At 38.5% G+C, this 72,089-nt stretch overlaps 2 protein-coding genes across 2 annotated transcripts; both read left to right on the top strand.

Moving 5' to 3' along the window:
* The first annotated feature begins 25,859 nt into the window (after positions 1 to 25,859).
* On the top strand, positions 25,860 to 27,400 carry LOC128565523 (olfactory receptor 56A4). The gene is made up of 2 exons (XM_053562029.1): positions 25,860 to 25,886; positions 26,354 to 27,400. The coding sequence occupies exon 2, from the start codon at positions 26,459 to 26,461 to the stop codon at positions 27,398 to 27,400; it is 942 nt and encodes a 313-aa protein (XP_053418004.1). The 5' UTR covers positions 25,860 to 25,886; positions 26,354 to 26,458.
* Positions 27,401 to 38,542: 11,142 nt separating this feature from the next.
* On the top strand, positions 38,543 to 39,573 carry LOC128565501 (olfactory receptor 56A4-like). Its single transcript, XM_053561991.1, has one exon. It carries the CDS (start codon positions 38,632 to 38,634, stop codon positions 39,571 to 39,573), a length of 942 nt encoding a protein of 313 aa, XP_053417966.1. The 5' UTR covers positions 38,543 to 38,631.
* Positions 39,574 to 72,089: the final 32,516 nt, after the last annotated feature.

The following is a 72,089-nucleotide window of genomic DNA, read 5'->3' on the forward strand; positions in this document are numbered from 1 at the left end:
TATGTTCCAGCTCCATCCAAGTAAACATGAAAGAGGTAAAGTCTCTATCTTTCTTTAGGACTGCATAATATTCCATGGTATACATGTACAACAATTTGTTAATCCATTCGTGGATCGATGGGCACTTGGGCTTTTCCAAAGACTTAGCAATTGTGAATAGGGTTGCAATACACATTCTAGTACAAATATCTTTGTTATGATGCAATTTTTGGTCTTCTGGGTATATGCCCAGCAGAGGAATTACAGGATTGAATGACAGATCTATTTTTATTCTCTAAGTGTTCTCGATATATCTTTCCAAATGGAATGTATTAACTTGCATTCCCACCAGCAGTGCAAAAGTGTTCCCTTTTCTCCACATCCACACCAACATCTCTGGTCTTGAGATTTTGTGATATAGGCTAGTCTCACTGGAGTTAGATGATATCTCAAAGTAGTTTTGATTTGCATTTCTCTGATGATTAAAGATGGTGAGCATTTTTTCATATGTCTGAAGGCTGCGCACCTGTCTTCTTCAGAGAAGTTTCTCTTCAAATACCTTGTCCAGCCTGCGATGGGATCCCTTGTTCTTTTCTTGCTAATGTGTTTGAGTTCTATGTGGATTCTGGTAATTAAACCTTTGTGGGAGACATAACCTTCAAATATCTTTTTCCATTCTGAGGGCTGTTTACTTGCTTTACTTACTGTGTTCTTGGCTGTGCAGAAGCTTTTTAGTTTGATAAAGTCCCAGTAGTGTATTTTTGAAGCTGCTTCAATTGCCTGGGGAGTCCTCCTCATAAAATATTCTCCCAGACCAATTTCTTCAAGGGTTTTCCCTGCACTCTCCTCAAGTATTTTTATAGTTTCATGTCTTAAGTTTTAATCTTTAATCCAGTGAGAGTCTATCTTAGTTAATGATGAAAGGTGTGGGTCCAGTTTCAGTCTTCTGCAGGTTGCCAGCCAGTTCATCCAGCACCATTTGTTAAATAGGGAATCTTTTCCTCACTGAATGTTTTTAATTGGCTTGTCAAAGATTAAATAACTATAAGTAGCTGGATTCATCTCTTGGTTCTCTATTCTATTCCAGACATCTGCTTCTCTGTTTTTGTGCCAATACCATGCTGTTTTGATCACTATCGATTTGTAGTAAAGTCTGAGGTCTGGTTGCATGATTTCTCCTGTTTTGTTTTTACTTCTGAGTAATGTCTTGGCTATTCGGGGTTTTTTCTGATTCCATATAATATGAAGTATTATTTTTCTAAGATCTTTAAAATATGACAGTGGAGCTTTAATAGGGACTGCATTGAAATTATATATTGCTTTGGGTAGTATGGACATTTTAACAATGTTGATTCTTCCCAGCCATGAGCATGGTATGTTTTCCTATTTGTTAATATTTTCAGCTATTTCTTTTCTTAGAGTTTCATAGTTCTCTTTATAGAGATCTTTCAAATCCTTTATTAGATAAATTCCCAAATATTTCATCTTCTTTGGCACTACTGTGAATGGGATAGAGTCCTTAACTGTTTTTTCAACTTGACTATTGTTGGTATATATAAAGGCTACCGATTTACGAATGTTGATTTTGTAACCTGAGATGCTGCTGTATTCCTTGATCCTTCTAAGAGCTTTGTAGTAGAGTCCCTAGTGTTTTCCAGATATACAATCATATTATCTGCGAAGAGCGAAAGTTTGATCTCTTCTGACCCTATATGGATACCCTTGATCGCCTTTTCTTCCCTAATTGCGGTGGCTAATACTTCCATTACAATGTTACAAAGCAATGGAGACAATGGGCAGCTCTGTCTTGTTCCTTTAACTCCATTCATTATGATATGGCTATGGGTTTGCTGTAGATGGCCTCTATCAGTTTAAGAAATGTCCCTACTATACCAATTTTCTTAAGTGTTCTGATCATGAAGGGATGCTGGATATTATCAAAAGCTTTTTCTGCATGGATTGAGAGAATCATACAGTCTTTGTTTTTTAATTTGTTTATATGCTGAATTACATTTATACATTTACGTATATTGAACCAGCCTTGAGACCCTGGGATAAAGCGGACTTGGTCATGATGTATAATTTTTTTGATGTGTTGCTGGATTCTGTTTGTTAGGATCTTGTTGAATATTTTTGCATCTATATTCATTAGTGATATTGGTCTATAATTTTCTTTTCTTGTTGGGTCTTTTCCTGGTTTGGGGATCAGGGTGATGTTTGCTTCATAGAACGTGTTGGGTAGTCTTCCTTCTTTTTCTACCTTTTGGAACAGGTTGAGTAATATAGGTACTAATTCCTCTTTAAAGGTTTGGTAGAATTCTGATGTGAAACCATCTGGTCCCGGGCTTTTCTTTTTAGGGAGGTTTTGTATGGTTGATGCTATTTCTGAGCTTGATATGGGCCTGTTCAGCATTTCCACTTCATTCTGGTTAAGTCTTGGAAGGTGACATGCTTCCAAGTATTGGTCAATTTCCTTCAGATTTTCATATTTCTGAGAATACAGTTTCTTGTAATATTCATTAAGGATTTTTTGGATTCTGAAGAGTCTGTTGTTATTTCGTCTTTGTCCTTTTTCTTTCTTTCTTTTTTTTATTAACATAGCTGTGTACATTGATATGATCATGGGGCATCATTCACTAGCTTCACAGACCATTTACCAAGTTTCACATATACACTTGTAAGATGCACCACTGGTGTAATCCCACCAATCCCCCTCCCTCCCCTCCCTTTCCCCTTTCTCCCTATTCTTAGGTTGTAACTGGGTTATAGCTTTCATGTGAAAACCCTAAATTAGTCTCATAGTAGGGCTGAGTACATTGGGTACTTTCTCTTCCCTTCTTGAGATACTTTACTAAGAAGAATATGTTCCAGCTCCATCCATGTAAACATGAAAGAGGTAAAGTCTCCATCTTTCTTTAAGGCTGCATAATATTCCATGGTGCACACACACCACAATTTATTAATCCATTGGTGGATCGATGAGCACCTGGGCTTCTTCCATGACTTAGCAATTATGAATTGGGCTGCAATAAACCTTCTGGTACAAATATCTTTGTTATGATGTGATTTTTGGTCTTCTGGGTATATGCCCAGCAGAGGAATTACAGGATTGAATGGCAGAACTATTTTTAGATCTCTACATGTTCTCCATATCTCTTTACAAAAGGAATGTATTAATTTGCATTCCCACCAGCAGTGCAAAAGTGTTCCCATTTCTCCACATCTGCGCCAATATCTCTGGTCTTGGGATTTTGTGATTTAGGCTAGTCTTACTGGAGTTAGATGGTATCTCAAAGTAGTTTTGGTTTGCATTTCTCTGATGATTAAAGATGATGAACATTTTTTCATATATCTGAAGGCCGCACCCCTGTCTTCTTCAGAGAAGTTTCTCTTCAAATCCCTTGGAAGCCTGCAATGGGATCCCTTGTTCTATTCTTGCTAATACGTTTGAGTTCTCTGTGGATTCTGGTTATTAAACCTTTGTCGGAGACATAACCTGCAAATATCTTCTCCCATTCTGAGGGCTCTTTGCTTGCTTTACTTACTGTGTTCCTGGCTGTGCAGAATTTTTTAGTTTGATCAAGTCCCAGTAGTGTATTTTTGAAGCTGCTTCAATTGCCGGGGGGTCCTCCTCATAAAATATTCTCCCAGACTGATTTCTTCAAGGGTTTTCCCTGCACTCTCCTCTAGTATTTTTATAGTTTCATGTCTTAAGTTTAAATCTTTAATCCAGTGACAGTATATCTTAGTTAATAGTGAAAGTGTGGGTCCAGTTACAGTCTTCTACAGGTTGCCAGCCAGTTCACCCAGCACCATTTGTTAAGTAGGAAATCTTTTCCCCACTGAATGTTTTTAATTGGCTTGTCAAAGATTAAATAACGGTAAGTAGCTGGATTTATCTTTTGATTCTCTATTCTATTCCAGACATCTACCTCTCTGTTTTTGTGCCAGTACCATGCTGTTTTGATCACTATTGATTTGTAGTATAGTCTGAGGTGTGGTAGTGTAATTCCTCCTGCTTTGTTTTTATTTCTGAGTAATGTCTTGGCTATTCGAGGTTTTTTTCTGATTCCATATAAAACGAAGTATTGTTTTTTCCAGATCTTTAAAGTATGACAGTGGAGCTTTAATAGGGATTGCATTAAAATTATATATTGCTTTTTGTAGTATAGACATTTTAACTATGTTGATTCTTCCCAGCCATGAGCATGGTATGTTTTTCCATTTGTTAATATTTTCAGCTATTTCTTTTCTTAGAGTTTCATAGTTCTCTCTATAGAGATCTTTCAAGTCCTTTGTTAGATAAATTCCCAAATATTTCATCTTCTTTGGCACTACTGTGAATGGGATAGAGTCCTTAACTGTTTTTTCAACTTGACTGTTGTTGGTATATATAAAGGCTACCAATTTATGAATGTTGATTTTGTAACCTGAGATGCTGCTCTGTTCCTTGATCATTTCTAAGAGTTTTGTAGTAGAGTCCCTAGTGTTTTCCAGTTATACTGTCATATCATCCGCAAAGAGTGAAAGTTTGATCTCTTCTGACCCTATATGGATACCCTTGATCGCCTTTTGTTCCCTAACTGCAGTGGTTAAAACTTCCATTACAATGTTGAAAAGCAATGGAGACAATGGGCAGCATTGTCTGGTTCCTGACCTGAGTGGAAATGAGTCCAATTTAACTCCATTCAATATGATATTGGCTGTGGGTTTGCTGTAGATGGTCTCTATCAGTTTAAGAAATGTCCCTTCTATAGCAATTTTCTTAAGAGTTCTGATCATGAAGAGATGCTGGATATTATCAAAAGCTATTTATGCATCGATTGAGAGAATCATATGGTCTTTGTTTTTTAATTAGTTTATGTGCTGGATTACATTGATAGATTTACGTATATTGAACCAGCCTTGAGATCCTGGGATAACACCGACTTGGTCATGATGTATAATTTGTTTGATGTGTTGCTGGATTCTGTTTGTTAGGATCTTGTTGAATATTTTTGCATCTATATTCATTAGTGATATTGGTCTATAATTTTCTTTTCTTGTTGGGTCTTTCTCTGGTTTAGGGATCAGGGTGATGTTTGCTTCATAGAACGTGTTGGGTAGTCTTCCTTCTTTTTCTACCTTTTGGAACAGGTTGAGTAATATAGGAACTAATTCCTCTTTAAAGGTTTGGTAGAATTCAGACGTGAAATCATCTGGTCCCGGGCATCTCTTTTTAGGGAGTTTTTCTATGTTGATGCTATTTCCGAACTTGATATGGGACTGTTCAACATTTCCTCTTGATTCTGGCTAAGTCTTGGAAGGTGACGTGGTTCAAAGTATTGGTCAATTTCCTTCAGATTTTCATATTTCTGAGAATAAAGTTTCTGGTAATATTCAATAAGGATTTTTTGGATTTCTGTGGAGTCTGTTGTTATTTTGTCTTTGTTGTTTCTGATTGATGAGATTAGAGATTTTACTCTTTTTTTTCTGATTAGGTTGGCCAAAGGTTTATCTATTTTATTGACCTTTTTGAAAAACCAGCTTTTTGATTTATTGATCTGTTGTATTATTCTTTTGTTTTCAATTTCATTTAATTCTGCTCTAATTTTGGTTATTTCTTTTCTTCTACTGGGTTTGGGGTTGGAATATTCTTCCTTTTCCAGTTGCTTGAATGTTCCCTTAAGTTGTTAACTTCCTCTCTTTCCGTTCTCTTGAGGAAGGTTTGCAGTGCTGTAAGTTTCCCTCTTAGAACTGCCTTTGCGGTGTCAAAGAGGTTCTGATAGTTCGTGTCTTCATTGTCGTTTTGTTCCAAAAAATTGGCGATTTCTTTCTTAATCTCATCTCAGACCCAGCTATCATTCAGCATATGGTTATTTAACTTCTATGTTTTTCTGTGAGTATGCAGATTCCTGTTGTTACTCAGCTCAAGTTTTATTCCATGGTGGTCCGAGAAGATGCATGGAATAATTTCTATTCCTTTATATTTACTGAGGTTAGACTTGTGACCTAAGATGTGATTGATTTTGGAGTCAGTTGCATGGGCTGATGAGAAGTATGTGTATTCAGTTTTGTTTTGGGATGGAATGTTCTGTAGAAGTCTGCTAAATCCAAATGTTGGATGGTTAGGTTTAAATCTAAGATTTCTTTGCTCAGCTTCTTGTTGGAGGATCAATCCAACACTGCCAAGGGAGTGTTGAAATCTCCGACGATTATGGAGCTGGAGGAAATCAAGTTGCTCATGTCTGTTAGAGTTTCTCTTATATATTGAGGTGCATTCTGGTTGGGTGCATAGATATTAATAATTGAGATCTCATCATAGTGAGTATTACCCTTAACAAATATGAAGTGACCATTCTTGTCCTTCCTTAGTTTTGTTGGTTTAAAGCCTATTGTGTCTGCAAATAAAATTGCAACACCTGCTTTTTTCTCATTACCATTTGCCTGAAATATGGATGACCATCCTTTCACCCTGAGTCTGTTTTTGTCTTTTAGTTTAAGATGTGACTCTTGTATGCAACAGATATCTGGCCTGAGTTTTTGTATCCAGTCAGCCAACCTATGCCTCTTTAGAGGACAGTTTAAGCCATTCACATTAATGGAGAATATTGATAAGTCTGGTGAAGTTTTGGGTATCCAATTTTTTAAAGGTCCAGTGAGCATTTTTAATCCTTTCGCCAGTGTGGAAATTGGAGTTTGATCCGAAGTTTCTGAGTGAGTTTACTTTCGTGGTATAGGATTGGGTTGGTCATTATGGAGGATAGGTCTGAGTATATCCTGAAGAGCTGGTTTGGTTATGGCAAATTTCTTCAACATATGAATGTCATTAAAGTATTTAATTTCTCCATCATAAATGAAACTCAGTTTAGCTGTATACAAGATCCAGGGTTGAAAGTTATTTTGCTTTAGGAGATTAAAAGTTGGTGACCACCCTTTTCTGGCTTGAAAATTTTCAGCAGAGAGATCTGCAGTCATTCTAATATTCTTCCCTTTGAAGGTAATTGTTTTCTTTCTCCTGGCAGCTTTGAGGATTTTCTCCTTCATATTAACTTAGGTGAAGTTAATTATGATATGCCTTGGGGATGTATTATTGGTGTTGAGTCGTCCTGGGGTTCTGAAGCTGTCTGCTATCTGGATTTCAGAATCTCTATCATGTCTGGAAAATTCTATTTCATAATTTCATGCAGAAGGGCTTCTGTGCCCAGCGAGGCAACTTCATCTGTTTCTGAAACTCCTATGATTCAGATATTCGCCTTCTTTGAATTATCCCAGAGCTCTCTGAGAGAGTGATCCGTTTTTGCTCTCCATTTCCCTTCCTCTTTGAGTTTGGGAGCATTGAAAGGCTTTATCTTCGATGTCAGAAATCCTTTCTTCTGCTTGTTCCATTCTGTTACTGAGGGATTCTACTGTATTTTTCATATCTTTGAGGGCTTCCAATTCTTGCTTCAGTGTATCTAAGTCTTTGGTGGTTTTGTCTTTAAATTTGTTAAATTCTTGAGACAACTTTTGAATTTCTCCTCGAATTCCTAATTCCACTTTGTTAATCTTGTCTGCAATACAAATTCTGAATTGGATTTCTGACATCTCAGCCAGTTGTTTATGAATGGGGTCTTCAATTGCATCTGCCATATCTTTCCTTGGGGGGGTTGATCTATTCTGGTTATTCATGTTACCAGAGTTTTTCCGCTGATTCCGCCCCATGGTTGTTTTACTCCCTCTGATTTTTTCCCCTGGGGCTTTGTCGAGGGCCCGTACAGTGTTGTGGCCTGAGAAACTGGGGCCCTGTCTGATGTGGTGGGGCTAAATGTTTCTGCCTTGTTTTCAGCTGGTTTGTGTTTGACCCTAGTGAAACAGATACTTTGGATTGAATTCTCAGCTGTGGAGAAATATCAGCAATGAAGTCACCCCGCCCCCCACCGGTAAACAATTGGAAAAGAAAAATCAAACCTTCCACCACCGTGCACCTAGGGCACCACCTGATTTGTCCTCAGGTGATTGGTTCAGTTAAAAAATGTCCAAATCAATTGTCTCAGTCTGCACCTGTCTCGGGTGAGAGAGTTTATGAGGTCTCTGGGAACTGGATCACAGGGGTCTGGTGACTACTCTGGTGTGGCTTGCTCCAGTGCTGCGTGGAGTCAGGAGAGGCCACCCAGCCTCTAAATCAGTCTGGGAAGGTTGCTGCCTCCTTCCCCACCTTGCACCACTTCACACCCAGTCACTGATAGCCCTGCAGTTGGCTGACCCTGTTTCCTGTAGTGAATCGGTACTCCAGGAGTTTGTACCTGCCTGAATCACAAGGAAGTCTGCCAGGCCACTGCACTCTGCCACTCTCCAGCAGGAGGAGGTGAGGCCTGACAACTTTGGGCGCTAGATGAAGGTTGAGGGATTTTCACTCAGCTCCAGTCTCGCCCCTGATTAATGTTACTGACAGAACAGAACAGAACATCTCTGCATTTCCCCTGTAGAAGAGAAGCTGAATTGAGTTCCAAATCAGCTTGTCTTTGCTCTTGTATTGTCTATAGGCTGACGATCCCCTGAGGGCCAGGTGCATCTTAGGGTTAGTAAACGGACCTCTGGGTCAGCCCCACCCTGGGAGTTTCCCTGGTTTGCAAATTTGAGTTGCCTCAGGCAAACTCAGAGTCTGTGGTTGACAGGGGGTGTGGCTTCAGAATATTCTGTAGTGAGCCGTATTGCTAGCAAAAGAGGGCTTCTGCCTTATGGCTCAGGCAACCGTTGCTCTGGTGTAGCTCCCCTCCAGCCAACTGTCCTGTCTCCACTCCCGTATCCCAGAGTCTGCACTGACCAGCTGCAGCCCAGCACTGTCTACACCCCTCGAGCAATTGCCCAAGCATCTGGACCCCTGGGGGACAGGCCTCCAGACCTTGGAGCGACAGCAGAGCAGAGCACGGGGAGCGCTGGAAGCCTGGGGTTGTGGGCAGAGAACACACACAGCTTTACACAGTTTTATGCCTGGCCGTATTGTCACCAAAAACGGCTGTCGCACTGTGCCTCAGGAAACTGCCACTCCGGTGCAGTCCCCTCTCTGCCGACTGACCGGGACTGGCCTCCAGACCCCAGTGTGAGTGAAGGGGAGTGCTGGGAGCTCAGAATTCCAGCTAGAGACTATATACAGTTTATACAGTTTTATGCCTGGCAGGAAGACGCCATGGCACCCTAGTAGGGGAGGTAGGTCCAGTTTTTAGAGGGTCTCTCCTGTGGAGTGTAGTGGGAGGAACTTTGAACTCTGCCCGGTTGTTTGTGGGGCACTCTGAGCCATTCTCATGGGGGAGGGGACTCCCATCCGCTTGCTGATGGATTTTGTACCTTTTGTTTGTATCCTTGTGGTCGCAGCTCGCCTCAGCAGGGTTGACGTGCATTCTACAACCTTCTCTCTTAGTGCAGCTCAAATCCACCAGGTTACTTGCTGAATTTTTGTCCTTTAACTCTCCTTCTGAACGGGAGCCTCTGTGGAAAGCTGGCTTCAGTCAGCCATCTTGTCTCCTTCCCCCTTCTTTGTCATTTGTGATTGATGAGTTTAGAGATTATACTCTTTTTTTTCTCATTAGATTGGCCAATGGTTTATCTATTTTATTGACCTTTTCAAAAAACCAGCTTTTTGATTTATTGATCTGTTGTATTATTCTTTTGTTTTCAATTTCATTTAATTCTGCTCTAATTTGGTTATTTCTTTTCTTCTACTGGGTTTGGGGTTGGAATGTTCTTCCTTTTCCAGTTGCTTGAGATGTCCTATTAAGTTGTTAACTTCCTCTCTTTCCATTTTCTTGAGGAAGGCTTGCAGTGCTGTAAATTTCCCTCTTAGAACTGCCTTTGCAGTGTCCCCAAGGTTCTGATAGTTCGTGTCTTCATTGTCATTTTTTTTCCAAAAATTTGGCAATTTCCTTCTTGATCTCATCTCCGACCCAGCTATCATTCAGCATAAGGTTATTTAACTTCCATGTTTTTGTTTCAGTACGCAGATTCCTGTTGTTACTCTGCTCAAGTTTTATTCCATGATGGTCTGAGAAGATGCAAGGAATAATTTCTATTCCTTTAAATTTACTGAGGTTAGACTTGTGACCTAAGATGTGATCGATTTTGGAGTAGGTTCTGTGGGCTGATTGAAGTATGTGTATTCAATTTTGTTGGGATGAAATGTTCTGTAGATGTCTGCTAAATTCAGATTTTGGATGGTTAGATTTAAATCTAAAATTTCTTTGCTCATCTTCTTATTGGAGGATCGACCAACACTGCCAAAGGAGTGTTGAAATCTCCGATGATTATGGAGCTGGAGGAAATCAAGTTGCTCATGTCAGTTAGAGTTTCTCTTATAAATTGAGGTGCATTCTGGTTGGGTGCCTAGATATTAATAATTGAGATCTCATCATATTGAGTATTACCTTTAACAAATATGAATTGACCATTCTTGTCCTTCCTTACTTTTGTTGGTTTAAAGCCTATTGTATCTGCAAACAAAATTTCAACACCTGCTTTTTTCTGGTTACCGTTTGCCTGAAATATGTATGACCATACTTTCACCCTGAGTCTGTATTTGTCTTTTAAGTGAAGATGTGACTGTTGTATGCAATAAAAATCTGGCCTGAGTTTTTGTATCCAGTCAGCCAACCTATGCCTCTTTAGAGGACAGTTTAAGCCATTCACATTAATGGAGAATATTGATAAATCTGGTGAAATTTTGTGTATCGAGTTTTTCAAAGGTCCAGTGAGCATTTTTAATCCTTTAGCCAGTGTGGAAGCTGAAGTTTGGTCCAAAGTTTCTGAGTGAGTTTACTTTTGTGGTATAGGATTAGGTTGGTCATTATGGAAGATAAGTCTGAGAATATCCTGAAGAGCTGGTTTGGTTATGGCAAATTTTTTCAACATATGAATGTCATTAAAGCATTTAATTTCTCCATCTTAAATGAAACTCAGTTTAGCTGGATACAAATTCTGGGTTGAAAGTTATTTTGCTTTAGGAGATTAAAAGTCGATGACCACCCTCTTCTAGCTTGAAAAGTTTCAGCAGAGAGATCTGCAGTCATTCTAATATTCTTCCCTTTGAATGTAATGGCTTTCTTTCACCTGGCAGCCTTGAGAATCTTCTCCTTCATATTAACTTTAGTAAAGTTAATTATGATATGCCTTGGGGATGTCTTATTGGGGTTGAGTCATGCTGGGGTTCTGAAGCTGTCTGCTATCTGAATTTCAGAATCTCTAGGCATGTCTGGAAAATTCTCTTTTATAATTTCATGCAGAAGGGCCTCTGTACCCATCGAGGTCACTTCATATGTTTCCGGAATTCCAATTATTCATATATTAGCCTTCTTCGAATTATCCCAGAGCTCTCTGAGAGAATGATACGTTTTTGCTGTCCATTTCTCTTCCTCTTTGACAATTTGGGAGCATTCAAAGTCTTTATCTTCGAAGTCAGAAATCCTTTCTTGTGCTTGCTCCATTCTTTTGCCGAGGGATTCTACTGTACTTTTCATATCTTTGAGGGCTGCAAATTCTTGCTTCAGTGTATCTAAGTCTTTTGTGGTTTTGTCTTTAAATTCGTTAAATTCTTGAGACAACTTTTGAATTTCTCTTCAGATTCCTAATTCCACTTTATTAATCTTGTCTGCCATCCAAATTCTGAATTGGATTTCTGACTTCTCAGCCAGTTGTTTATGAATGGGATCTTCAATTACATCTGCCATATCTTTCCTTGGGGTGTTGATCTATTCTGGTTATTCATGTTACCAGAGTTTTTCTTCTGATTCCACCCCATGGTTGTTTTACTCCCTTTGGTTTTTCCCCTGGGGCTTTGTCGAGGGCCAGTACAGTGTTGTAGCCTGAGAACTGGGGCCCTGTCTGATGTTGTGGGGCTAAGTGCTTTTGTCTTGTTTTCAGCTGGTTTCTGTTCAACCCTAGTGAAACATTTACTCTGGGTTGAAGTCTCAGCTGTGGAGAAAAACCAGCAATTAAGTCACCCTGCCCACCTCCTAGACCAATTAGAGAAGGAAAATCAAACCACAACCGCACACCCAGGGCACCACCTGAAAAGTCTTCAGTCTATTGGTTCTGTTCAAAAGGTCCAAATCGATTGTCTCAGTTGGCACCTGTCTTGGGTGGGAGAGTTCAAGAGGTCTCTGGGAGCTGCATCACAGTGGTCTGGTGACTACTCTGTTATGGCTTACTCCAGTGCTGCGCGGAGTCAGGAGGAGCCACCTAGCAAATAGATTAGTCTGGGAAGGTTGATGCCTCCTTCCCCACCTTGCCCCTTTGTTGGACCCAGTTACCGATATCACTGCAGATGGGTGACCCAGTTGCCTGTATTGAACAGATATTCCAGGGGTTTGCGCCTGCCCGAATTGCAAGGAAATCTGCCAGGCCTCTGCACTCTGCTGCTATTTAGCAAGAGGAGGTGAGGCCTGGCATTCTCTGGTGCTTGATGAAGGTTGGGGGGTGTTCACTCAGGCTCAGTCCTGCCCCTGATTGATGTTACTGACAGAACAGAGCAGAACAGAACAGAACAGTACGACTTTGCGGGATTCTGTCTCTGTTCCTGGTAAAATCGGCTGCAAAAGATAAGCTGTTCTGAGTTCCAACCTCTTTGCTGCTGGAGGTTTGTATTTGGTTGCCTCTCTGAGTTGGCCCCGCCCTGGAAGCTTCCCAGATTTGTGAGTAGCCTCAGGCATATATTTTACTCATAGGTGGCCTCCTCTGGTTGCCCAGAGAGACAGAAGTTGTGGTTTCAGAATATCAGGAGTGAGCCATTTTGTTGTTAGAAAAAAAAAAAGGCTCTCGCACCCCAGAGTGGGCACTGACCAGCTGCAGTTTATGCTCTGTCCACACCCCTGGAGAGATCACCCCAAAATCCAGATTCCTGGGGGACAGGCCTCCGGATTTCAGAGTGAGGGGAAGGAGAGTGCTGGGACCCCAGAGCTGTAGGTAGCGAGTACACTCAGTTCCACATGGTTTTATGCCCGGCTGCACCACTGCCAGAAGACAGCCGCTGCTCCGAATCTGAAGGAACCTCAGCTCTGAAGTGGTTCCCTCAGCCGCCACTCCGCCTCTGAGGGAACTGCCGCTCTGGAGCAGTTCTCCTCTAGCCAATTGTCTTCTCCTCGCTCACGCACCCCAGAGTCTGTGCAGCTCAGTCACTGTCCACACCACATGGAGAAATCACCCAAGAATCCGGACTCCTGGGGGACGGGCCTCCAGATTTCAAAGTGAGGGGAAGGACAGTGCTGGGAGCCCAGAGCTGTAGGTAGCGAGTAAACTCAGTTCCACACGTTTTATGCCTGGCTGCACCATTGCCAGAAGACAGCTGCCACTCCGCGTGTGAAGGAACCTCGGCTCTGTAGAGGTTCCCTCAGCTGCCACTCTGCGTCTGAGGAAACTGCCACTCTGGAGAGGTTCTCCTCTAGCCAATTGTCTTCTCCTCGCTCACGTATCCCAGAGTCAGCACAGCTCAGTCACTGTCCACACCCCATGGAGAAATCACCCAAGAATCCAGACTCCTGGGGGACAGGCCTCCAGATTTCAGAGTGAGTGGAGGGGGGTGCTGGGAGATCAGGGTTGCAGGCAAAGGATATTTACAGTTTTATACAGTTTTATGCCTAACAGGAGAATGCCATGGCACCCTAATAGGGGAGGTAGGTCCAATTTTTAGGGGGTCTCTCTCATGGAGTGTAGTGGGAGGGCCTTTGATTTCTGCCTGTTTGTTTGTTTGTGGGGCTCTTGACCCAGTCTCATGGGGGAGGGGGGACTCCAGTCTGCTTGGCGATGGATTTTGTACCTTTTGTTTGCATCCTTGTGGTCTCAGCTCACTTCAGCGGGGTTGATGTGTGTTCAGCCTTGTCTCTTGGTGCAGCTCAGATCCACCAGGTTACCTGCTAAATTTTTCTCCTTTAACTCTCTTTCTGGATGGGAGCCTCTGTGGGAATCTGGCTTCAGTCTGCCATCTTGTCCCCCCGTGTATTCTTTATCTTTGGGATGGAGTGTTCTATATGCGTCTATCAAGCACAGTTGTTCTAGGGTCTCATTTAAATCTCTTATATCTTTGTTTAGTTTCTGTTTAGAGGATCTGTCCAGCTCTGTAAGAGGAGTGTTAAAGTCCCCAGTATTATGGTATTATCGGATATCATATTGCTCAGACTGAGTAAGGTCCTTTTCAAGAATCTGGGAGCATTTAATTTGGGTGCATAAATATTTAGAATTGAAACGTCTTCTTGTTGTATTTTTGCCTTGACCAATATAAAGTGACCATCTTTGTCTTTTTGACTTTAGTTGCTTTAAATCCACATGTATCTGAAAATAAGATTGCAACTCCTCTTTCTTCTGAATTCCATTTGCCTGAAAAATTGTCTTCCAATCCTTGACTTGGAGCTTTAATTTGTCTTTTGAAGCCAGGTGTGTTTCTTGCAGACAGCAAATGGATGGCTTGTGTTTTTTAATCCAGTCATCCAATCTATGTCTCTTCAGTGGGGAATTCAAGCCATTAATATTTATTGAGATAATTGATAAGTGTGGTAGTGTTCTGTTCATCTTATTTTGTGAGAGTCCATTGCTTAGTTTTATCTTTTGCATCAGTGTGGAGGTTAGGTTCTGTCCTTTAATTTCTGAGTTCTTACTTTGCTGCTGATCCATTATGGTGGTCAGTGTGCAGAACAGGTTGAAGTATTTCCTGTAGAGCTGGTCTTGTTGTGGTGAATTTCCTCAATGTTTGTATATCCGTAAATGATTTGATTTCTCCATCAATTTTGAAGCTTAGCTTAGCAGGGTACAGAATTCTGGGCTGGAAATTGTTCTGTTTAAGTAGATTAAAGGTAGATGAGCATTGTCTTCTTGTTTGGAAAGTTTCATTAGAGAAGTCTATGGTCACTCTGATGGATTTGCCTCTGTAGGTCAACTGGCACTTACTTCTGGCAGCTTGCAGAATCTTTTCTTTTGTCTTGACTTTGGAGAGGTTCATCACAATGTGTCTTGGAGAAGCTCGGTTAGAGTTGAGGTGACCTGGGGTCCGATATCCCTCTGAAAGCAGTGTGTCAGAATCTTTGGTGATATTTGGGAAATTTTCTTTTATAATATTCTCTAGTATGGCTTCCATTCCTCTGGGGCATTCTTCTTCCCCTTCTGGGATTCCTATAACTTGTATGTTGGAACTTTCATAAGGTCCTATAATTCTGACAGTGAACATTCAGCTTTCTCTCTCTTCTTTTCTGCCTCTTTTACTATCTGAGTTATCTCAAGAAATTTGTCTTCTACCTCTGAAATTCTTTCTTCTGCATGGTCTAACCTGTTGCTGATACTTTCCATTGCATCTTTAAATTCCCTAATTGACTGTTTCAGTTCCTTCAGCTCTGCTATATGCTTTCTATATTCTTCATATCGTTCATCTCTTATTTGATTCTGTTTTTGGATTTCCTTTTGGTTATTTTCCACTTTATTAGCAGTTTTCTTCATTGTTTCCATCATTTCCTTCATTGTTTTCATCATGTGTATTCTAAATTCCCTTTCTGTCATTCTTAACATTTCTTTATTGGTTGAATCCTCTGCAGTAGCTACCTCATGGTCCCTTGTAGGGGATGTTATGGACTGGTTCTTCATGTTGCCTGCAGTTTTCTGCTGATTCTTCCTCATGAGTGATTACTTTTATCTGTTTCCTTGCCCTAATTTTCCTTTCACTTCCTCTTGCTCTTTAAGTTCCCATGCCTGTGGACTAAGGTTTTGATGAGTCCTTTTCGTATAGGACCAGAAGGATGAGAAGGTTGAAAAGCAAGAAGGGAAGAAAGAAAGAATGAAAAGAAAATAGAGAAAGGAGAGGGGGGTGGGTAAAAGGAATATTGACAAAAAGAAGAGAGGCACAGAAAGAGGGAGACAGAGGAATATAGGTGTACAGTAGGGTACTTTGACACAACCTTGAAAAACACCAACCTCTGGGGGTGCTCAGTTGGGTGCTTCTTTTGAGGTCAGCAACTCTTTGATAACCTCATCAGACACAGTACTTGCTGCTACTGCACCTCCACCAAGTAGAGAGGAAAGACAAAAATGCTATAAATCAAACCAAAACAAGCAAACAGAAAACTTTACAGGATAAAATTGGGTGAAAAACCAAATAATAGGGGTAGAAACACTAGCAAAATGAAGTTCTAGTTATTGAAAAAAGCAGCAGTGGCAAATTGTATTTATACTACAAAACTGGAGAAAGAAAAGAAAAAATCTGTTTGGAAAAGGTTGAAATTAAAAAACAAAACAATAACAACAACAAAATAAACAAACAAACAAACAAAACAAAACAAACAAACAAAAAAACAACCAAAAACAAAGCAGTATATATATCTTGTTGAATATTGTCTGGGCAACAGGTGGTCTTCTGGGGTATGAGATGTTAATTACAATGCTGATATGACTGGATGCCTCCGCTGATTCCTCAAACCCCACAAGTTAGACACCCCAAGTCTCTCTTCAGCCCTCTTAAAAGGCACTTCAAGCTTCTAAACTTGCTAAGCAGAAGCTTTCCCAGGAAAGTGCTTGTCACTGGAATTACTGGTGAAGTGGCTATCCACTTACCCAGTGTGCCAAAACCGGTCTCACTCTGCCCCTCAGGGTTAGGTCTGTGAGGTGGCTCAGTCACCGACTTTAGGCTGCTTAGTCACTAGGTTATTAGACCCGCCCAATCCTTGCTCTGCAACTCCTAAGGTGGATCTTGTTGGGGCAGTTCTCTCACAATGGTCCCTGCAGCCCACAGCCAAACACTATTAGCTCCGTCTATCTGGCTCAGTGGCTCAGTCTGGGGTCCCAGACAACGCCCAAAGTTCTCCACACTCTGGCTCAAGCTCTCCCCAAGGCAGTTCAACTGAGTGCCAAGTCCAAAAACACCAAAACAGTTCACAGGTAAGGCCTTTCCAGTTTGCAGTCTCGCTGCTACTACACTTAACAGCTGTCGGCGGGATTAGACTGATTGAACACACATGATTTCTTGCCAGTTTCCCACTGTTTTTGTCCTACTTTTGGGGTCCAGAAGTCTCTTGCTGACTCCCTGTGTCCTCAAAGGGATGATTATAGGCAGATCCCACCATCCAGAGCTGCCTGGAGTCTTATCTCCCCAGACTCACAGTGCCCAGATGCAAGGAAGCTGTAACTTGGCCGTCATCTTGCTCTACTCCTCTTAGGGCTAATTTCTATATATGTGAGTTACTTAAAGGCATTCTAAAACTTTCTCTTAAATAATGACCTCCAAAAGTAGCAGGACAATTCGTTAAGACCTCATATTTATATCCTCTCTCTGTTATCATTAGTTTCTGCTTGAAAACTAGTCAACTTTCTGCTAAAGTATGTGGCCTCATTCCCTCTACCTTGTAAAGTTTCTGCTGAGAAGTCTGTTGTTGCTTGTGGGTCAGTTGTTGTGCATATCTCTCTGCTTGTCAAATTTTCTACTCTATTTTGACTCTGGCCAGGTTTATTACTATGTGTGTTGGAGAAGTCTTGTTCACTGTGAATCTTCCTGGAGTTTGATGACCATCTTGTATCTGTACGTAGAAACGTCTAGTGATTCCAGGGAAGTTTCCCTCAATAATTCCCTTGAATAGATTCCTCATGCTTTTAGCTCTTTCTTATTTTCCATCAGAGATACTTATAATTCATAAGTATCTTATTCCAGTATCTCTCTAAGTGATTGCTCTGCCATTTTTGTTCTTTTCTCTGCCTCTTTAAATGACTGGGTTAGCTCAAAAACCTCTTTCAGCTCTGAAATTCTTATCCTGGTTTTAATCTGTTGCCAATCCTTTCTGCTGTCCCTAAATGATTCTTTGTTTCTTTAATTTCTATTATGTCCTTTCTTACATTGTTTAGCTAATTAGTGACTGTTCATTAATTTATTAAATGTTTTGGGAATTTATTTTTGTTGGTTTTCAACTTTCTCTTCAATTCCATTCATCTTGTTTCCATCCATATTCTGAATTCCATTTCTGTCCACTTCAGCAAATGGTCTCCACTACTACAGCTCTAGTGTGATATTTTGGTAGTATTATTTTATTTTTTCATGTTGCCAGGGTTCTTTTTCTGTTTTCATTTCATCTGGCTCCTCTTCTCTCAGCTGTGGGTTAATAGATTGAAGGTACTATTTCCTTTTTTTCTGGGAACTCTCTTGTTTAGTTAGGGTAAGAGGAATACCCAAGATGGAGCTTTGAGGATCTTCTCTGGAAAGTTGACTCATCAGAGGAGGAGCAGGTGCACTGACAGCCTCCAGACCCATTCTCCTCCGGTTGTCTTAGTTCAAGTCAGTGCTTGATGGTCTTTGTGTTGGGTGGAGGGTTGATACCCAGCTTGTTATTGAAAGTTCAAGTTGGGGGCTGAATGCAACCTTATCTACCATGGCTGTTGTGGGGTATTGCTCTGTCTAGAATCACCTAGCGGAGGTGACAGTGGTAGCTAGATGAGTCTATTTAGGCAGTATGTGTGGATGACTGGGCTGTAGGGATTTGCCTGAGCAGGCCAAGGAATAGTGTTGCTCATGGCTGGTGAATTCCTCCTTGGGGAGGATCCACCAGTTCATGAGCAGTGGTAGAGACTCAGGTGTATTGTCTTGGGTCTTAAGCTTAACTCTGGAATCTTGGGGGTAGTGTGGTAGGCCTGATGGAGGCCCTGCAGCTACAGAAGTACATCTTTGGGCTCGGGTAGAGCAAGACCTTCAGAGTTGTATCTGGGTATTATGGAGTCATAGCTGTATCAATGGAGGGATGTCTTCCAGTGAAGAGACTGTAATTGCCCAGCTGTGCAGGCAGGGTTTGTTTCAGTGGCTGAGGGACCACAGAGGTGGGCTGGAACTGCTGGTCAGCTGATGTTCTTCCCCAACCTTTCTAGGTTCTGCTGAAGCAGTTGCTTAAGGCTTCCCAGATAGTGCCTGTGGTGGCTGAGGATCTCCCATGCTAAAAGCCCATGCAGGATTAAATGGATGCTCAGCACCCAGTCTCAGGACACAATGTAGGGGAGCATTTGTTCTATGTTTTTCTCTTCACAACCTGGGAGGTGATGAATGATGTAAAGGCTACTGCTGAGGCCCAAGCAGAGCTGACACCATGCACCAGGGCAATCACAATAGTGTTGGGTCTAACCACCCCCCACATCTCTGCAGTGCCTGCTTTCTGGTGCAATGTCTCTGCACAGATGCTGAGTGGTTTGCCTATCATCCCAGAGGTCTGTAGTGGTGGAGGAAGACCTCTCACCACTTGAGCCACCTGCAACTTTTCTTCCTCTCCTACAAAGCAGGACCCCCTTGAGATGATTATATTTTATTTCTTTCCCCTCCTTCCAGCTGTGTGAATTGTATGGAGAACCCCACCTTAATATCTGAGATGCTGGGTGGTGCTTGTGAGTAAGAATCAGCAATGCCTTGTTTGATTGAGTCAGTGGATGTGTAATGGACTATACAATTATTTACCCTGTCAGAATTTGGTATTTGGAGGAAAATGTCAACCACAGAATTGTTCTTTAGTGCCTGTTCTTTTGAGCCTTAGCCTATCAAAAGAAGTGCTTAAATGCCTCAGTCAGTGGGTAGGCCCTAAAGCTCGCAGAGGATTGCTTGATCTTCAGTACAGCAGAGGTGGGTGAGAGGGAAGCCTGGACAAGGCTAGGTCAGGCAAGCTTGCCTTAAAGATGTGTAGACATAAGTTCTGGAACTATTCCAGCAAGCAGAGGATTGCTTGATCTCCAGTACAGCAGAGGTGGGTGAGAGGGAAATCTGGGCAGGGCTAGGTCAGGTGAGCTTGCCTTAAGGATGTGTAGACATAAGTCCTGAAACTATCCTAGCAAGGATCACAGGTCAGCTACCAGTCTGCTAGGGAAGGCTTCTGGGAAGAGGGTTGATGTTGCCTCACCAAACTGGAAATTCTGCTTATGAGGAAGAGGCCATCTGAAATTCACTAATTGGCTATCAGGGTGACTTTTGTCCCCCTCACTCTTTCCTTTTCACAAGAGACTTCTTATGAAGTCCGGTTGTAAATAGTTACCCACATTTGCCATGCTTGCCAGAAGAGGTGCCCCAGGCTGGGGACCACCCCAATGGTGAAACTACCCTGGTCCAAAGACTGTTTTGTTTTTGTGGGGGATGGTGCTTCACCAGTTTGCTGTGGCTTGGACCTACAGTGCACTCTCTTATCAATTTTGCTCATGTAGGCCCTTCTGCTTCTGATGTTTAGCTCTCAATCCTCCACTCTCTACCCCCAAGCAACATCATTAAGTCTTGGGGGAACAGGACATAGCTGTGTGCCTGTCTCACTAGAAGACATCTCTGGGGATTATTAGTGGGCAGGGGATGTCCAAACCGAGCACCTCTAGGTCCACTCCAGGTCCTGGAGGATAAAGGAGTAAACCCCTATGTCTGGAAAAGTGTTATTTCTTTGGTGTGTGTTTTCATCTACTTTGTTGAAAATCAGGTGGTCATAGCTATGTAGTTTTATTTCTGTGTTCTCTGTTCGGTTCTGTTGTTCTGTATATCTACCTTCATACCAGTATCATGCTTCACAATACTTAGCTACCTGGTGACCTTGGTGATATTTAGCAGTGATGTATATAGAACTTTTTCTAGGATGAGTTCATAAACTTAATTGTCAGACCTTGTATGATGGCAGCTCTGATGGTCATTCCAAAAAAATAATTCCAAAGTTGCTTTGAAGAGTAGATTAGGCACTGGCATTTGTGCATAGCTTGCCAAAGAGAGTACCTCAAAGATGACTATGATGATATTTAGCAATGAGGTATGTAGCAATTTTCTAAGATGAGTTTGCAAACTTAATTCTTACCTTGTATAAGAGCACTTTTCCATTCATGAGGGCATTGCCTCCCAAAAAGCCACACCTCCCAAACACCATACCTCTCAATACTATCATATTAAGGGTTAAGTTTCAACATGAATTTTGTAGGGGTCACAAACCATAGCAGTGTATAGGGTAATTTTAAGATGTCTAAGAGAAATGGCTTTGTTGATCATGAGCTCACAATCCAAAATTACAAAGTCAGCAGGAATAAGATTCAGCAGAATTCAATATCACAAATTTGAAAAATGGGATTATCAGGTAGGTACAAGTTATAAGTTAGCTATATTTAAAATGGTTAAACAAATTGAAAATGGAATAAAAAAGCATAAGTCAGAAGCCTTAACTTATTGGAAAACCAGGCATATTTAAAAACAAAAAACAGCAATTATACCCTCTAGAAAATCTAAATGTAAGAAAAAGTTACTGACCATAAAAAAAGAATACCAGATTATAAAATATTCACATAGCTGAGTTAAGAATTAGTAACATTAAACTAAAGTTGAAGAGCAAAATCTAAAACTGGTATAATTCAAAAGGGAATAGAACATAAAATAAAGGCAAAATCATAATTAAAAAAGAAGGTCCAGTGTACATCTAACTGGATTTGCATAAAGGAATATAGAACATAGCAAAGAGTAGAAATATTCAAAGGCAGAATGGCTGAATTATCTTAACATTCAGAGAGCTAAATTATAAGCACAATAATTTTTAAAATAAATCTAGACACAAAATTCCACAGCCCCACAGATAATACATTACCTACAAAGGAATAGCAATTTAACAGAAAATATGCTTCTTAACAACAGCAGATCTCAGAAGACTGTAGAAATATATAATGTACAATATGTTAATAGTTCAAATATATCAAATTGAATATATTGAATTTGAATCGGATTCAAATATTTTTGAATTGTATAATTCAATTTATATAATATATATAAAATACTTGTCAGTACTCTATTTATTTACACAGCTAAATTGTCATTATAACAGTTTCTTGAATTATAAAATATGAACACTTTTTTTAAAATACTGGAGAGTTAAGATGGAAAAATAAAAATCTAAGAGAAGGTAAAATCTGAGAGAAAGAAACCCCAGATTTAATGCTGCTTTTGCTCTGAAGACTTTGCCAATCTATTTCAGTATGAAAAGGAAAAAAATAATGGTGATTTTCTGACCTGAGGAAATAAAAGTCAAAGCAACGCAGAGTCTAATAATCTTTCTCCCATATAAACATTTTTAGCTGGGATTTTGGCATATGTTCTTGGGATGTGGTTGAAATGAAAGTTTACTAATATTTTCCTGGTGACTCTTAACTTGGTTATATCTGTAAAGACTCTATTTCCAGACAAGATTACATTCACAGCACAATTAAAGTCTCAATATGCATTATTTTTATTTCTCTTCAGTAAGCGTGGACTTTAATAACATGTATCTCATGAGGTGGTTATAAGGATGAAATGAAATAATGGAATAATAATAATTAGAATAATATAATACATTGATCTATCAAAGAAGATTTATTACTGTTGTTACTAGTAAATCCTTGGTGTAATTATGTACTAAATTTTGGTCTCCCCCCCAAAGTGGCAGAAATGATTCTGTGATGTACCGTATATGTATATATTTAATATGTACAACTTATGTTTTAACATCCATGTATGTACATAGTGAACCAAACACAATACTAGAGCCAAGCTAATTAATATATCCATCTCTTTTCAAAGTTACCATATTTTTTTTGTGGTGAGAACATTTAAGATCTGCTGTCTTCGAAATTTCAAGCATATAATGCAATATTATTAACTATGATTCCCATGCTGCACATTAGATCTCTAGAACTTACTCATCCTTTATAACTGAAATTTTGTACACTTTAAGCAATATCTCTCCATTTATCTTCCTGCTCCTTCATAACCACCATTCTACTCTCTACTTCTATGATTTGACTTTTTCAGATTTCACACATAAAGTATGATAATATATGTATTTTTTCTGTGTTTGGCTTATTTCACTAGCACAAGGTCTTTTTCAGTATTTAGACTCCCCAAGTGCCTTTGGTCTCTTCTACCCTTGCACCTTCTATGATATGCTCTCTTGGGAAATGGACTGCAGGGCTCTTGGCTCCAGGTGCATAACAAGAACACTAACTCTTGTGAGCAGTGGGGAGAGAAGGATTATAGAGGAGCCCAGGTTCATAAAATCAGCCTCCACAACTCCTGCAGAGGTTTAGGTGCTGTATTCAACCAGACACAGCTGCAGTACATCCTTCTGAAGCTGGTGAGTCTTAAGATGGGGCCAGGAAAATTATGAGGAAGAAGATACTGAGGAATGGAGGGGAAATTCAGGAGCCTGGTATGAAATGGAGATAGAGCTCTTTCAGTAATTCCTGGTTTGTGGGTGCCAGTCCTGCTGAGGTACTTAGATCCTAGCACAGAGGTGAGGCTAAATCATTTTGTGACTTATAGACCCAGAACTTCCATAGGCTTGACTCCTACTTTTGTCATGACTATGAGGCCAAAAGGTTTCCACCTGGTTGTGTCAGAATCTTCCTTTTTCCCTAGTCTAAATTCAGCTATAACCCAAGATGACTGCTCCTTCTAGGCAATCATAGCTGGGCTTGAATCTTCCACCATCACTTTGGGTCATTTAAGACTTGTTCTATCTTCTAGACTATCAATAATGCATTGTCAATGACCGTGTTTTGTTCACTGATACCTAGAACAAAGAACCACTATGAACACCCCTTTGTGTATATCAATCTATGAGTAGGAACTGATGGAGTCAGAGAATTGAAGATGAAAGCAACACCCTAGATGGCCAATGATTCCTCATTTCTCAGATTAGGAGGCCTCCAGTTTCACTAAGGAGAATATGGAGAGAGAGAAAAAAAAGTGTCCCCAGCTATTAAGGAATTGAAAAAGGAATATAAAACAAAGCTGAAAGTACATTATTACCCAGAAGAATCTATCAGTTCCATAGGAAGTTTGGGAAGGACGTTTTCTCTGTTTTAGGTAAACAATTTTTTTTTAATCAAAATCATAACTGTGTACATTAATGCGATCATGGGGCACCATACACTGGTTTTATAGACCGTTTGACACATTTTCATCACACTGATTAACATAGCCTTCCTGGCACTTTCTTAGTTATTGTGTTTAGACATTTACATTCTACATTTACTAAGTTTCACATATACCCTTGTAAAATGCACTGCAGGTGTAATCCTGCCAATCACCCTCCCTCCGCCTATCTCCCCCCTCCCTCCCCTCCCTTTCCCCCTTCCCCCTATTCTTAGGTTATAACTGGGTTATAGCTTTCATGTCAAAGCCATAAATTAGTTTCATAGTAGTGCTGAGTACATTGGATACTTTTTCTTCCATTTTTGAGATACTTTAGGTAAACAATTTTTGAAGGTATTTTTGACTCCAGTTTTTCTCTGCACCTTGAGCCTTTCTTACATTAAATTTTCTCCATCCCTGAAAATTGTCTGTTCTTGTCCATTTCATGGCTACTATTTCTGTTCAGATTTCAATCATTTTTCATTTGAACTACTCAGGATGGTCAAAAACCAAACAAACCGAAAAAACACCTCCCTACTTTTTATGATTCCCCTTTCACCCATCTGCTATGGCCTGAATGTTCAGGTCCTCTCAAAATTCATAGGTTGAAATCCTAATCCTCCAGGTGAAAGTATTAGGGGGTGATACCTTTGGAAGGTGGTTAAGTTAGGTCATGAGGGCTTATAATTGGAGTTAGTGTCCTTATAGAATAGACTGCAGAAAACTAGCTAGCCCCTTCCACCATGTGAGACCTCATTTATGAACCAGGCAGTAGGCCATTGCTGGACTCTGAATCTCCTGGCACCTTGAACTTTGACTTCTTAGCCTTCAGAGCTGTGAGAAATAAAGGCCTTTTGTTTATTATCACCCGGTTTATGGTATTTTGTTGTAGCAGCCTAAATAGATTAAGACATTATCTACTGCATCACTTTTTTTTTCAAATATTCTGTGGTTCTCTACAGTGTACATGATAATGGGTACAGACAGACCTCTAAAGGTCCTTCCAAGAATGTCAATGCTTACTTTTAATCATTATCTCCTGACACTTTACTCTCTACCCACTTCCCTAAAATAACTTAGGATCTAATAGCCTCACAGAATCATCAGGTGGCCCACAAACTACAGATTGGACACTGGAATTGTGAGTGTGTGTGTGTGTGTGTGAGCATGCCCTGCACTTGAACGGTGTCCAGTTCAGAGTTGGTTTCTGCCATGCATTATGAGCTGTTGAGGTAGGCTCTGCCTTTCTTTACTTATCCCCTACATGTACTACTTACTGATATTTATTTTGAAATTTCTCTTCAATCCATTCCTTCATGTCCATAGTGAAGTAAAGACATAGCTTGTGGTATAAAGAGTGATCACTTAGCTAAAAGCAGGTATGGGCTTGGTGTGGATTCAGAGATACAGAACCATTTGGGGGAGTCCCCCAAAGAGGATTCAGCCAGAGAACAGAGAACAAAGTGGCCTCTAGAAAGGTTGAGGAGCTCTCCTGACCCACTGTCTCCCTCACAGTAAACTGAGACTAGGCTTCCTTAGAGTAAGAAAGCAGGATTAATAGTACACCCATCAAAGCCCCATGATAATAGTGGTTCATCTAACAGCCTGACTACAGCAGGCTATCCCTATTTCCTTTCAGAGCAGCACAGGTCAAAAAAGCACATGGGTGAAATGAAAACAGCCACCCTGCTCAATCTGGCCAAACACTTGGCATTCCTGAAACCTCAAGGCCTCTTTCAACTTTCTGCCCTAGCTAACTTAATACTTCTATTTTTATGTTTCAAAATATAGCCTTCTTTTGTATCTCTTCCCTCACTCCAAAGATGCTTTTTATTTGAAAAATTCATAGCACCTACCATATTTTCCTACCCCTCTTGTTGTACTCCTTAGTTCTGATTGTTTCTGTCACCAAAACAGGACATGCACAGTTCCTTCCAAAGGAATCAGACCAAAGACAACACTTTCCAGCCCTCACAAAGAAAAACAACAGCAAATAATTCAGAAAGAGAATTATGGAAACTATGTCTTTCAGGTGAAATCTTCTTTGGGGCAGGAAGGAATTAGTGCTCTTAGATGGGGTTGAAAGCTACTCTACCTCCTATTCCATATTCCTTAAGGAATAAAAGAATTCTGAGGTGAAGCTCTGTTCAGTTTTAAGGACTAGAGGGCTGGGCTTTTCTGGGGCCTGCCTGATGTAGTTATTGCTTCTAAACACTGCAGAAGGAAGTGCTCAGTTAAGTAATTGTGCTTGCAGAGGCTCCATGGTGTAGTGGCTAAAAACAGAGACTCTAATCAGACTCCTCTTTGATAGTCCTGGCCTCCCCATGCCATGGCTCTGCTATCTTGATCAAACCATTTAGCTCCTCTTTATCTCCTTTTCACTACCTGTAAAATTAGGATGATGATATTAATTATCTTTTAATATTTGTTGAAAAATGAAATGAAATAATGAATATAACATGCTTGGTTAAATGTCAGTGATAATGGTGATGGTGATTTAAAAACTTGATTGGAACAACTTAACTGCTCCAGGGAAACCCAAACTCTACTACATTTAGGACATATATTTTCTATGTTGATATACTTCTCTTCTACTTTTTAAGGTACTCTGGATTTCCAGATTCATCAGGATTCTACATGGCATCACACAGCAACCACTCCACTGTCCCCATCTCTGAATTCCTCCTCATCTGCTTCCCCAACTTCCAGAGTTGGCAGCACTGGCTGTCCCTGCCCCTCAGTCTCCTCTTCATCCTGGCCATGGGGGCCAACGCCACCCTCCTGATCACCATCTGGCTGGAGGCTGCTCTGCACCAGCCCATGTACTATCTGCTCAGCCTCCTCTCCCTGCTGGACATTGTGCTCTGCCTCACCGTCATCCCCAAGGTCCTGGCCATCTTCTGGTTTGACCTCAGGTCTATCAGTTTTTCTGCCTGCTTCCTCCAGATGTTCATCATGAACAGTTTCCTGACCATGGAGTCCTGCACATTCATGGTCATGGCCTATGACCGCTATGTGGCCATCTGCCACCCACTGCGGTACCCATCCATCATCACGGAGCGGTTTGTGGTTAGGGCTGCCATCTTTGTTATATCCCGGAATGCCCTTATTTCTCTTCCGGTTCCCATCCTTTCTTCCCGACTCAGTTACTGTGCAGGGAACATCATTAACAACTGCATCTGCACTAACCTGTCTGTTTCCAAACTCTCTTGTGAAGACATCACTGTTAACAGGCTCTATCAGTTTGTGGCAGGCTGGACTCTGCTGGGCTCTGACCTGATCCTTATTGTTCTCTCTTACTCTTTTATCTTGAAAGTTGTACTAAGGATCAAGGCTGAGGGTGCTGTGGCCAAAGCCCTGAACACATGTGTTTCGCACTTCATCCTCATCCTCTTCTTCAGCACAGTCCTGCTGGTTCTGGTGATCACCAACCTGGCCAGGAAGAGAATTCCCCCAGATGTTCCCATCCTGCTCAATATCCTGCACCACCTCATCCCTCCAGCTCTGAACCCCATTGTTTATGGTGTGAGAACCAAGGAGATCAAACAGGGAATCCAGAACCTCTTGAGAAGGCTGTGAAAGGTGAAATGGATTAGATTCACCTTTGGAATTGTTAATGAAAAATAGAGACATAGGGAATTATTTTTATGTTGGAAAGAAAATTTTAGTTTTTGATCCTGGAATGAGTTCTGATTTTTCTTTTTCCAATACCTCAGGTAACAATGAAAATATTCATTTGTTAATCTTTGTTTCCTGTTGCTTCAAAGAAAATCTTCCTTTCCTGGCTTGTGTGGTTATTTGGTAATTTTTCCAGATCTAACCCATTAATTGAAGGTTTTACTGAGCCTTAGCCAGATGGAACTGGATGGGAGTGGGAGTGTTTGACCACTAATGACAAAACTTTACCCAAAGCTCTTAAAAATATCTGCCTGGCTCCAGATTTGAAAATGACACAGGTTCTTTGTCTGTCTTTGATTCAGCCAGACAGAGCCCTTCCTGGCATTTGTGCCATGAGGAATTACCTGAACTGAAGATGCTGACTCCAGAACTTTGGCTCTCGGAGTCGAGTGCTTTTCCAATCCCAGCTCACTTCTGTGACTCCTGTGGCAGACGTGCCTTCCACTGGCTCCTCAGATCCTCCTAGACAAGTGAAGACTTCCATTCTGGGCCAACCTCTGGCTGCAGCATTTCCTGTTCTTTTAATTCCTTTAAAATTTTTTATTTCTATAAAGGTTGGGATATGTGCTACTTTCTTATGCATTGAAGTTTATCTTCAATGAATGGTATTAAAATTTAATATTTCTACAGTATTTAATTTTTTAAAATACATGATAGCATTTTTTTAATTAAATCACAGCTGTGTGCATTAATGCAATCATGCACTGGTTTTATATATAATTTGACATATTTTCATCACACTGGTTTTTTATTACAGACCTAACATACTTTTAAAGTTATCTCAAACTTTGTTTTCTCTGCCATGGTAGCCCCGAAGTATTGCTAACTATTTCCTGAAAATGTCCTCTACTTATTTTGCTATCTCTTTTTAATCATTTGATTCTTAAGCCATCAGCCTTGTTTTACTCGTGTCTATTGGCCAAGGCCCATCTTTCCTACTAGGTTTAATTCATGTGCCATCTTGCGTCGGTCTTCCTTCCCTGATCCTCCCAACTAGAATTATTTCTCTTGCCTTTTGTCTAGCTGTATGTCTTTTCTTCTAACACACATACACTTCTTATAGATTGACACAAAATTTTACTTATCTTTTTGCTAAATTTATTTATTTAGTGACAGCCTAGATTGTTTTTGATGGGAGAAAGATTGATAAGCATGATAAGCAAAAGAGGGTGAACAGAAGAGAGAGCACAGAGCCTCTGGCAGCAGAGGAGGGAAATCCAAGTGGGAAGCCCCTATTTATCTTTGTAATTCTGCATGATTTTTCTACTCTTCTTTATATAGAGAAATTTACAACAAAAATGTGTTGAACAAGACAGAACATTTTACAATTGCATCTCCTATTTGTCCCCTTTTTTGAAAACTTCCTGGGAACAGCAATCAAACCTTACACTGTTATGTGTTCTTATAACACAGAGCTTTATTTTCAGCCTGCACTATACAAAAAATGTTATACAGTAGAGACCACTAGGATTGGAATAGTCTGGATAATCAGAATCTAATTCTTAGAAACTTGTCTATTCAAATTGTGTGAACTTTGGCTAAACTTGTGGATCCTTGGTTTCATTACCTTGACAATAGTGGATAATAATCTTATTTCTTATTGTTGTTTTGAAGAATGAATAAAACAATCATAAATGTTTTTGTAAAGTACTTTAACTATATACAAATTATATTAATACACTTTAAAAGCGCTATCATTATTATTTCCATAAGCACACTGTTTTCCCTGTTATCCAGTGTAGTCTGATATGCCATTAGGCTTTCCACATCTCTTCTGAAATGCAGAAGCACAGCTGTCAGTGATGTGTGGCTATGTTACCACCCAGTGCTCACATCTTTTAAGGCCCAATCCTGGTGCCACTAGCCCCTCAAAATTCTCTACACGGTACCATCTGGTATGTTTAGGGAGCATCACAGGTCCTGATGAAAGAATCATGAAATAGCAATCTGCTTCCATCAAGTCAAGCAGCTGTTTTGGCGCATTGTCTTCTGAATTTACAGCCCTGCAGATGCTTGACAAGGCAGTACATAGAAGTACAAAGATTATTATTATTGCTCAATATTTCGTTGCAGCAATCATCTGATTTCTTTTCCGAATGTATTTCTTTTCATTCATTCTTTACGAGGTTTTTTTTTTTACGAGATTTTTGTTTCTAGTCCTTATTTTAAACATTGTTATTGTTATTAAATTTTAAGATTCTTTAATTTTGTGAAGGCAAAAAGTGGAAACCAAATAAACCCATGTGTATATATAGAGAAAATTAATAAAAAAATAAAAAAGAAAGAGAAGCCTCAGTTATGTGGCGCATGGATCAGACAATAGAGGAATATAATTCATAAACTTCCCAGTTGTAGGAAATATTAATAACAATTTCTTTTTCTCTTCTTCCTTCCTTTCTTCCTCCTGACACCTTTTCATTCTCCTCCCCATCTCCTTCCTCTCCTTCTTCTTTGTTTCTTCCACTTCACTAATTTATCAGATACTGTGTCGGAAGCCATATAAGGTACAGCTCGGCCTTACTTCCTCTTCAAGTAAAAAACAGTTTTACCTTTTCCCAGTAACTTTACCTGACAACTAGCCAACCAATCACCTTATGCCCCATCTTACTTACTCTAGCCAATCCCCAGTTAACAACTCCTCTGAACCTCCCAACAAGACCCACCCACCTTCCCCGTAATGCTTATAAGGCACAAGTTTTTTCAATAAAGTTGGAGACTTGATCAGAAAACTGTCTTGTCTCCCTTTCTCGCGCCCCTTGTTTGTTTTTCTCCTTTAGGTGGTTCCTGCGGGCCCCCGTTGCTGTCCCGCGGGTCGGGACATACTGTAATTCCTTCCTCATATTAAAATTTTCTCTAGGTACCCTTAACTGTCTGTAACACTCCACTAAACTCTAAACCCTGAAGCATTAGGAAAAATTGAAGGCAAGGAATGGTTTCAATTGTTGACAAAATCAGACCAATGAGAAAGGGTTCGCTGCAGGACCTTGTGGGGAACAGACACAGCACAGGTCATCTAGGAAAACCATAAGTCTACTTCTGGCCTTTGGGACAGTGCTGAGAATTTGGGACATTCTACTACAATAAGGTGAACATGTGTGTATGCTTCAGCAAGCGAGGCAATTTCTCTGGATGAAAAGTTCTTATGTGATTACTATTGGGTCATTTCTTGTCAAGTTCAAGTACAAGCTTATTTTTCATTGGGAGTTCTTCCAGAAATCTGAGGATTACAAGATAATCTAGGTTTTGTGGGGAGAGTGTCGGAGAGGAAAATCCAGAATGGAAAGAGACGACTGAACCACTTGGAGACTGTACATAACTAAACTCCACTTTGAAATTTACTTGGAAACAATAACATTGTCTGAACCCATTTTATTCTAGAAGGACAGGAACTGAATCTGGCTTGTTCATTATTATATTTTTAGGCAACCACAATGCGTCATACCAAGTAGATGCTTGATAAATATTTATTAAATAGGTAACTAAAGAAATGTTTCTTTCTGTGATATTGTTCTGTGCATATATGTATATGTCTATGTATTTTTATTCACATAAAGATCAGCCTTGACTTTTAGAGAAGTGCCTCTTGATAGCACAATTAGACTTGAAGCATAAAACCATAGTTTTTGCCTATTAAAATTATAGCTTAATTGATACAAGCCATTTCTTGATTTAAATTTTAAATTACATTTTTTCTAAGTGACAGCTCTTGTTGTCCATAAAATGAAGTCCAAGTGAAAAATATTACCATTTGAAAAAAGAATAAGTCTTAAATCATAGACACTGAAGGAAAAAATCAGGATTAAGAAGATTGATTTATTTCCATGTAATTTAGATAACTGGATATTTGTACATGTAGGAAAACATTGGAACAACATAATGTACATGCAATTTACATGAAATGTTACTAGACATTATGTTGTTGGAAAAACTAGAAGAATGTTAATTAGCCCTCAGGTCCTTCAAGACTTAGTGTATCAAATATTCACTTTTTTAATGACTGGAAAATGAGAATTAAATATTGATAAGTACTTCACAAATTAAACTCTAAAATGTATATTAAATATATATCTTTTTTTTTTTTTTTGTAGAGACAGAGTCTCACTTTATGGCCCTCGGTAGAGTGCCGTGGCCTCACACAGCTCACAGCAACCTTCAACTCCTGGGCTTAAGCAATTCTCCTGCCTCAGCCTCCCGAGTAGCTGGGACTACAGGCGCCTGCCACAATGCCCGGCTATTTTTTGGTTGCAGTTTGGCCGGGGCCGGGTTTGAACCCGCCACCCTTGGTATATGGGGCCGGCGCCCTACCGACTGAGCCACAGGTGCTACCCCTTAAATATATATATTTTTAAACAACAATGTGTAGCATACAGTGCTATGTAGAGATTGAGCATCATGGATTTCCTTTAAGGTAAATTTTATGGTTTATTTTTATTTTTAAAAGAAAGCCATCTTTTTTTAATTTGTTTTATTTAGTCACAAAAACCACTGGTTTAAATATTAAAAAATACCTAAAATTTCTGCATTTCAGAATCTTAATGAATTTACTGATTATATAAATAACATAGTTTACAATTTGATGTTTTCTCAGTGAAGTCAGGTCAGCCTAGAACTAATACCCAGAATGGGCTAAATCTAGTTATTTGGCTAATTGGAATTCTATAATAATAATGATGTATTCGTGGTTTATACAGGTGTAATAGCCAAATACCCATAAATATAGTAAAGTTTTTTTTTCTGTTTCACCTCTTTACCCTTTTTCATTTAATTTTGCTTTATTATAATTTTGTTGTTTTGTTAGTGTAGTTGTTTATGTAGTTGTTAGTATAATTAGTATAGCTGTTTTGTTCTTCCACATTTTATATAGACTCTAATTTGAAGATCCATCATTTTGATGTACATAATCATTTAACTTTGTATAATTCAATTGCTAAAGCCAGCTGTTATTTGAGGTAATTGAATAATCATGAATACCAGAGTAAAATAAAAACTGCTCTACCTCTAACAATTTTATTTTATTTTCATAATATAAGGGACCAAAATAAGTGTGTTTATATGTGTTCCTTTTCTTTCTCTCCCTTTAACTACCACATTATGATAGCTAAAACAATGATAAATTTTCTATTAAATTTCTCTACAATATACTGAAGTTGAGATTTGTGTGTGTGTTTCAATTTCAACTAAGTTAAGAATGTTCAATTCTAACAACATCACAGATTTGTTGAAAATAAATGTATTAGAGTAAATGTATAAGAATAACTTTCCTATAAATGTATTCTCAAATAAAGATATACTGCAAATACATATATATATATATGAAGTACAAAGAAGTATCAGCTCAGTTTACCTGTAAAATAACAAAAGAAATAAACAGAGTTTGCAAATGCTGTCCTGAATATTTTCTCCAGATAATCCTGTTAACAGAGTCTTTATCTCAATTTCCTTCTTAAGGTAGAATAACTTCTGCAACTTTTCTCAGCAGGGTGTATAACTTCGCACTTCATCTGAGAGATGCTGTTAAGCTATTACTCTCTACCTCTGAAGCATTCTCATTAGAAAAGAATGATTATATGTTCCCTTGGTGTCAGCACATTTGTTTGCCTCTCTCCTTTCTATCATAATTTCTCCTTTATTTTATCTATTATCCCTCCTAATTTTGACTCCTCCTGTGGCCCTATGGTTCAGGCACACAGAAAATACAGAAACCAAATCACAGCAGAAGTCTTCCTGGGATCTCTTCTTTCATTTAGAAAGAGGTGGTAGGGTTGTAAGGATGAAGTATAATAGGACCATTGCTGTCCCCAGACATTACTTATGGTCATTGTCGGCTTGGCCAGAGAAGGTGAAGCTAATACCCAATCCCGAGGTTCCCTTTGGAAGATAGAGTGACAAGTTCAAAATGACATATGTAGTATCTGGCCCAGTTATGCTTCATCATCTGAAATACACCTGCCACCCCAGTCCTGGAACTCAGACTTATGTGATGTGAAAGAGAGGACGATGTCTCAGCATCCTCTCCAGCTCATCCTATTACCCAGAGGCTTTCTAAGGCACTTCCCCTTCACTGATACACATATTCAGATTCTCCTCTACTTGTGTGATCCTTGGGTTATTTGGATGTGCTTTGCTTAGTATCCTACTCTCATTCTGGATAAGTAGTTGATAATAATAAAAATAAATAAATATTTATTGAATGAGTGAGATTTATGTAGAGTAAATTAGCTGCAGAAATTCATGCAGAACACTGTAACAAAAGGAAATTTTACACTTTTGTTAAGGAATTCTGAAATGTTTCAATATAAGGAAATGTATCAATACAACATTTCAGGGTCTTGGACGTAGTCAAGTACATAGATAGAGATTTGAATTTCAACTCAGTTTCATATTGTGTTCCCCACATCTCAACTACTAGCACTGAGTCTCACTGTAACATTAGGTAAGACAAAGGTCCTCCTGAGATCCAGCCCATCAGCTGTTGAGTCTCAGTATCCCAAATTACTACTCCCAGCTGTTAGAGGAGGAAGAAGGTGGAATAGTGTCAGGAATTGACTCTAGATTATAAAACCCTGTAGATTCTGAAGCAATTTCAGCTCTGGTGGCTGGATGCAGGCAGCTGACTTCTCTAGTGGGACCTAATCTGTTGTGGCCTCTGTGAGTTCCAGGGATTAAGGAGGAAGCAATGCTATGTTGGGTCAGTAGCCTTTGGATCACCAAGTGAGTAAGAATAGGAGACTTTCTCTTCATTCTTCTATCGGATCCCATAATAAAACAAGAACAAATCCATGAATTGTGCTAACAGATGCATGAATCTTTAGAAATCTTAGGTTCTTCCTGGAAGGGACTCTTCCATATTCTCAGCAATCCCACATCATTATATACAAGGGGTTTTGTGTGTTCTAGAGCTGATGCCTTCCTGCAAGTATGCCCTAAATAGCAGTCTAGGGGTTTAAGAAAGAGAAAGTATAGTTTTGGGGCAGAAACAGCATTCTGAGTTTAATGTGACAGTGGACCTCCAGGTCCATGAAGCTCAGGTAAGAAAGAAAAAGACAGGACCTGCGCTTAATGCTTTCTCCTTGTATGTTCTATGTGATACTGGAATCAGACAGAAAAGGAAAATGGCAGAGGTGAGAAATAAGGACAGTGCAGGGTGGTGGGATATTGTCTGCAATGAAGGATTTTAAGACATTTTCTTTCTTAAAGAAGGATCCACTAGGCTGTTTGGTGGTGGTGTACATATGAAGGCAAAAGACTTAGTAAGTCAGAGGACTAAATGAGGGTTTCCCACCCATCAAGGATCAGGCTTTTGGGGCTAGAGGGCCGTTAATTAGCATTAACTGGAATGCCTTATTTAGGGTCTTTAAGCTTCCAGAAGAACTTTGCCATCATTATCCCTCCCTCTAGCCCATAATTGTCTATCAGATCCTCTTCAGGTCTTGAGCTTCTTTCATGTGGCTTGCCTCAATTCCTCTCTCAGTTCCCCTTTGGTTAATATTTTCCTGTTTATATTTTCCTTTTTTGAATCTTTAAACTAAAACTCAGTGCTCTAAAAATTAAAACACTTACTGTAAAAGCATTTAAAAGGAATTTAGTGAGTTTTAAATGGAAGATAGGATAAAAGGGTAGAAAATACACTCTATTGTACTACAGAGATTTTGCAGTGGATTGAGAAACATCAATGAGAAAGAGAGACAGTGATTTACTTAAATAGAAATAATTGTTTCCCCAAGGGCTGCTCCTCTATTACTTTTTTTCCTCCTCTATCTTTGCAATATTTTTCTTTGTATAATCTTTTGCCCCTTAGTTTAAATATAGTCAACTTTCCTTTATTAAAATAATCTCTCCTTTACCATATGCACCTTCTGCCTCAATCTCCCTTCATGTAATGCTATTTTTTTTTTATCATGTTTCCTTTATTATAAATTTTCAATTTTCCCGGAGTTAATAATTAACTCCTGTTTCTACCATAAGTGTAGTTTTCTATATATCTGTCTTTGTTTTCCTATTTTTCCCGTTTTTTTTTCTACCATAATTCTTTTAACAGTCCCCTCCTCCATGTAATGCTATTTGCTGAAGCAAAGATTCTGGCACCCTGACAAGTCCTCCCTGTGTCTGTTCACTCATGTACTGCTGGCTTCCTGTTCTTCTGCATTTTATGTCTTTTTTCCCACTGAACTTTTCTTGATTTTCTTCCACTGATTACCTAGTTGCCAAAGCAAGGGACAATTTCTTTCCTCATATTACCGAAATCCTTTATGTGGACACATTTGGCTGCTCCATTTGATTTTTGATTAGGTCTCTGATCATTTCTTTTAGGTCTACTTCCACGTTTCTTTTCCTCCGCTAATCTAAGCTTAAGGGTAAATCTGTCTGAGGGTTTCATTGTTAGACGTTTTTGTCCTTTGATCTACATATGATTCTTTGGAGGTATTCCTAAAATTCTTATATCCTTCTTAGATAAAAGTATTAAGTCCTATGGTTTGAAATACACACTGTGCTGATGATGTCAAATTCTTACTCTCTCACTTTGTGCTTTAAAGTGAAGTGAAACAGCTTTCTCCAACACTTCATGACTTCATGTCATTTATATTTTGATAGTTTAAAGACTCCATAAATGCAAATATGTCAAACTTGGTCTATAATTTCTGCCTCTATAACATACCTCAGGTCTTTTCAAAGATTATTGCTTGTCTTATGGAATTTACTTAGTCATTTAAGTCAGGACAGTACAATTCCTATCCTCTTTTCTTCTATATGTGTAGTTAGTCTGATCTCTGTTTATGTCATTACATTTCTATCTCTCAAAGATGCCCCATTTTTCATTCTCAGAGCCATCCCAGAGCAGGTTATTGGTGATCACTTCTCAATGGGAAAACTGATGTCAACAGGCACTGGTCCCCTTTTAGATATCCTTTGCCACTTTTGGTTCCTTAAGTTTGGGTGTAAAAGAGGAGAAAAGAGAGAAGAAAGAGATTTAGTGTATTTACTCCCAAATGAAATCATGGTCTTTACACTAAATGGGGATGTGGAATAGGTGAAGAAATATACTTATTTGTTCAATTGTTTTTATTTCAAATTATTAAGGGAATATTCTTTTTTTTTTTTTTTACATGAATACACCCTATAGTGCTGAGGTAGTTCTCTCAGTGTGTGCATCACCAGGACAGTGTTTATTATATCTTATGTGTAAGATTTTATCCTTAGTCCCACTCTGACCCTCTCCACTTTTAGTTTCCAATATCTTTATGGCCACGTATTTCCATCATTTACTCTCACCTGTTGATGAAAACAAGCTGTGATGGTTCTTTTTCATTCTTGAGGTATTTCACTTAGTATAATGGACTTCAGTTCCACCCAAGTTATTGCAAAAGGCATGATTTCATTCCTTTTTATGGCTGAGAAGAGCTCCATGTCATATATCCCACATTTTCTTTATTCACTCATGAATTGATGGGCAATTAGGTTGAGTCCATATCTTTGCAATTGTGATTGTGCTGAGACAAACATTCGAGTGCAGATGTATTTTTGTTAAAATGATTTCTTTTCCTTTGGGTATATACCAGTAATGGGATTTCTGGATTGAATGGATCTACTTTTAGTTTTTTGAGGAATCTCCATCCTGTTTTTCATAGGGGTGGCACTAATTTGCAGTCCCATCATCAGTGTATAAACATTGGTCTATCTCTGCATCCATGCTATAGTATCTGTTGTTTTTTGACCTTCTAATAATGGTTATTCTGACAGGTCATTTATTAAGATTGGAGAGACTTGAACATTTTTAATATCCATGGGGAGGAAGTAGGAGAGGGTGAATATACAGGGAATGAACTGGATAATTCATAAGCCAAAGTTCCTAGGAAGGTCTAGGTAGAGAGAATCCAAATCATAGGCAGAGGGATTGCCATCAGGAGGAGGCATAAATACTCGATACTATTGTTTATAAGAGGAGAACAAGGATATGGATATTAATGTGCTTATGAGTCTATCATGGGAAACTGAGGAATTTCCATCTAATGTTTCTGTTATATTTTTGAAGCAGTTGGACAGGTTACCTGAGAGGGGAGATTTAGCAAGTGAGCAAACTTAAAACATTTGAAAAATTCCTTGAAATAGTTGGAGGAATGAATCAACCAGAGAAGGTTATTGAACTTGGAATGTAAGCACTCATTTGAAGGTATAGTTATAAATTTTAATGAAAACAACCTGCCTTTGAGCATACCTTTCTGTAGGAACTTTGCGTTACACTTGTGCAAAGTTGAATTCAGTGTGTTCAAGATGGTGATGCCACAAGCACAGTAAGACAATGATAGGAGGACATTGACTTTTTAAATTTAGTCAATATCTACTTTTATAACAGGATTCAGAATAAATCATAAAATTTTCCATCTCAAATTTATTTTGGTGTGTGATAGGAAATTGGGAAAAACTACTTTTTTACCCCATCTAGTTAATTAGGACAGCAATACTTTCTGAAAGGATCCTATAGTTAAATATAATTTTATGACACGTTAATTAATATTAGATTCATCTGTAAACTAGTGAGTGTTTCTGGTCTATGGGGTATCTAATTAGTCATTTTAATTTGTTGGTTCCATTGGGAGAAATTTTTGTAAACTTACAGTATGTTTTAATGGAGTAAATATTCTCATTCTTTTCCTTCTAAACCTTTGGTCTAATCTATTTTATTTGCTTTTCTTAATTAACATTAGAAATAATTTGCTAAGCTCTCCTTCATTTGTATTAATATTTACCAATACATTTGTCTTCATTTAGGATTGGTCTTCTGTATCTCATCAATTTTCCAGGTGAGACTATGGTAACTAATATTTTGACAGCTTTTTTTTTTGACCTAATTCCTATGTCTTATCACATGCAAACCCAGGTGAAATTTCCTCAGCTTAAGATTTATTTCATGATGTATTATTCTTTAATATTTTTAAATAAAATGAAATAATGAATATAACATGCTTGGCTAAATGTCAGTGATAATGGTGATTTAAAAACTTCATTGGAACAAGTTAACTGCTCCAGGGAAACTCAAGCTCTACTACATCTAGGACACATATTTTCTATGTTGATATACTTCTCTCCTACTTTTCAAGGTACTTGGGACTTCCACATTGATCAGGATTCTCTACATGGCATCACCCAGCAACCACTCCACTGTCTCCATCTCTGAATTCTTCCTCATCTGCTTTCCCAACTTCCAGAGTTGGCAGCACTGGCTGTCCCTGCCTCTCAGCCTCCTCTTCCTCCTGGCCATGGGGGCCAACGCTACCCTCCTGATCACCATCCAGCTTGAGGCCACTCTACACCAGCCCATGTACTATCTGCTCAGCCTCCTCTCCCTGCTGGATATCGTGCTCTGCCTCACCGTCATCCCCAAGGTCCTGGCCATCTTCTGGTTCGACTTCAGGGCTATCAGTTTTTCTGCCTGCTTCCTCCAGATGTTCATCATGAACAGTTTCCTGACCATGGAGTCCTGCACATTCATGGTCATGGCCTATGACCGCTATGTGGCCATCTGCTACCCACTGCGGTACCCATCCATCATCACGGAGAAGTTCGTGGTTAGGGCTGCCATCTTTGTTGTGGCCCGGAATGGACTTCTTACTATGCCTATCCCCATCCTTTCTTCCCGACTCAGTTACTGTGCAGGGAACATCATTAACAACTGCATCTGCACTAACCTGTCTGTTTCCAAACTCTCTTGTGAAGACATCACTTTTAATAGGCTCTACCAGTTTGTAGTAGGCTGGACCCTGCTGGGCTCTGACCTGATCCTTATTGTTCTCTCTTACTCTTTTATCTTGAAAGTTGTACTAAGGATCAAGGCTGAGGGTGCTGTGGCCAAAGCCCTGAACACCTGTGTTTCGCACTTCATCCTCATCCTCTTCTTCAGCACAGTCCTGCTGGTTCTGGTGATCACCAACCTGGCCAGGAAGAGAATTCCCCCAGATGTTCCCATCCTGCTCAATATCCTACACCACCTCATCCCTCCAGCTCTGAACCCCATTGTTTATGGTGTGAGAACCAAGGACATCAGGCAGGGAATACAGAAACTGCTGAAAAGGTTGTAAGAAGTACAATGATTGAGACCTGACCTTGGAAACAGTAATCGATAATGGGTATTAATTTTATGATGCATAGAAAATATAAAATTTCTGTAGAAATAAGTTTAGCTTTTGTTTTCTTCAGTGTTTCAGTTGATTATGGGGATATCCAAATCTTGGCTTCTGCTTTTCATTGCACTGAACTGAGCCCTAGTTTTTGTATTCTGGAATTACCTGGAAGTTTTTCCAGTGGTTATCTAATGAAAGAAAATTGTTAAGCTATAATTATAGGAGCTTATAGTGGTATGATTTGTGAATTAAAGAAGAAATGTTATTACAGTTATTTTAAGTTCTATTCAATCTCATGACTTGTTTATTACACACATACATATAGATGTATGTGTTTGATCTCTTGTTTCTCCCTGACACAACTCCACCTGGTTTGTACTATGAATGTATCTCTTGTGAAGATATATGTATCATATATTCCAATTATAGAACTTTGATTCTTGTTTGTTTTTTTTTTTTTAATAGAGACAAAGTCTCACTCCATCACCTTTGGTAGATTACCATGGTGTCACACAGCTCACAGCAACCTTCATTTCCTGGGCTTAGGCAATTCTCTTGGTCTCCAAACTCTCCATTGGGTTTGAACCCACCACCCTCGGTATATGGGGGTGGTGCCCTACTCACTGAGCCACAGGTACCGCCCTTAGAACTTTGATTCTTAAATGGAGTGAGTGACATGTGCCATTCACTTCCTCCTCTATCTCAAGAGATCTTGTTAATACTCTCATCTAATGCTCTGGAGTTCTTACTTCTTTGGAGTAAGAATTTCCTTTAGTTACTTCTTCCTTATGATTTAAAATAATTTTAAGGGAAGTAATATTTATGGGTGTGTTTTAAGTGAAACTCTATTTTTTTTTTTATTAAATCATAGCTGTGTACTTTAATGAGATTGTGGGGCACCATACACTGGTTTTATATACCATTTGACATATTTTCATCACACTTGTAACTATATGTCTTTATTATTATTATTATTATTTTATTGTTAAATCATAGCTGTGTGCATTAGTGCAATCAAGGGGTACAATGTGCCGGTTTAATATACAATCTGAAATATTCTCATCAAACTGTTCAATGTAGCCTTCATGGCATTTTCTTAGTTATTGTATGTAGACATTTGTATTCTGCATTTAGTAAGTTTCGCCTGTACCCATTCTGAGATATACCTTAGGTGTGGCCCCACCCATTACTCTCCCTCCACCCTAATCTCCCCCCTCCCTTCCCCTTCCTTGGCCCTTTTCCCATAGTAGTGTGCTATAGTTGGGTTATAGTCTTCATGTGAAAGCTATAAATTAGCTTCATAGTAGGGCTGAGTACATTGGATACTTTTTCTTCCATTCCTGAGATACTTTGCTAAGAAGAATATGTTCCAGCTCCATCCATGTAAACATGAAAGAGGTAAAGTCTCCATCTTTCTTTAAGGCTGCATAATATTCCATGGTATACATGTACTACAATTTGATAGTCCATTCGTGGGTCAATGGGCATTTGGGCTTCTTCCATGACTTAGCAATTATGAATTGGGCTGCAATAAACATTCTGGTACAAATGTCTTTATTATATATTGATTTTTGATCTTCTGGGTATAAACCTAGTAAAGGAATTATAGGATCGAATGGCAGGTCTATTTTTAGGTCTCTAAGTATTCTCCAAACATCCTTCCAGAAGGAACCTATTAGTGTGCATTCCCACCAGCAGTGTAGAAGTGTGCCCTTTTCTCCACATCCACACCAACATCTCTGGTTTTGGGATTTTGTTATGTGGGCTACTCTTACTGGGGTTAGATAATATCCCAACGTAGTTTTGATTTGCATTTCTCTGATGATTAAGGATGATAAGCTTTTTTTCATACGTTTGTAGATCATGCGTCTGTCTTCTTTAGAGAAGTTTCTCTTCAAGTCCCTTGCCCACCCTGAGATGGGATCACTTGTTCTTTTCTTGCTAATACATTTGAGTTCTCTGTGGATTCTGGTTATTAGACCTTTATCAAAGGTAGAACCTGCAAATATTTTCTCCCATTCTGAGGGCTGTCTGCTTGCTTTACTTACTATGTTGTTGGCTGTGCATAAGCTTTTTAGTTTGATCAGGTAGGTCCCAGTGGTGGATTTTTGATACTGCTTCAATTGCCTGGGGAGTCCTCCTCATAAAATATTCACCCAGGCAGATTCCTTCAAGAGTTTTCCCTGCACTTTCTTCAAGTATTTTTATAGTTTCATGTCTTAAGTTTAAATCTTTTATCCAGTGAGAGTCTATCTTAGTTCATGATGAAAGGTGTTGGTCCAATTTCAGTCTTCTACAAATTGCCAGCCAGTTTACCCAGCACCATTTGTTAAATAGGAAGTCTTTTCCCCACTGAATGTTTTTAATTGGCTTGTCAAAAATCAAATAATGGTAAGTAGCTGGATTCATCTCTTGGTTCTCTATTCTCTTCCAGACATCTACATCTCTGTTTTTGTGCAGTACCATGCTGTTTTGATCACTATCAATATATGGTACAGTCTCAGGTCTGGTAGCATGGTTCCTCCTGCTGTGTTTTTATTGCTGAGTAATGTTTTGGCTATTCAAGGCTTTTTCTGATTCCATATAAAACAAAGTATTATTTTTTTCAAGATCTTTAAAGTATGACAATGGAGCTTTAATAGGAATTGCATTAAAATTATATATTGCTTTGGGTAATATAGACATTTTAATAATGTTTATTCTTCCCAGCCATGAGAATGGTATGTTTTTCCATTTCTTAATATCTTCAGCTATTTCTTTTCTTAAAGTTTCATAGTTCTCTTTGCAGAGATATTTCACGTCCTTTGTTAGGTATACTCCCAAATGTTTCATCTTCTTTGGCACTATTGTGAAAGGAATAGAGTCCTTGACTGTTTTTTTTGGCTTGGTTATTGTTGGTATATATAAAGGCTACAGATTTATGGGTGTTGATTTTGTAGCCTGAGACATTGCTGTATTCCTTGATCACTTCTAAAAGTTTTGTAGTAGAATCCCTAGTGTTTTCCAGATATACGATCATATCATCTGCTAAGAGTGAAAGTTTGATCTCTTGTGACCCTTGTGGATACCCTTGATCGCCTTTTCTTCCCTAATTGCTATGGCTAAAACTTCCATTACAATGTTAAAGAGCAATGGAGGCAATGGGCAACATTGCTGGTTCCTGATCTAAGTGGAAATGATTTCAATTTAACTCCATTCAGTACGATATTGGCTGTGGGTTTGAATTTTCAGATATACTTTATCCACTTCTGACTTCATGCTATTTTGCCTGACTTTTCCGTCAGATTTCTGACACTATCTATATTCCTACCCTTTACCCTACATAGCTAAATTATCTTTTCCATCCTACTTTCAGCTCTGTTGTGGCAATCTTCACATCCTGTCCTAGTGCCAGCATAGGTTCTCATTGGATCCAGGTTCTAAATTAGTGAGTTTATTGAACAAGGTTTAGTTGTTTCGCTCTTTGCATTTTTTTTATCCTTATCATGCTCTGGAAATGGGGTGGAGCAGATATTGACTATCTCCTAAAATTGATTTACGTTAGTACTCAGGCCCCCTTTTGGATGGTAGGTAATTGAGAGCTTCATCAATAATATAAGAGTCATTGGAGAATGTCTCCTCATATAGCTAATACATTATAACCTAATTATTATTGGAAGACTGTAGCCTGATTCATCAGTTTTAGTATTATCTTTTATCAAAGTAACAACTTTTCTTTTTCTTTTCTCCATTTTACAACTTCAAAGACTGATCCTACCAAAATACAAAGTTTATCAAATGTTTTTCCATTCAGCCATCATTCTAGTCAGCTCATAGCTCGGTTTTCTAGGTTATGCCCCCAATATTTTCTTAAAGTGTATGCTCAATAATCTATCATATTGAAAAACTAATACTAATCTCTTCATTTGAAAAGCTATGGCTATTCTACAAGTCTCAGTTTAAACTACACAATGCTTCCTTTCTCACCCCAGAAATTAATCTGACCATCTTGAGTTATGTGTATATATCTTTTTGATAGTAGATTATAAACTCTTCTGAGTGTTGTAAAGAGTTTTCTTCATCTTTTCAATTTTATATATTTTAGAGATGCTAATAAAATGTTTTACATATTTTAATTATTTTTTGTAAATAAAAGTGAATAATATATGCACATCATGGTGCTAGGAAAACTAAATATCCATATGCAGTGAAATTAAACTAGATGCTTATCTTCTGCCATATACAAAATCAAATCAAAATGAATTAAAGACTTAAATATAAGACATGACACTATGAAACTATTAAAAAAGAACATTTGGAAATGCTTCAAGACATTGGTTGAAGCAAGGACTTCTTCTGTAATACCCACAAAGCATAGGTAACTAAAGTAAAATTGGGCAAATAAGGTCACATCAAGCTAAATCCTTCTCCACAGCAACAGAAACAACCAAGAAAATGAAGAGACAACCCATAGAAAGAGGAAAATATTTCCTATCTACTCATCCTAAAGGGATAGATAACTAGAATATATAAGGAGCTCCAGATACTCCTTAAAAATGAAATAATCTGATTAAACAATGGGCAAAGGATCTGAATAAACATTTCTCAAAATAAGACACTCAAATTACCAACAACTATATGAAAAAAAAATGCTCAGCATCATTAGTCATCAGAAAAATGAAAATTAAAGCTACAATTATATATTATCTCATTGATATCTCACCCTATCGATAGATAAATAGATTAAAAATTGTGGTATGTATATATACACGATGGAATATTATATAGCCACATTAAGAATGAAATGACCTTGTGAAAAAGATAGACAATAACAAACGCTGATAAGGATGTGGAGAAAAGGGAACACTTGTAAGTGATTGGTGGCAATATGAATTAGTGCAATCACTACAGTGGGAAGAATTCTTACAAAGCTAAAAATAAAACTATCATATCACCCAGTGATCTCACTGGTGGGTATGTATCCAAAGGAGAAAAATTAATTATATTGAAAAAATATCTGCACTCCCATGGTTATTGTAGCACTATTTATAATAGCCATGATTTGGAACCACCCTAAGTACCCACCAATATATGAATAGATAAAAATTTTGTCATACATTTACCTACACAATGGAATATCATATAGCCACAATAAGAATGAAATCCTTTAATTTCTAATATCATAGATGCATAGAACTGGATAATATTATGTTAAGTAAAATAAGTCAAACACAAAAAGACAAATCTTTCATGTTCTCACTCATATGTGGGAACTAAACATTAAAATAATTTATCTTATGGATATAGAGAATAATATGATGGTTACCAGAAGCTGAGACGGGTTGCAGGGAAGGGGGATAATTTGGGGATGGCCAATGGATGCAAAAACATAGTTATACAGTTAGAAAGAATGAACAACACAGTAGAACCTCCATAGAGTTGACTACCTCCCTACATTGAATAGTTCCTAAATTGACCTGATTTTCAAAGATTGAACATGTCCCTCATCAGTATAGTAGGCCTAATTCTGTGTGTTGACCACCTTCTTATGTTGACTAGTTTGTTACAGTACCTTGGGTGGTCAAGTCACAGAGGTTCTACTGTATTTGATAGTAAAACAAAATGAATATAATCAACAATAAGTTAGGGTATACTTTGAAATACTTCAATGAGAATGTCCCATGGACTGATGAGAAGAATGCAAATTCTTTAGCTTTGGAATAGAGTCTGTTAAGCACAGTTCTTTGAGGGTCACAATTAAGTCTCCTGTATCTTTGTTTAGTTTCTGTTTAGAGGATATGTCCAGTTCTATAAGAGGAGTGTTAAAGTCCCCTATAATTATGGTGTTATGGGATATCATATTGCTCATACTAATTAAAATCTGTCACAGAAATCTGGGAGCATTAAGTTGGGTGCATGGAAATGAAATAACCTTATGCTGAATCATAGTTGGGTGCAGGAAGAGATAAAAGAGGAAGTTACTAACTTCCTTGAGAATAACAACAATGAAGACACAAGCTACCAAAACCTGTGGGATACAGCAAAAGCAGTCCTGAGAGGAAAATTTATTGTTTTAGATGCTTACATCCAAAAAACAGAAAGAGAACAAATCAACAAACTCACAAACTATCTTATGGAACTTGAAAAAGAAGAAAAATCTAAGCCTAAACCCAGTAGAAGAAAAGAAATATCTAAAATTAAATGAGATGAATGAAATTGAGAACAAAAAATCATTCAGAAAATTAATGAAACTAGGAGTTGGTTTCTTGAAAAAAAAAAATAGATTAACCTTTGGTCAGGTTTCTTTTCTAACTAGAAATAGAAAAGTAAAATCTATAGTAACCTCAATCAGAAATGATAAAGAGGAAATAACAAATGATGCCACAGAGATACAAGAGATTATCTCTGAATACTGTAAGAAACTCTATACCCAGAAATTTGAGAATGTGAAGAAAAGGGATCAATATTTGGAATCATGCCCTCTCCCTAGACATACCCAGGAAAAAATAGAACTCCTGAACAGACCAATTTCAAGTGCTGAGATCAAAGAAACAATAAAAATCTCCCAAGGAAAAAAATGTCCAGGTCCAGATGGCTTCACATCAGAATTCTATCAAACCTTCAAAGAAGAGCTTATCCCCCTACTTCAGAAATTATTCCAAAAAATTGAGGAGGAAGAAATCTTCCCCAACATGTTCTACAAAGCAAGCATCTCCCTGATACCAAAACCAGGAAAAGATCCATCTATAAAGGAGAATTTCAAACCAATTTCACTAATGAATTTAGATGTAAAAATTCTCAACAAAATCTTAGCCAATAGATTACCGCTTATCATCAAAAAAGTCATACACCATGATCAAGTATGTTTCATCCGAGGGATGTCATACTGGTTTAAACACATAAGTCCATAAATGTATTCACCATAACAACAGATACAGAAACAAAGACCATGTGATCCTCTCAACAGATGCAGAAAAAGCATTGGATAAAATCCAGCATCCTTTTCTAATTAGAACACTGGAGAGTATAGGCATAGGTGATACTTTTCTTAAATTGATTAAAGCCATTGATGGCAAACTCACAGCTAATATTTTACTGAATGGAGGAAAACTGAAAGCTTTTTCACTTAGAACTGGAGCCAGACAAGGTTGTCCTCTGTCATCATTACTATTCAACATAGTGCTAAAAGTTCTAGCCAATACAATCAGGCAAGAGAAAGAAATAAAGGGCATCCAAATAGGAGTAGGAGAGGTCAAACTCTTCTTCTTTGCTAATGATATGATTTTATACTTAGAGAACCCCAAAGGCTCAACCACAAGACTCCTGGAAGTGATCAAAAGATACAGTAATGTCTTAGGATATAAAAATCAATGTCCACAAATCAGTAGCCTTCTTATATGCCGGTAACAGCCAAGATGAGAAACTGATTAAGTACACAATTCCCTTCATAGTAGCTTCAAAGAAAATGAAATACCTAGGAATGTACCTAACAAAAGAGGTGAAGGACCTGTATAAAGAAAATTATGAAACCCTAAGAAAGAAAATAGTAGAAGATATTAACAAATGGAAGATCATACTATGCTCATAGCTGGGAAGAATCAACATTGTTAAAATGTCTATACTTCCCAAAGCAATTTACAGATTCAATAGCATCCCTATTAAAATACTAACATTGTACTTTTAAGACTTGGAAAAAATAATTCTTCACTTGTAAGGAACCAGAAAAACTCCATATAGCTAAGGCAATTCTTAGTAATAAAAACAAAGCTGGGGCATCGGCCTACCAGACTTGAGGCTATACTACAATGCCACGAGATCAAAACAGCATGGTACTGACACAAACATAGAGACGTAGACATCTGGAACCAAATAGAAAACCAGGGAATAAAACAAACATCTTATAGCTACCTAATGTTTGATAAACCAAACAAAAACATACATTAGGGAAAAAAAATCCCTATTCAATACAATAAATGGTGTTGGGAGAACTCGATATCCACTTGTAAAAGGCTGAAACTGGACCCACACCTTTCTCCACTCACAAAAATTGATTCAAGATGGATTAAGTGGAAGACATTATTCTTAGTAAAGCATCACAAGAATGGAGAAGCATAAATCCTATGTACTCAATTTTGATATGAGGACAATTAATGACAATTAAGGTTATGGGGGGGAAAGCAGAAAGAGGGATGGAGGGAGGGGGTGGGGCCTTGGTGTGTGTCACACTTTATGGGGGCAAGACATGATTGCAAGAGGGACTTTACCTAACAATTGCAATCAGTGTAACCTGGCTTATTGTACCCTTAATGAATCCCCAACAACAACAACAAAAAAGACATGAAATGATAAAAATCTTTGAGAAAAGCATGGGAAAAACACTTGAAAATAGCCTAGGGAAAGACTTTATGAAGAAGACTTCTGTGGCAATTGCAACAACAGCAAAAATAGACAAACCAGACTTAATTAAACTGAGAAGCTTTTGAACAGCTAAGTAGACAACAAACAAAGCAAATAGACAACCTACACAATGGAAAAAGATATTTGCATATTTTGAATTGGACAAAAGCTTATAACTAGGATCTATAGAGAACTCAAATTAATCAACATAAAAAAACAACAATTCCTTATATCACTGGGCAAGAGACATGACTAAAACCTTCTCTAAAGAAGACAGATGAATGGATAACAAACAAATGAAAAAATGATTAGTGTCCCTTATTATCAGAGAAATGCAAATTAAAACCACCCTGAGATATCATCTAACCCCAGTGAGAATGGCCCATGTCACTAAATCTCAAAACTGCAGATGTTGGCATGGATGTGGAGAGAAGGGAACACTTTTACTCTGCTGGTGGGACTGCAAACTAATACAACCTTTTTGGAAGGAAGTAGGGAGAACCCTCAAGAACTCAAAATAGATCTCCCATTTGATCCTGCAATCTCATTACTGAGCATCCACCTACAAGAAAAAAAAATTCTTTACCTTAAGGACACTTGCACTAGACTGCTTATTGTGGCTCAATCTATAATCACCAAAATGTGGAAATCCTAAATGCCCACCAACCCAGGAACGAATTAACAAGCTGTGGTATATGTATACCATGGAATACTATTCAGCTGTTAAAAAAGATGAAGACTTCACATCTTTTGTATTAACCTTTTGTATTCCTTCCTGGATGGAACTGGAACACATTATTCTTAGTAAAGCATCACAAGAATGGAGAAACAAGAATCCTATGTAGGCAATTCTAATATAAGGACAATTAATGACCTAGTACATGGTGGGGGTGGGGGAAGGGAAGAGTAAAGAGGGAAGGAGGGGAGGCTGGGGGTCACTGTGTGTGACATACCTTTTGGGGGCAGGACACAATTATAAGAGGGACTTCACTTAACAAATGCAATCAATGTAACCTGGTTCAAAAAACTAAAAAAAAAAAAAAAAAAAAAAAGAATAGGTTACTCAACCTATAAAATACTATATCACAGGACCCCTCCCATTTTAAGAAATTTACCAGGGACCCTGAGAGAACTGGAAGAAACAAAATTTACTAACTTTCCAATTAACTAATGTCACTGGGAAAAATAATGAAAAAATGTTTTCAGAATGGGTGATTGATAGATATCCTGTTAGTTTATCACCCTCCAGTCCATCCCCACTCTCCAGATAACCAGGTGTGGATTAAAGATTGGAGCTTGAGCTCACCAAAACCATGATGAAAAGGCCCCTACTTGGTGATCCTGTCCACATCAATAAGAGTAAAGGTGAATGACATCCCTGCTTGGATACATCCCTGACCTGTGAAACCAGCCAGTGATGCCCAGTGGATGGTCCAATGACACCCGGAGCATCCCTACTATCTTATCTTGAAAAAACAGACTACAGCCCTGCCCCTATCACAAACCAGAGGCTGACTTGTCCATGCACGGCAAAAGCTTGCATGGACGAGCAGCAGTGGCATGGGACTGATGACTGATTCTTCGCTTTGGACTTTTTCATCTTCCTTCTTTAATCTTAGGTGTAATATATTATGAAGGTTGTGAAAAATGTATCCAAAAGGCAACCCAAACTAGACAAACTGTCAAAATTGTGTTATTAGTTTACTCTTATTAGGAATATACAGGAAACCCTGAAGGTACTTGCATATATAATAACACCCAATATCAGATATGTGTGCCCCCAGTGGGTCAGCTGTTTGCTACAATCCTTCTGAACCCCCAGAGCAAACTGAACTTGCTATGTGGTATACTGATATCCCTATAAAGGCAATAACTCAAGTTATAAGAAATACCTAAAAAAATAACAAAAATCATTAATAATAATTTTGTAATATATACAGACATGTGTCTTTTTATATTTTCAATATAATCAGAAGTTTCCATGTAGAAATACTAGGTATTTTTGAAGAATTATTTCAATGTAAATTTCACATTTTGTGTTGTCATGTTAACTTTAATTCTCTAATTGTTAATGGTATACAATGGATATTTGTATATTGAACTTAAAAAAATCATAGAATAATGGTAAATATTAGTAAAAAAAACTGGACAAACTTTATCTTCTGTCATATCTGTCATAACCCAGGGTAAAAGTATAAGTTAATTCCTTATTATTAAATTTTCTTGAACATAAAAATAAATAAATAAATAAATAAAATACTTAAATGAATGGATTTGGAATGTTCCTAACAGAAAGAAATGATAAATGCTTGAGCTGATGGATACCTCAAGTACCCTAATTTGATTAATTAGCATTGTATGCCTGTATCAAAACATCACATGTGCACTATAAGGATATACAACTATTATGTGCCTATAATTATGAAAAAATATTATACAAAGGCTGGGTGTGGTGGCTCACACCTGTAATCCTAAGGCTTGCAGGTAGATTGGCTAAACTCAGGATTGGAGGTCAGCCTGAGTGAGAGTGAGAACTTTTCTCTAAAAATAGTCTGATGTTGTGGCAGGTGTCTGTAGTCCTAGCTACTTGGGCGGCTGAGGCCAGAGAGGATCACTCAAGCCCAAGAGTTTGAGATTGTGAGTTTGAGAATGCCACAGCACTCTATTGAGGGCAACAAAGTAAGACTCTGTCTTAAAAAAAAATTATACAAGGGTGCTGTAAAGTGCAGGTGAGATTTATTATGTGAAACTATTTTAAATTATGCATGAATTTTGTGTCCACCCTGCATATAGAAAGTATAAAAAAGTAAATCTTACAGAAATAGAGAGTAGAATGATGCTACCAGAGTCTTGGTTGATTAGCAAGGAGGAAAGGGTTGTTTGATGTTGGTAAAAAGACACACAGTTGCAATTAGATAGGATAGATAAGTTCAAGAAATCTATCCTACAGCATGGTTACTATAGTTAATAATGACACATTGCATCCTTGAAAAACCCAAAGAGATGTTAAGTGTTCCCATCATAAAATGATAATTATGTCAAGTAATGTATTTGTTAATTAGCTAGATGTAAGCATTTTGCAATGTGTATATACTTCAAAACATCATGTTATCTGACAATTAAAAAATTGCTTTTATTCTTATTCTTTGCAATTCATCCGAACCATAAAAAATGGAGTATATGCTTCCTTATTTTATACACCATAGATGTTAGAGACTTAATGGCCTTGCACCAAGTGTCATTCTTAGTCTCCAGTGCAATATCTTAATTTTTATACATCCTCTTCCATAAAGTCTTTCTTGTTTGAGGCCCATGGTACTGTGCTGCCACACCCTCATTTTTCCTTGTTTTAAATCATATATTAGAATCTTAGTTCTAGAATCTTAGTCTAGTTTAAATGGATTCAACTAAAAGCACTATTCTTCACAATAAAAGGTTAGGGGTTGTAAATGAACAGAGAATGAAAAAAAATGAGATTTCTAATCATCCATTAAGGGATGTACAAGGTACTCCCCTTGAGAAGCTATGCACTAACACAAGCACCTAGTTCACCCTTCAAAGCAACTTTGGGACTCTATTTCTGGAATGGTCATCAGAGCTGCCATTGCATGAGGGCTGACAATTAAGTTTGCAAACTCATCCTAGAAAAAGTGCTGCATACCTCATTGCTGAATATCATGGCCGAGGGGAGTACTTTGAAGGTAACTATAGTGATATTCAGCAATGAGGTATGCAGAACTTTTTCTAGACGAGTTCGCAAACTTACTTGTCTAACCTTCATATATAGTATAATAGAAATGTATGTTATAAGATAATACAGTCCTGGCTTGGCACCCATAACTTAGTGGTTATGGCACCCACCACATATACCAAGGCTGGCAGGTTCAAAACCGGCTGGGCCAGCTAACCAACAATGACAACTGCAACAAAAAAATAGCTGGGTGTTGTGGTGAGTGCCTGTAGTCCCAGCTACTTGGGAGGCTGAGGCAAGAGAATCACTTAAACCCAAGAGTTTGAGGTTGCTGTGAACTGTGACACCATGGCATTCTACCAAGGGTGACATAGTGAGACTCTGTCTCAAAAAAAAAAAGGAATACAGTCCTCCTAAATATCTGATATTTCTTTTGATTACAAGAACAATCCAATTTGTGAAATTTTAAGATGCTCTCAGAGAAATTCTATGAGCCTCTATTTTCTTTTTCTTTATGTATTTAAATGCACACATCTCTCCTTCACCTTTGGAAGTGTGTGGTTTGTATAGATGCATGTGGAGGCTTAGGAGGGTAGGTATGTTTGTGCAGGTGCAATACTTGAAAGAATGGAGACCATGAAGACAAGAAACCCAGAGCATCTTTGGATCTTTTGATCTACAGGAGAGGCAATGTTTTGCTTATGGCAATTTTGTGGACCCAGCCATGAGCATAAGGCAGTGAGAAACTGAGAAGTCATCTTCTACCTGCAGACTATTGATCGAACAAGATATTATCTTGGAGAAAACTTTACATAGGTATCTTTGTGAAATGTCTGTTCAAGGACTTAATAGAAATAATACTTTGTGTTAGATCTTTTGTTCTGTTCCATTGAGTTTTCCTTCCCTCTATGAACATGTGTAGTCCTTTGTTAGTTCCTGTTTATTTATTTATTGGCTGTACAACACCCCCAAATTATTTTAATATGCACATTATTATTCAGATTAGTGAAAATTAAATGAAGGAATGTAGAGAGTAAAGAAGTGTTTTCTAAAGAGTGAGTCCCAGGTACAAATAGAATGTAGATAATGTGCAGAGGTGTAATTGTGGGTGTGTTTGTGTTTTATATGTATGTTTAGGCTATATTTTTAAGAATTTAAATGATATTTAATCAAGGTAAATGGGTAAAATTAAAGTTATGTTTTGGATAATTTTGACTACTGAATAACTAACATTGATCGTGTCCATTTCTTTTTTCCAGACATACAAAATTATGCATTTCCATTTAAGATGAGCATGTCACCATTAAAAATGCCTTTTATTTTCAAGCTGGAATTGAACTCACAGCCAACACCTTTCTACTCTTCTTCCACATCTTCAAACTCCTTCTGGATCATAGACCTATGCTCAGTGACCTCATTTCCTGTCACCTGGATCTTACTCACGTGATTTTGCTTCTCATTATGGTGTTCATGGTGTCTACGGACTTCTGAGAGTCATGAGTTTTCAGAATAACTTTAAGTGCAGGGAATTCTTCTACCTGAGCAGGGTGATGAGGGGCCTCTTATCTGCACCACCTGCCTCCTGAGCATGCTCCAGGCTTTCACTGTCAGTCCCAGCACTTCCTGGTTGGAGAGGTTTAGATACAAACCCACAGGTCATATTATTAATATTTTCTTTTCTTTTAGGGTTACTCAGTTTGTCTTTGAGTATTAACCTGAATTCTCCACTGTGGCTTCTTCTAATATGACCGAGAGCAATGTGCTAAGTATTAGTAAGTACAGTTCACTTTCCCCCACAAGCAACATTTTCTAGAGCTTCTCTTTCATGCTACCACTACTTACAGATGTCTCCTTTGTGGAATTATGCTGCTGACAAGTGCATACATAGTAATTTTCCTGTGTGAGCATTAGAAGCAACTCTAGTGATGAAATGGGAGCAAGATGGCGGCCGAGTAACAGCTTCCTTGCATCTGGGCACCATGAGTCTGGGGAGATAGGACTCCAGGCATCTCTGGCTGGTGGGATCTGCCTATCATCACCCCTGTGAGGATACAGGGAGTCAGCGAGAGACTTCTGGACCCCAGGAGGAGGACTAAAACAGTGGAAAAATGGCAAGTGGTCGTGTGTGTTCAATCTGTCTAAACCCACCTGCAACTGTAAGTTCAGTAGCAGCTAGACTGCAAACCAGAAAAGCCTTACCTGTAAACTGTTTTGGTGTCTTTGGACTTGGCACTCAGTTGATCTGCCTTGGGGAGAGCCTGAGCAGGAGTGCGGAGAACTTTGGCCATTGTCTAGGGCCCCAGTCTGAGCTGCTGAGCCAGACGGAGCTAATAGTGTTTGACTGTGGGTCACAGGGAGCCATTGTGAGTGATTTGCCCTGGCAAGCTCCGCCCTCAGGGCCGCAGAGCTAGAATCGGGTGGGAGCGGGTAACCCAGTGACCAAGTAGCCTAAGGGTGTGGTTTGAGCCACCTTGCAGCCCTAACCCTCAGGGGCAGAGTGAGACCAGTTTGGCACACTGGGTAAGTGGATAGCCACTTCAGCAGTGATTCCAGCGACAAGCACTTTCCAGGGAAAGCTTCTGCTCAGCAAGTTTACAAGATTAAAGTGCCTTTTAAGTGGGCTGAAGAGAGATTTAGGGTGTCTACCTGCTGGGGTTTGAGAAATCAGCAGCCTCCAGTTGTATCAGAACTGTGATTAACATCTCATACCCCAGAGGACTATGTGTTGCCCAGACAAAATTCAATAACATGTACGTACTGCTTTGTTTTCGGTTGTGTTTTTTTTTTTTTTTTTTGGTTTGGTCATTTTTTTTGTTTATTTTGATGTTGTTGATGTTGTTTTGTTTTTTAATTTCAACCTTTTTTGTTAAGGTTGTGTCAAAGTACCCTACTGTACACCTATATTGTTCTGCCTCCCTCTTTCTGTGACTCTCTTCTTTTTGTCAATATTCCTTTTACCACCCCCTCTCCTATCTCTATTTTTCTTTTTTTTCATATCACTCGGTCCTCCTTTCTTTCATCCCTTTTTTGCTCTTCAACCTTCTCACCCTTCTGGTCCTGTAACCCTTAGTCCACAGGCACAAGAACTTAAAGAGCAAGAGGAACTTAAAGGAAAATTAGGGCAAGGAAACAGATAAAAGAAATCACTCATGAGAAAGAATCAGCAGAAAACTCAAGACAACATGAAGAACCAGTCCAGAAAAACCCCGCCAAGGGACCATGAGGTAGCTACTGCAGATGATTCCACCTATAAAGAAATGTTAGGAATGACAGAAAGGGAATTTAGAATACACATGTTGAAAACAATGAAAGAAATGATGGAAACAATGAAGGAAACTGCTAATAAAGTGCAAAATAACCAAAGGGAAATCCAAAAACAGATCAAATCAGAGATGAATGATATGAAGAATATAAAAAGGATATAGCAGAGCTGAAGGAACTGAAACAGTCAATTAGGGAACTTAAAGATGCAATGGAAAGTATCAGCAACAGGTTAGACCATGCAGAAGAAAGAATTTCAGAGGTAGAAGACAAAGTTCTTGAGATAACTCAGATAGTAAAAGAGGCAGAAAAGAAGAGAGAGAAAGCAGAACATTCACTGTCAGAATTATGGGACTTTATGAAGCGTTCCAACATACAAGTTATAGGAATCCCAGAAGGGGAAGAAGAATGCCCCAGAGGAATGGAAGCCATACTAGAGAATATTATAAAAGAAAATTTCCCAAATATCACCAAAGATTCTGACACACTGCTCTCGGAGGGTCCGATATCCTCAACTATTCTTAGGTCGCCTCAACTCGAACCGAGCTTCTCCAAGACACATTGTGATGAACCTGTCCAAAGTCAAGACAAAAGAAAAGATTCTGCAAGCTGCGAGGAGTAAGCGCCAGTTGACCTACAGGGGCAAATCCATCAGATTGACTGCAGACTTCTCTAATGAAACTTTCCAAGCAAGAAGACAATGGTCATCTACCTTTAATCTACTTAAACAGAATAATTTCCAGCGCAGAATTCTGTACCCTGCTAAGCTAAGCTTCAAAATTGATGGAGAAATCAAATCATTTACGGATATACAAACATTGAAATTCACCACAACAAGACCAGCTCTACAGGAAATACTTCAACCTGTTCTGCACACTGACCACCACAATGGATCAGCAGCAAAGTAAGAACTCAGAAATTAAAGGAAAGAACCAAACCTCCACACTGATGCAAAAGATAAAATTAAGCAATGGACTCTCACAAAATAAGACGACTAGAATACTACCACACTTATCAATTATCTCTATAAATGTTAATGGCTTGAATTCCCCACTGAAGAGACATAGATTGGCTGACTGGATAAAAAAAACACAAGCCATCCATTTGCTGTCTGCAAGAAACACACCTGGCTTCAAAAGACAAATTAAAGCTCCGAGTCAAGGATTGGAAGACAATTTTTCAGGCAAATGGAATTCAGAAGAAAAGAGGAGTTGCGATCTTATTTTCAGATACATGTGGATTTAAAGCAACTAAAGTCAAAAAAGACAAAGAGGGTCACTTTATATTGGTCAAGGGAAAAATACAACAAGAAGACTTTTCAATTCTAAATATTTATGCACCCAATTTAAATGCTCCCAGATTCTTGAAACAGACCTTATTCAGTCTGAGCAATATGATATCTGATAATACCATAATAACAGGGGACTGTAACATGCCTCTTACAGAGCTGGACAGATCCTCTAAACAGAATTTAAACAAAGATTTAAGAGATTTAAATAAGACCCTAGAGCAACTGTGCTTGATAGATGCATATAGAACACTCCACCCCAAAGATAAAGAAAATACATTCTTCTCATCACCCCATGGAACATTCTCCAAAATTGATCATATCCTGGGACACAAAACAAATATCAACAGAATCAAAAGAATTGAAATTTTACCTTGTATCTTCTCAGACCATAAGGCACTAAAGGTGGAACTCAACTCTAACAAAAATGCTCGACCCCACCCAAAGGCATGGAAATTAAACAATCTTCTGTTGAATAACAGATGGGTGCAGGAGGAAATAAAACAGGAAATCATTAACTTCCTTGAGCATAACAACAATGAAGACACAAGCTACCAAAACCTGTGAGATACTGCAAAAGCAGTTTTGAGAGGAAAATTCATCACTTTAGATACCTACATTCCAAACACAGAAAGAGAGCGCATCAACAATCTCACAAGAGATCTTGTGGAATTGGAAAAAGAAGAACAATCTAAGCCTAAACTCAGTAGAAGAAAAGAAATATCCAAAATCAAATCAGAGATCAATGAAATTGAAAACAAAAGAATCATTCAGAAAATTAATGAAACAAGGACTTGGTTTTTTGAAAAAATAAATAAAATAGATAAACCATTGGCCAGACTAACGAGGAATAGAAAAGTAAAATCTCTAGTAACCTCAATCAGAAACGATAAAGGGGAAATAACAACTGATCCCACAGAGATACAAGAGATCATCTCTGAATACTACCAGAAACTCTATGCCCAGAAATATGACAATGTGAAGGAAATGGATCAATATTTGGAATCACACCGTCTCCCTAGACTCAGCCAGGAAGAAATAGAGCTCCTGAACAGACCAATTTCAAGCACTGAGATCAAAGAAACAATAAAAAATATTCCAAGCAAAAAATGCCCTTTTCCAGATGGCTTCATACCAGAATTCTGTCAAACCTTCAAGGAAGAGCTTATTCCTGTACTGCAGAAATTATTCCAAAAAATTGAGGAAGAAGGAATCTTCATCAACACATTCTATGAAGCAAACATTACCGTGATACCAAAACCAGGAAAAGACCCAAACACAAAGGAGATTTTCAGACCAATCTCACTCATGAATGTAGATGGAAAAATTCTCAACAAAATCCTAGCCAATAGATTACAGCTTATCATCAAAAAAGTCATTCATCATGATCAAGTAGGCTTCATCCCAGGGATGCAAGGCTGGTTTAACATACGCAAGTCCATAAGCGTTATCCACCATATTAACAGAGGCAAAAATAAAGATCACATGTTCCTCTCAATAGATGAAGAAAAAGCATTTGACAAAATCCAGCATCCTTTTCTAATTAGAACACTGAAGAGTATAGGCATAGGTGGCACATTTCTAAAACTGATTGAAGCTATCTGTGACAAACCCACAGCTAATATTTTACTGAATGGAGTAAAACTGAAAGCTTTTCCTCTTAGAACTGGAACCAGACAAGGTTGTTCTCTGTCACCTTTACTATTCAACATAGTGCTGGAAGTTCTAGCCAATACAATTAGGCAAGACAAGGAAAGAAAGGGAATCCAAATGGGAGCAGTGGAGGTCAAACTCTCCCTCTTTGCTGATGACATGATCTTATACTTAGAGAACCCCAAAGACTCAACCACAAGACTCCTAGAAGTCATCAAAAAATACAGTAATGTTTCAGGATATAAAATCAATGTCCACAAGTCAGTAGCCTTTGTGTACACCAATAATAGTCAAGATGAGAAGCTAATTAAGGACACAACTCCCTTCACCATAGTTTCAAAGAAAACGAAATACCTAGGAATATACCTAATGAAGGAGGTGAAGGACCTCTATAAAGAAAACTATGAAATCCTCAGAAAGGAAATAGCAGAGGATATTAACAAATGGAAGAACATACCATGCTCATGGACGGGAAGAATCAACATTGTTAAAATGTCTATACTTCCCAAAACAATCTACCTATTCAATGCCATTCCTATCAAAATACCAACATGGTACTTTCAAGATTTGGAAAAAATGATTCTGTGTTTTGTATGGAACCGGAAAAAACCCCGTATAGCTAAGGCAGTTCTTAGTAATAAAAATAAAGCTGGGGGCATCAGCATACCAGATTTTAGTCTGTACTACAAAGCTATAGTGGTCAAGACAGCATGGTACTGGCACAAAAACAGAGACATAGACACTTGGAATTAAATTGAAAACCAAGAAGTGAAACTAACATGTTACAACCACCTAATCTTCGATAAACCAAACAAGAACATACCTTGGGGGAAAGACTTCCTATTCAATAAATGGTGTTGGGAGAACTGGATATCCACATGTAAAAGACTGAACCTGGGCCCACTCCTTTCCCTACTCACAAAAATTGATTCAAGATGGATAAAGGACTTAAATTTAAGGCATGAAACAATAAAAATCCTCAAGGAAAGCATAGGAAAAACACTGGAAGATATTGGCCTGGGGGAAGACTTCATGAAGAAGACTGCCATGGCAATTGCAACAACAACAAAAATAAACAAAATAAATAAATAAATAAATAAATAAACAAATGGGACTTCATTAAACTGAAAAGCTTCTGTACAGCTACGGAGACAACAACCAAAGCAAAGAGACAACCTACACAATGGGAAAGGATATTTGCATATTTTCAATCAGACAAAAGCTTGATAACTAGGATCTATAGAGAACTCAAATTAATCCACATGAAAAAAGCGAACAATCCCATATATCAATGGGCAAGAAACATGAATGGAATTTTCTCTAAAGATGACAGACGAATGGCTTACAAACATATGTAAAAATGTTCATCATTTCTATATATTAGAGAAATGGAAATCAAAACGATTTTGAGATATCATCTAACCCCAGTGAGAATGGCTCACATCACAAAATCTCAAAACTGCAGATGCTGCTGGGCGGTGCCTGTGGCTCAAGGAGTAGGGCGCCAGTCCCATATGCTGGAGGTGGCGGGTTGAAACCCAGACCCGGCCAAAAACCAAAAAAAAAAAAAAAAAAACTGCAGATGCTGGCATGGATGTGGAGAGAAGGGAACACTTTTACCCTGCAAACTAGTACAACCTTTCTGGAAGGAAGTATGGAGAAACCTCAAAGCACTCAAACTAGACCTCCCATTTGATCCTGCAATCCCATTATGTGGCATCTACCCACCAGGAAAAAAATCCTTTTATCATAAGGACACTTGTACTAGACTGTTTTTTGCAGCTCAATTTACAATCACTAAAATGTGGAAACAGCCTAAATGCTCACCAACCCAGGAATGGATTAACAAGCTGTGGTATATGTATACCATGGAATACTATTCAGCCATTAAAAAAAATGGAGACTTTACATCGTTCGTATTAACCTGGATGGAAGTGGAAGACATTATTCTTAGTAAAGCATCACAAGAATGGAGAAGCATGAATCCTATGTACTCAATTTTGATATGAGGACAATTAATGACAATTAAGGTTATGGGGGGGAGCAGAAAGAGGGACGGAGGGTGGGGGGTGATGCCTTGGTGTGTGTCACACTTTATGGGAGCAAGACATGATTGCAAGAGGGAATTTACCTAACAGTTGCAATCAGTGTAACCTGGCTTATTGTACCCTCAATGAATCCCCAACAATAAAAAAAAAAAAAAACGAAGCAACTCTAGCACTTTCACAGGTCCAGCCTCTCCACAAGATCCTCCCCCAGAGAAAGGCAACCCAGACCATCTTGCTGCTGGTGAGTTTCTTTGTGGTCGTGTACTGGGTGCACTAGATTATCTCTCCCTTCTCATTCTAAATGTGTGGCCTTGAAGTCTAGTTTCTTTGTAAGTGATTTTATTCAGTGATAAAATTAAATTAATATCTCACTTGGTGGGAGAATACTAGTTTTTTCCATCACTATTTGTATGAGTATCATACATTACTTCACAGTGTGAATCATTTCCCAGCTTCTGGGTATCCTGGTATCTTTCCTATAAACCTCCCAGTACCTGCAGGTCTCAGGTCAACAGAGGCTTCATCCGAGACACCTGGGCCATCCTGGAGATGCAATGGTGGAGATAGAGCCCAGCTTGGTGCCTGCCACAAGAGATAAAGTAGTTAGTTTTAATTTAATAGTGAATACATGTGGTGTTTATTTTCCATTATTTAGATACTTCATGTAGGATACGTGTTTCCAGTTCCATCTGGATTTTTGCAAAAGACATAAAATTATCCTTCTTCATGCATGAGTAGTATTTCAATGGTATACATATACATTTTGTTAATTTGCTCATAAATTGATGGGCACTTTGTTTGATTCTCCATTTTTGCAATTGTGAATTTTGCTGCAATAAATACTTAAGTGCAGGTGTAGGTGTCTTTTTGATGAAATGACTTCTTTAACTTCGGGTAAATACTACCCAATATGATTTACAGATTCATTGCAAAATACCTCACCAAAATACCAATCCTAATCCTGCCTTAACTAGACCAGTTCAAGCATAACTCTACTCAGCTTTAGAAATTAGATTGACCAGTGTTCTCATCACTTAAGCAAACACTAGCCTCTTTCTTTGTTTCCTAAAAATAGACAAACTCTTCCTCCAATCAAGGCCTAAAGCTCTACAGAAGTTGGCTGTATGTGGCTGGTTTTATATCTGGGTTTTCTGTTCTGTTCCCATTGGTCTATGTCTCTATTTTGTGATAATACTATGCTCACTTGGTTACTATAGACTTGTAGTATAGTTTGAAGTCTAGTAATTTGATGCTTCTGGATTTGTTCCTTTTGATCAAGATTGCTTTGGCTATCCAGGCTCCTTGCTGGTTACACACAAAGTGTATAATTATTTTTTATAGATTTGTGAAATATGACATTGGGATTTTGATGGGGATTGCATTGAATCTGTAAATTACTTTGGGTAGTATGGACATTTTAACTATGCTGATTCTACTAATCCATGAGCATGATATGTTTTTCCACTTGTTTGTATCATCTGTCATTTCTTCCTTCAGTTTTTTGTAGTTCTCCTTGTAGGGATCTTTCACTAAATAGTTATTTTTAGTTACATTTTATTGACACAGGACACATTGTTAAGTTTTTCCAGGGTCTAGTCTTCCAAATTACATCCAGTTTTTGCTAATAGAAGTGACAAAAAATGTTTTATCTAGGTTAAAGGGGTAATTTCATATCATTAGGGAGACAATTGAGAGTCACTGAAAACAGGGAATTATTTGAGCACCTAACTCAGAATCCAGCTGATAGCAAGCAACCCATAAGAGTAAGTATGGTAGTCACCTGTTCTCTACCTTAAACATGTCCTCGCACAACTAACACTGCTATTTAAATAGATGAATCAGAGACTTAGATGGCTGAGTGCTAGTCTATAAAATATGTAGTACAGAAAAAAAAATTATAAGGAAGATAAAGTTAAGTTTGGTTGTATTATGCATTCTAGAGTAAGTGACTAAGTGATGCCTGAAAAATCACATCGAAAATACTATGGGTAGGAGAGAAGGATTGATTTGACTGATCCTCTGCAGGATGTTCTTCCAAAAATGACGTTAGCCTCCTGCACAACTCCATAAAATTAGTTACAGCTAAATACTGAAGGCAGTGATTGTGGTAAAATGATAAGGTAGTAGACCAAGCTGCAATGTGTCATTGAAATACTCATCTATAACTGGTGAACCTATAAATGGATTGAGGTTTTGAAAAAACATTTGGAACTTTCTACTAAGGCTGAAATTACACTGTTCTTATCACCCAGCAAGTACATTCCTAGAAGACTATGAATATCTTCCAAACAACATGCACATACGTGTTCATAATAGCTTTATTATAATAGTAAAAAAACTGGAAGAAACCCAAATATTTATCCATAATAATTAATTAAATTTAGTATATTGATACTAAATATACTGGAATATATGGAATATTATACAAAAACAAAAAGCAACAAACTATAGCTACAAGCAATCACATGATCGAATCTCATCTTACTCTTGATTGGTAAACTAAGTCTAATTTCAAATGAAAAACCCATTAATATATACATATAATATAAGGCAATTAACATAAAATTGATAAGCTGATCTGTAGGAATAGGATCAGAAAAGAATAATGAATTCTGAGAGTTAGTGACTGGTAGGGACATGAAAACCTGTCCTGTGTTGTTAGTAGTGCCACATATTTTGCTTTGGGTGGTGAGTACATAGGTTCAGGGATGCCCATAGGGTATGTTGGTTCCTAGGCAAATACTCTTTTTTTTTTTTTTTTGTAGAGACAGAGTCTTACTTTATGGCCCTCAGTAGAGTGTCGTGGCCTCACACAGCTCACAGCAACCTCCAACTCCTGGGCTTAAGCGATTCTCTTGCCTCAGCCTCCCAAGTAGCTGGGACTACAGTCACCCGCCACAATGCCTGGCTAGGCAAATACTTTTTATAAGATAAACCTCAAATTAGCACGCAGGACTTTTCTGGAAGCCCAAACTCTAGTAATCCTAAAAAATAAATACTTGTACCATACAGAGGCATGAACCTGCCCTCTAGACCACAACCCTAGAATCAGGACAATGCTAACAGCCTTGAAAAACTGAAAATTTTCATGTCCTGGAGTGTGTTCAAATTCATGAGTGCGGAGAGAGTTTGGAAATGTCTCGAAGGGAGAGCCCAGAAATAGAATACAGTTTAGGGATAGGTGGCTGGTCCCAGTAACTGAAAGGAACATACAAAATTTCAAGGAAGATATCCTAAAGTGTAGGACTTGAATCATTTATACATTTCTAAAAATCCATCAAGCTATATGTGTAAAATTCTTTCACTTTACCATATGTATGTTATACTTGATTTTCAAAGAAGTAAAATAAACAAATATTAAGTATTTCTATGTTAGTAATGAGATACAATGAGATAAACACTAATAAGATAGATACTACTTACCAAAAATTATAAAAACCTGAGAGTCATTAGGTATGTAACAAGGAAGAAGTGCAAGTAGGAAAGGTCTGGGTCAATTCATGCGCATGATCTGTTTTTCCATTTTTTTGTGTCTTTTGCAATTCCTTCCTCAGTGGTTTGTACTCCTTATAGAGATCTTTTACTTGCCTGGTTAGGTGTATTTCTAATTATTTCATTTTCTTTGTTAACTGTGAATCGTTTGTGTCTTTGACTTGATTGGTAACTTGACTGTTACTGGCATATGCACATATAGAAATGCTACTGATTTGTCTACATTGATTTTGTAACTTGAGAATCTGCTGAACTTATTTATCAATTCCAGGAGTCTCTCGGTGGAGCCTTTAGGATTTTCTAGATTCAATATCATATCATCAATTCAAAGTGATTGACCCTTCTAGATATTGGACTTGGCCACAAAACTGTGACTAAGACCCCAAAGGCAATTATAGCAAAAACAAAAATATGGGGGGGGGGCGGAGACAAGATGGCTGACTGAAGCGAGCTTTCCACAGAGGCTTCCATCCAGAAGGAGAGTTAAAGGACAGAAATTTAGCAAGTAACCTGGTGGATTTGAGCTGCACCAAGAAAGAAGGTTGAAGAATGCACATCAACACCACTGAGGCAAGCTGCGACCCCAAGGATACAAACAAAAGGTATAAAATCCATCTCTAGTAATCCTAACAAATAGGATTTGGGGGAAAGGACGCCCCTCCCCCATGAGAATGGCTCAGAGTGCCCCACAAACAAACATGCAGAGTTCAAAGGTCCTCCAACTACACTCCACAGGAGAGACCCTCTAAAAACTGGAACTACCTCCCCTACTAGGGTGCCACAGTGTTCTCCTGCCAGGCATTAAATTGTATAAAACTGTATATATTCTCTACCTACAACTCTGAGCTCCCAGCACTCCCCTCAACTCTCACTCTGAGGTCTGGAGGCCTGTCCCCTAGGAGTCCAGATTCTTGGGTGATTTCTCGAGGGGTGTGGACAGGGCCTAAACTGCAGCTGGTCAGTGCTGACTCTGGGGCATGGGGGTGAGGAAAGGATGGTTGGCTGAGAGGGAACCAGACTGGAGCAGCAGTGCCCTGAGGCGCAGAACAGCAGCTGTCTTTTAGCAACAATAGGGTTCACTCACGGATATTCTAAAGCCACACCCCCTGTCTCCCTGGGCAACCAGAGGAGGCCGGGCATCTACTCAGGTGGCAACCACCACATAACAGATCTGGGATGGAAACGCAGGCTCCATGAGTAAAGTGTTTGCCTGAGGCTGTACCGACTTGGGTGGAGCATGGGGACTAGAAATGCACTCACAGACCCGGGAAGTTCCCAGGGTGGGGCTGACCCAGAGGACCACTTTACTGAGCTGAGACACACCTGGTCCTTAGAAGATCATCAGCCTATAGACAAAGGAAGACAGCAGGCTAGAACTGATAGGTAACCAAATACAAACCTGCAGGAGCAAAGACAGGGCCTGAGGCGCAGGCTCTGGGAACTCAAAAAGCTTCTCTTCTGAAGGGGAATTTAGCAGGGACAGAAACAAATTCCCACAAAGTTGTTCTGTTCTGTCAGTAATATCAATCAGGGGTGGGACTGGAGCTGAGTGAACACCACCCAGCCTCCATCAAGCACCCGAAGTTGTCAGGCCTCACCTCCCCCTGCTAGATAGAGGCAGAGTGCAGCAGCCTGGCTGAGCAGAAATAGATTTCCTTGTGATTCAGGCAGGTGAAAACCCCTGGAGTATCTGTTCACTACAGGCAACTGGGTCAGCCAACTGTGGGGCTATCAGTGACTGGGTGTGACAGAGGTACAAGGTAGGGAAGGAGGCATCAACCTTCCCAGACTGATCTATTTGCTGGGTGGGTCTTTCTGACTCCACGCAGCACTGGAGCAAACCATATCAGAGTAGTCACCAGACGCCTGTGATCCATTTGCCAGAGACCTTTTAAACTCTCCCACCTGAGACAGGTGCTGACTGAGACAATTGATTTGTACCATTTGAACTGAGCCAATCGCCAAAGTACTATTCAAGTGGTGCCGTGGGTGTGTGGTTGTAGGAAGGTTTGATTTTCTGTTTCCAATTGTTGCCTGTAGGGGGCGGAGTGACTTAATTGCTGGTATTTCTCCACAGCTGAGACTTCAACCCAGAGTAACTGTCTTACTAGGGTCGGACAGAGACCAGCTGAAAACAAGACAGAACCACTTATCCTCACCACACCAAATAGGTCCCCAGTTTCTCAAGCCATAGCACTGTATGGGTCCTCGACAAAGCTCTGGGGAAAATCTCAAATGGTGTAAAACAATCATGGGGGGGAATCAGTGAAAAAACTCTGGTAACAAGAATAACCAGAATAGATCAACCCTCCCAAAGAAAGACATGGCAGATGTAACTGAAGATCCCATTGATAAACAGCTGGCCGAGATGTCAGAAATCGAATTCAGAATTTGTATTGCAAACAAGATTAATAAAATGGAGGAAAATTTGGAATTAGAAATTCGAGGAGAAATTCAAAAGTTGGAATTAGAAATTCGAGGAGAAATTCAAAAGTTGTCTAAAAAATTTAATAAATTTAGAGACAAAACCACCAAAGATTTTGATGCACTAAAGCAAGAATTGCAGCCCACAAATATCTGAAAAACACACTAGAACCCTTCAGTAACAAGACTGGACCAAGCAGAAGAAACGATTTCTAACATTGAAGACAAAGCCTTTGAAAGCTCCAAAACTCACAAAGAGAAAGAGAAATAGAGAGCATTTCTGAGAGAAAATGGATCATTCCCTCAGAGAGCTCTGGAATACTTCTAAGAAGGCTAATAATCTACCTTATTGGAAACACTGAAAGTGATGGAGTGGCCTCACTGGGCACAGAGGCCCTTCTCCATGACATTATGAAAGAGAATTTTCCAGACATGCCAAGAGATTCCGATATTCAGATAGCACAAAATTTCAGAACTGCAGCAAGACTCAATCTGAATAAGACATCCCTCAGGCATACCATAATTAACTTCACTAAAGTTAATATGAAGGAGAAAATTCTAAAAGCAGCCAGACGTAATAAATCCATTACCTACAAAGGGAAGAATATTAGAATAACTGCAAATCTCTCTGCTGAAAGTTTTCAAGCCAGAAGAGGGTGGTCATCAATTTTTAATCTCCTAAAGCAAAATAACTTTCAACTCCAGATCCTGTATCCAGCTACTGAGTATCATTTATGATGGAGAAATTAAATACTTCAATGACATTCATATGTTGAAGAAATTTGCCATAACCAAACCAGCTCTTCAGGATATTCTCAGACCTATCGTCCATAATGACCAGCCAATTCTCTACCACAAAAGTAAACTCACTCAGAAACTTTTGATCAAACTCCAACTTCCACAGTGGCAAAGGATTAAAAATGTCCACTGGACTTTCGAAAAACTCGATACACAAAATTTTACCAGACTTATCAATATTCTCCATTAATATGAACGGCTTAAACTGTCCTCTAAAGAGGCACAGGTTAGCTGACTGGATACAAAAACGGAGGCCAGATATTTGCTGCATACAAGAGTTACATCTTATCTTAAAAGACAAATATAGACTCAGGGTGAAAGGATGGTCATCCGTATTTCAGGCAAATGGTAATCAGAAAAAAGCAGGTGTTGCAATTTTATTTGCAGATACAATAGGCTTTAAACCAACATAAGTAAGGAAGGAAAAGACTGGTCATTTCATATTTGTTAAGGGTAATACTCAATATGATGAGATTTCAATTATTAATATCTATGCAACCAACCAGAATGCACCTCAATTTATAAGAGAAACTCTAAAGGACATGAGCAACTTGATTTCCTCCAGTTCCATAATCGTTGGATATTTCAACACTCCTTTGGCAGTGTTAGATCGATCCTCCAATAAGAAGCTGAGCAAAGAAATTTTAGATTTAAACCTAACCATCCAACATTTGGATTTAGCAGACATCTACAGAACAGTTCATCCCAACAAAACTGAATACACATACGTCTCATCAGCCCACAGAACATACTCCAAAATCGATCACATCGTAGGTCACAAGTCTAACATCAGTAAATTAAAAGGAATAGAAATTCTTCCTTGTATCTTCTTGGACCACCACGGAATAAAATTTGAGCTCTCAGTAACAACAGGAATCTGCATACTCATCCAAAACATGGAAGTTAAATAACCTTATGCTGAATGATAGTTGGATCAGAGATGAGATCAAGAAGGTAATTGCCAAATTTTTGGAACAAAATTACAATGAAGACACGAATTATCAGAACCTCTGGGATACTGCAAAGGGAGTCCTAAGACTGAAATTTATAGCACTGCAAGCCTTCCTAAAGAGAACGGAAAGAGAGGAAGTTATCAACTTAATGGGATATCTCAAACAACTGGAAAAGGAAGAACATTCCAACCCCAAACACAGTGCATGAAAAGAAACAACCAAAATTAGAGCAGAATTAAATGAAATTGAAAACAAAGAATTATACAACAGATTAATAAATCAAAAAGTTGGTTTTTTGACAAGGTCAATAAAATATATCAACCTTTGGGTAACCTAATCAGGAAAAAAAAGAGTAAGATCTCTAATATCATCAATCAGAAATGACAAAGATGAAATAACAACAGACTCCTCAGAAATTAAAAAAATCCTTAATGAATATTACAAGAAACTTTATTCTCAGAAATATGAAAATCTGAAGGATATTGACCAACAGTTGGAAGCATGTCACCTTGCAAGACTTAGTCAGAATCAAGTGGAACTGTTGAACAGGCCTATATGAAGTTCTGAAATAGCATCAACCATACAAAACCTCCCTGAAAAGAAAAGCCCGGGACCAGATGGCTTCACGTCAGCGTTCTACCAAACCTTTAAAGAGGAATTAGTACCTATATTACTCAACCTGTTCCAAAATATAGAAAAAGAAGGAAGACTACTCAACACGTTCTATGAAGCAAACATCACCCTGATCCCCAAACCAGGAAAAGACCCAACAAGAAAAGAAAATTATAGACCAATATCACTAATGAATATAGATGCAAAAATATTCAACAAGATTCTAACAAACAGAATCCGGCAACACATCAAACAAATGATACATCATGACCAAGTCGGTTTTATCCCAGGGTCTCAAGGCTGGTTCAAAATTTAAATCTATGAGTATAATTCAGCACATAAATTAAAAAACAAAGACCATATGATTCTCTCAATTGATGCACAAAAAGCTTTTGATAATATCCAGCATCCTTTCATGATTAGAACACTTAAGAAAATCGGTATAGAAGGGACATTTCTTAAACTGATAGAGGCCATCTACGGCAAACCACAGCCAATATTGTATTGAATGGAGTTAAATTGAAATCATTTCCACTCAGATCAGGACCCAGACAAGGCTGTCTTTTGTCTCCACTGCTCTTTAACATTGTAATGGAAGTTTTAGCCACCACAATAAGGAAAGAAAAGGCGATCAACAGTATCCATATAGGATCAGAAGAGATCAAACTTTCGCTCTTCGCAGATGATATGATTGAATATCTGGAAAACACCGGGGATTCTACTAAAAAACTCTTAGAAGTGATCAAGGAATACAGCAGCATCTCAGGTTACAAAACAAACTTTCAAATTGGTAGCCTTTATATATACCAACAATAGTCAAGCTGAAAAAAACAGTTAAGGACTCTATTCCATTCATAGTAGTGCCAAAGAAGATGAAATATTTGGGAGTTTATCTAACAACGGACGTGAAAGATCTCTATAAAGAGAACTATGAAACTCTAAAAAAAGAAATAACTGAAAATGTTAACAAATGGAAAAACATACCATGCTCATGGCTAGGAAGAATCAACATTGTTAAAATGTCCATCTACCCAAAGCAATATACAATTTTAATGCAATCCCTATTAAAGCTCCACTGTCATACTTTAAACATCTTGAAAAAAACAATACTTTGTTTTATATGGAATCAGAAAAAACCTCGAATAGCCAAGACATTACTCAGAAATAAAAACAAAGCAGGAAGAATCACGCTACCAGACCTCAGACTATACTACAAATCAATAGTGATCAAAACAGCATGGTACTGGCAAAAAAACAGAGAAGTAGATGTCTGGAACAGAATAGAGAACAAAGAGATGAATCCAGCTACTTATCACTATTCGATCTTTGACAAGTCAATTAAAAACATTCAGTGGGGAAAAGATTCCCTATTTAACAAAAGGTGCTGGGTGAATTGGCTGGCAACCTGAAAAGACTGAAACTGGACCCACACCTTTCACCATTAACTAAGATAGACTCTCACTGGATCAAAGATTTAAAATTAAGACATGAAACTGTAAAAATATTAGAAGAGACTGCAGGGAAAAACCTTGAAGTAATCGGTCTGGGTGAGTATTTTATGAGGAGGAGTCCCTGGGCAAATAAAGCAGCTTCAAAAATACACTACTGGGACCTTATCAAATGAAAAAACTTCTGCACAGCCAAGAACACAGTAAGTAAAGCAAGCAAACAGCCCCTCAGAATGGGAGAAGATATTTACAGGCTATGTCTCCAATAAAGGTTTAATAACCAGAATCCACAGAGAACACAAATGTATAAGCAAGAAAAGAACAAGTGATCCTATCTCAGGCTGGGCAAGGGACTTGAAGAGAAACTTTTCTGAAGAAGACAGGCACATGGCCTACAGACATATGAAAAAATGCTCATCATCTTTAATCATCAGAGAAATGCAAATCAAAACTACTTTGAGATACCATCTAACTCCAGTAAGATTAGCCGATATCACAAAATCCCAGGACCAGAGATTTGGCGTGGATGTGGAGAAAAGGGAACACTTCTACACTGCTGGTGGGAATGCAAAATAATACATTCCTTTTGGAAAGATGTTTGGAGAACACTTAGAGATCTAAAAATAGATCTGGCATTCAATCCTATAGTTCCTCTACTAGGCATATACCCAGAAGACCAAAAAATCACATCATAACAAAGATATTTGTACCAGAATGTTTATTGCAGCCCAATTTATAATTGCTAAGTCATGGAAAAAGCCCAAGTGCCCATCAATCCACAAATGGATTAATAAATTGTGGTATATGTACACCATGGAATATTATTCAGCCTTAAAGAAAGATGGAGACTTTACCCCTTTCATGTTTACATGGATGGAGCTGGAGCTTATTCTTCTTAGTAAAGTATCACAAGAATGGAAGAAAAAGTATCCAATGTACTCAGCCCTATTATGAAACTAATTTATGGCTTTCACATGAAAGCTATAACCCAGTTATAACCAAGAATAGGGAGAAGGGGGAAAGGGAGGGAATGGAGGGGGGAGGTAGGCAGAGGGAGGGTGATTGGTGGGATTACACATGCGGTGCATCTTACAAGGGTATATGTGAAACTTAGTAAATGTAGAATGTAAATGTCTTAACACAATAACTAAGAAAATGACAGGAAGTCTATGTTAACCAGTGTGATGAAGATGTGTCAAATGGTCTATAAAACCAATGTATGGTACCCCATGATCACATTAATGTACACAGCTGTGATTTAATAAAAAAAAATGTGAATGGGACCTGATTAAATTAAAAAGCTTCTGCACAATAAAGGGAATAATCAATAGACCAAATAGAAAATCTACAGAATGGGAAAAAATATTTGTAAGCTATATATCCAATGAAGAGCTAATATCAAGTACTTACAAAGAACACACACAAATCATCAAGGAAAAACCAAAAATTCTGTCATAAAGTGGGCAAATGACATGAACAGAAGCCTTTCAAAAGAAGATAGACAAATGCCCAAACCTTATGAAAAAATTCCCATCACTAATTATCATAGAAATGCAAACCAAAATCTCAATGAGATATCATCTTACCCCTGTTAGAATGGCTTTTGTTAACAATTCCAACAACAATCTTTTCTGGTTTGGATGCAGAGAGAAAGGAACCCTTATACACTGGTGGTTGTACTGCAAATTATACAACCTCATTGGAAAACACTATGGAGATTTCTCAAAGTCTAAAAATACACCTGCCATTTGATCCAGTAATCTCACTATTGAATATCTATACAAAGAAAGAGAAGTCATTTTATCAACAGTCACTTGTATTTGAGTATTTACTGCATCACAATACACAACTGCAAAGATGTGGAATTAATGCATATCCACCAGTTCATGAGTGGATTATTAGAATGTGACATATATTTATTTATATATGTATATACATACACACAGTGGGTATGCATGTATGTGTGTGTGTGTATATATGCCCACCCCTCATGGAGTACTTCTCAGATAAAAGACAATGAATTAATAAGGTATTTTGCAGTATTTTGGATAGGACTGGAGAACATTATCCTAATTTAAATATCTGAAGATTGGAAAAACTAAACCACAGATAATCTCTAGTAATTTGTAACTAATTAATGGGCACACACCTATGGGCCACAGAAGGAAGGGAAAATCATTGGAAACCAGGAAGGGGGGGAGAGGGAAGTGAGTACCTAACAGGTATAATGAACACTACTCAGGTGATGGGCATTCTTATAGCCATGACTAAAGCATTGTAAAACCTGTTACTATAACAGAAGTATTCGTAGCCCATAATATTTTGAAATAAAAAAGAAAGAAAAAGAATAGGTGTTACATGATATTTGGTATACAATGAATGAATGAATAAAGTGTGTGAAGCTGAGAATAATTAGTGTCTACATTAGAG

The sequence above is a fragment of the Nycticebus coucang genome, chromosome 14, assembly GCF_027406575.1.
Source record: "Nycticebus coucang isolate mNycCou1 chromosome 14, mNycCou1.pri, whole genome shotgun sequence".
Lineage (NCBI taxonomy): Eukaryota > Metazoa > Chordata > Mammalia > Primates > Lorisidae > Nycticebus > Nycticebus coucang.

Excerpts from the sequence above, each read along its gene's own strand:
- LOC128565501 (XM_053561991.1), top strand. The coding sequence starts at position 38,632 with ATGGCATCACCCAGCAACCACTCCACTGTCTCCATCTCTGAATTCTTC.
- LOC128565523 (XM_053562029.1), top strand. The coding sequence starts at position 26,459 with ATGGCATCACACAGCAACCACTCCACTGTCCCCATCTCTGAATTCCTC.